This window comes from Durio zibethinus, chromosome 12 (genome assembly GCF_047325235.1).
Source record: "Durio zibethinus cultivar Kanyao isolate XHJ-2024 chromosome 12, ASM4732523v1, whole genome shotgun sequence".
In the NCBI taxonomy this organism is placed as follows: domain Eukaryota; kingdom Viridiplantae; phylum Streptophyta; class Magnoliopsida; order Malvales; family Malvaceae; genus Durio; species Durio zibethinus.
In genome coordinates, this window is record NC_143173.1 from 26,538,482 (window position 1) to 26,607,719 (window position 69,238).

Genomic DNA, 69,238 nt, shown 5'->3' on the forward strand with positions numbered 1-69,238 from the left:
TATATTTCCATTAATGGAGATGGAAATTAACAGAAGTACTCGAGAAGTGCTGGAATTAGGCTCATTTTAAAACATTAATCTGAAAATGTGTTCGATGCTGCGTGAAATTGAACCGAGGTTGACAAAGATTTCTTTGAAAGAAAGTTTTTCTGAACTCCCATGGACTTTAATAAATCAGCCAATGGAAGCAGACACGGGTGGGATGTTAAAACTTAAACGAATCCTGTTGGGTTGACAGGCAGGGTTGAGAATAAGCAAAATGAAGGCAACCTCATCGTAGCTAGAGTTTCTGTGGAAAAATAGAAGTGATAAAATCTATACTATGTACGATCATAATCATTAATCGGATGGTTAACCAAAAAGGACAAGTAATCATGAAGGGTAGAAAGAATTATTGGGTAGCTAGCTAGCCTCAGCAGAAGAACAGAAATAACTAAACAAAGCAAAAAATACTAACAGTGCAATTAATGTACAAATATGGCAAAAATATGGTCCACCTGTGAGGCAAAGATGAATCATGCCTTTACTTTTAAAAAAATAATATCTGACCTCAGCCGCTATAAATACAGGCTCGTCTTCCTTTTAACTCCCTCACCAACATTATCAGAGGCAGAGCAGACCATTAATTGGGTTTTCCATCCTTTTCCATTTTTACTTGGTTTATTTAGCCTTTGCCCAGGGTCAGGAGAGTTGTTTTGTTTCTGAAGTTATGATATAAAGTAGAAGATATATTAGTATAGAAGAATCTGTTAAGCTCAGGAGGGATAGCGCCATGGAAGATCTTGAAGCTTTTTGATATGTAATCTGATCCTCATTAGCGCTATCCATCCTGAGTTTCATCGGTTCTTCTTGCTCTTGCTCTGTCTCTCGGTCCGAAAAGTGAAGAAAGATTCATGTGTGTATGTAGTGCTGCATTTCCCCCCTCCCCCCTCCATTATCTTCGCTTCTTTTGGCTCTACCAATCTTGGTAGCAAATTTATCAAGTTTCTGTTGGTTTCTTTCTCTCAAAATGTATCAGCTTTATCTGCTATCATTCTTCTTTTTCCTCCCTTCAAACAATAATATATATATATATATATAGTGATATATAACATATCTTGTATATAGCCGATACTATTACTTTACTAACACCTTGATGGTAACAAAGGTTCTGCGCTTGGAAGAGAGTAAGTGATTAATTTCATTTTCCATTTATTTCTTAAACATCTTGACTGGACAAATGAGGAACGGTTTTGGTTTGCCATGTTTTGTCTGGTTTTTGTATCCTCCTATGTCGTTTGTTGATTCTTTTTGGCCAGTATGTCGTTTGTTGATAACAATACCTAATTATAACATCTATACATAATTGCATGTGTTTCTGATGATTTTTTTTTCCTGTGGATGTCCATTGGGGAATTGGCCACTGATTTTCCTACTTCGTGTAAGCCAAGGTACAGTTTCTTACTTTCTTCTATCAGGGCCTCTTTTTGCAATATCTGCACTCATTCCGAACTTTGGGATATTTTTAATCCCACTTTCCAGGTGACTGTATTTCCACGCTTCCTATTTATTCTGCTCCCACTAGAAAAACAAAAATCCAAGTGCTGATTTTCCCCCTTTCCTTTCTCTGTTATCATGGCTTCTTTTCAGTTATTTATTGGAAAAATGTAACAAACAAACAAACAAATAAGGACCTCATATTTTGTGTCTCTGTTAGTGTCTTGTTATGTGGAGATAAATGAATTATCGTCTCCAAAAAGTGCGGTGTTCTAGGCAATGTGCTTTTTAACAGTTAGAATTGAAAAAGGATAATGAAAAATGCATGCCAAAATAATGTGCTTCTGTTCTAGGCAATCTTTCTCGAGAATATTTAAGCTAATGCACGATTCTTTGCATCAATGTAGCAATACGGGGCCGCTGCTCCTATTTGCTCGGACTTTTTGTCCAAAGAAAATTTCTTCAGTTTAACTTGAGAAATACGTAATTTTCCACTAGAGCAAAAATTGAAATTGTTGCTTATGGTAAATCTATAATTTTGAGAAAATGTTTTAATGTGTGTAACGACATTACTTTCTTTAATGTTTTATTTGTTCCCACTATACTATTTATTTAGTAGATGTGTAAAAAGGTTATAAGTAATAAACTTTGAGAATACAATGAAACTTAATTATTGATTGTGTTTTGCATTAACGAAATCAATCCATCAAGCAATCACTAGTGTATCATAAGATCACTAAACTTCTATAAAAAAAATTTTGCATGAATCTTTTATAAACAGATAAGTATTATTTCCTACAGACATGACTATTTATTTTGAATAGACGAAAACTATTTATTTTTGAATAGTTGAAACTGTTCATTTTAAACAGATTTATTTGTTTGTTTTGAACAAATTTAACTATCTATCTGTATTTTTTCTTTTTCAATGTGGGCTTATTTTCAATATTTTATTTTAAAAATCTCTAACAATAATACCTTACCATTTTCAAAATAATCCAGATTTATGATAACCTTGAAAATCAATTGCATAAATGAAGGTATCTTCCTATTTGAATTTTCACTTAGTGAAAATAAGTTAAAGTTAATCGAAATCATATGGTAAATTATGCTTGGAACCAGTTATTTCATTTGGTTAATCGGACTTGTCTCACACAATGATTTCAACACCTAATGAATGCTTGGTATCCGGTGATACATTTATGGCTATGTATCTGCATCTTATTTTCATAAATGCTGTTAAAGCCAAGCTTTTAAGCTCCTAGAAGTTGACCACACTTTACACTCACATAGATAGGTCCCATCAAGAGTGTTCCCATAACTATAATACTTTAATATATTTATGTTATGAATCTATTAAGATTATATTACTCATCCTTTCATTACCATTACGAGTACTTGGCACTTTATCTGGAATGTCATTAAACATTACTATAGTACAAGCAATCACATACAAATGATGTATTTTGTCTCATTGAACTCAAGACTTGATGTTATACCAAGCGTTAAGTTGAGTTTTCATCATGGGTGATTTTACTTTATGAGCTTGGGCCCATCCCTATTGATGTCTTTTTTACCAACTCTTTAGCAAGACTTTTGGTTAAAAGATTTGTCAAGTTTTCACTTGACCTCACATAATTTATAATGATCACTCTATTTGAAATTAATTATCGAATATAGCTATGTCTTAATCCAATATGTCTAGACTTTTTATTATATTCTTGGCTATATGCCCTTGCTAGAGTTGCTTCACTATCACATCAGATAGAAATTTAAAAAATTGATTTAGTCCATAAATTTACTTCATATAACAAATGTTTTAGCCATTCAGTTTCTTTAACTATTACAGCTAATGTAATAAACTTGGCTACCATGGTGGAATCCGTTATGTATATTTGTTTCTTGAAACCTTAAAAAATGGCACCCACACAAAGTACAAAGATCCACCCATATGTAGAGACATGATTTGTCATATTCGTAATCCAACTAGCATCATAATATCCTTATATAATTGAAAGATATCCATTATAACACAATCCATAATTCATTATTTTCTTCAAATATCGAAGTACTCTTTTAACTGCTTGTCAATGCAAGTTACTTGATTACTTGTATACTTACTTAACTTTCCAATAGCAAATGTTATGTTTGGCCTTATATAAGTCATTATATACATCAAACAACCTATTACTCTTGCATATTGCAATTGATAGATTGTTCTACTAGTATTAGATACTAATTTTAATTGATAATCGATGGGTGTAGATATTGGAATACAATCGAAAAGATCAAATTTTTTAAGTACTTTTTCAATATAATGCGATTGTGACAAGGTTATAACATTATCATTTCGGATTATTCTAATTCTAAGAATAACATCCGTTATACCTATATCTTTCATTGAAAAGTTATTTGATAAATATTTCTTTGTTTCGTTAACTTATTCTGAATCAGTACCAAATATCAACATATCATACACATAAAAGCAAATTATAACTCATTTGCCATTTTCAAAATTGTTATATATGCATTTATCTAACTCATTAATTCTAAAATCATTAGCAAGAATGATTTTATCAAACTTTTGGTGCCATTGTTTTGGTGCTTACTTAAGTCCATACAAGGACTTTACAAGCTTACAAACCTTATGCTCTTGACCTGAAATGATAAATCCTTCCAGTTGTTTCATATATACTTTCTCTTCTAATTCACCATTTAAATCTTTACATCCATTTAATGTATAATCAAATTATAAATCGAGATAAGTGAAATTAAAGCCTAATTGTAGCAATTTTAGCTACTAGAGCATAAGTATTAAAGTAGTTTATTCCTTACTTTTGTGTAAAGCCCTTGGCTACCAACCTTACTTTAAATTTATTTATGGTTCCATCCACCTTCATTTTCTTTTTAAAAATCCATTTACAGCCTATTGGATTAAAACCTGGTGAAAAGTCAATCAAAATCCAAGTGTTATTTCCCATTATTGAATCAATTTCATCATTTGTTGCTTCTTTTCAAAAAAAATAAAATCTTGAAACTTCATTGCTTCTTCATATGTAATAGGATCAGATTTTGCATTAAAATAATAAAAAATTTTATTGTTTTCACTAGTCCTTTTCACAAAGGCATAAGGAAATTTGGTCTAAAATCTTTTACCTTTATAACCTTTTTATTTGTCCTTATTTCTTGACAAGATTCATCATTAATTTTAGTTTGTTCTAATGGGTTTGAATTTTTTTTTTCACTTGTAGGATGAATTGCTTGTAGCTGTCTTAAAATATATTTAAATATATTTTCATAAAAAATTACATCTCTTGATTTAATAACAGTGTTAGCTAAATTGAATCATTTGGTTCAATAACTATGAACCTATATGCTTTACTATTTTGTGTATATCTTATAACTATGCATTATATTCCTTTTTCATCTAACTTTTTCCTTTTGGGTTCTAGAATTTTAACTACAACTCTACATCTTCAAACCTTTAAATAATTAAAATTTGGTTTTTTTTTCTTCCATTGCTTATATGGAGTTATTTTTGTTTCTTTGTTAAGAGTTATATTTAGCATATGACAAGCTGTTAATAAAAGTTCATCTCAAAATCCTTGTCCAAGATCATAATATGATAACATTACATTTACCATTTTTGTTAAGACCCTGTTCTTCCCTTCAGCTATACCATTCTATTGTGGTGTATAAGAAATTATAACTTGGTGGATTATTCTGATAGATTCAAAGTAACTTAGATTATAATATTCTCCACCCTTATTTAACCTCAAACACTTGATAAAAGATTCACACTAAAGTTCAGTTTTGGATTTATATATTTTAAACTTATCAAGTACTTCATTTTTGGAATATAACAGATAAACATAATAATATCTAGTATAATCTTCTATAAATGTGACAAAATATTTCTTTTTAGATAATGTAAAAGTGCTATGTATATTACAAACATCACTGTGAATTGACTCAAGTAACTTTATATTTCTTTTAACTTTAGGAAAATGATTTTCTGGTAATCTTAGTCAACATGCATATATTACATTTATTAATGTCTTGACTAAATTCAAAAATTAACAAAAGTTTACTCATATCATGCAATTTTTTATAATTTAAATTACCTAATCTATAATGTCATAAATATAAAGATTCAACCACATAAGTAGAAACAACATTCTTATTTTTATTAATAATATTGAGTTTGAACATTCCTTTATATATATACCATTTCCCAATAAAATTTTTTTTCTTAGACAGAATAAATTTATCTGCCTCAAATATAAGTTTAAAACCAACTTTGTTCAATAGACTTCCAGACACTAAGTTTTTTTTAACTTCTAGTACATAGTAATTATTATTGTAGAAGAATTTCCCATTAAAAGGACACTGTCATATTTATTTGGTTTGAATGTTGTGAACATGTTTTTGTCCTTGTACACATGTTTTGTTGCCCCAAAATCAACCTACCAAAATTCATCATTTTCAAGCATGTTATCTCAAAAATTATGACAACAATTTTTTAGAAATATCCCCTTTTACGGAATCATTTTTCTTCTGTAACAACCAACATTCTTTCTTGAAATGTCCAAGCTTACTACAATGGTAACATAAGTCTTTCTTATTTTTCTTGAATTTAGGTCTATTAGCAATCTGCTTGACCTTGAACTTTTTTTTGTCAAGTTTTGTAGTCTGTTTTTTCATCAAAACATTAACTTTGGCATCAACAAAACTAAAATTTGGTTCTTGCTTTTTTTATTCCTCTTCAATTCGAAAATGATTATTCAAAACCTCAAGAGTGATTTTTTTTTTATGTTTCAGACTTTTTTTAAAGTCCTTCCATGATAGAAGAAGTTTGTCTATTACAGAAGACACAAAATTATTTCATTCATACTCATATTATATTGTTTAAATTGATTAAGTATTCTTTCAATTTCACACAGTTGTTCAATCACAGAACGTTCATCAACCATATGAAAATAATTGAAATGACTAACGAAAAATTTCTTACTTATTACATCCTCGGTCATATACTTAGTCTCCAATTTGTCTCATAACTCCTTTATAGTAGTCTTATTTTGGTATGTATCAAATAGGCTATTAGACAAACCGCTCAGAATATGCCTTTTACACATGTAGTTTGTATTATCCCAATTTTCTCTCTCTTGTTGCAACAACAAATTCTTCTATTTCATTTTTTTTTTTGTTCTAAAAGTAATTAGAACATATACAACCTTCAAGGTTAAAAGCAGAAAATGCATATTTTTTTGCCATATTTGAAAATTACCACCATCAAAATGATCCAATTTGATAAAAATAAAAGCCAATTTCCTAAGTGTTGCTTTAGTAGTCATTGTTGAACCTAATAAAACCTTAACATTGTTGGATAAAACATTAAAAAACTAGAATTACTACTTCTGGTAAATTTGAAATTTTAAGGAAATGCTCTAAGGTGTGTAAGGATGCCACTTTTCTTAAGGTTTTATTTGCTCTCATTATATTATTTACTTAATAGGTGTGCAAAATGGTTGCAGACAATAAACTTTAAGGATACAATAAAGCCCAATGACTAATTATGTTTTGCACTGACGAAATCAGTCCATCGAGAAATCATTGACGTATTACAAGATCACTGAACTTCTATAAAGGTTTTTTACAACAAAACTTTTATAAAAAAAAAATCTGGAGTTTAAAAAAAAAAGATAGAGTTTTAAGAATTATTTTTGTATATTTTTAAAAAATCGGAAAAATCTTTTCTAAATAGATAAATGTCATTTCTTATAAACATAACTGTTTAGTTTGAATAAACAAAAATGGTCTGCTTTTGAACAATTAAAATTATTTATTTTAAATAGATTTATCTGTCTATTTTAAACAGATTTATCTATCTATTTTTATTGTTTCTTTTTCAATGTAAGATTATTTTTCATAATTTATTTGAAAATCTCTAACATTTTCCAAACGATCAAACTGTGTCATATTGGATTGATAATTTTGGTTTTTTTTTTTTTTTTTCAATAATTTGGGTTAGATTCGAGTCTTATTATCTTATATGCATTTCGAGACACTGTTGACTCTGTTCATCTCTTAATTTAAACACTGTTATAGGGGTACAGAAGGCACTGAACAAGAATGATTAGTAATTATCTACTTGAAATCATGGAAAGTTCTTGTCTTATTCTAGCAGAGGCATTGACTGAATGAGATTGAAGGCTTGCCATGTGCATATGCGTAACTCCTTTTGCTAGCCTTACCATGCAATCCGTTCATTCCCCTCCAGGTTCAGACAGCCAGCACAGCATTCCCCCTAGCGACTCTGACATGGTATTCGGATTCAGGAGTATTTTCCTTTTTTTTTTTTTTCCTGTTCCAAGTTAGTTCTGATCCTATTAATAAATAATGAATTAACCACAACTTGTTGTTAATTACAAGCTGGGACTGCAAAACTAGGACCATCTTGAATGGATTTGAAGTTTGAAGACAATTCCAAGTCCACTTGTTGTTATTATTATTTTCTTTTTAATAAACCGTGAAGATATAGTGCATGAATTGTTTACAAGCATATGCTTAAATAGTTGCAATGCAAGCTGTCAGAGTTAAGCTTCTCTGTCACCATGGTCCATCTGTGTACGTGGAAGGAATCGTAGAGGAAGAAAGGCTCCACCCAAAACAAAATGGGCTGACAAAGTGAAGAATTAAGCAAAGAAAATAAGAAGTCAAAACGCAGATATTTTATCAACCAGCAAACAACTCTAGCCGTTAAATTTCTGTTGAAAGACTATTTATTTACCTCCACCAGACAAAAAAAAAGCTGGAAAAATATATGGGTTTAAGGTAGATGAGCTTGGATTAGAGATTTTGTCAATTGCGCTGCCTGCTGCATTGGCTTTGGTTGCTGACCCTTTGCTTCAGTTGTCTATACAGCCTTTGTTGGCCATTTGGGTACTCATCTTGATCGTTTATAATCATTTCAAGTTTGCATTTGTAGCTTTACCTTATCAAGCACACCTAACTAATTTTCTTTGAACTATAGAATTTAGAATTTTCCGTAAAAATGAATTTAACCAGTACTGATAAATTTTGGTTTTTGGGGTGCAGCGTCAGTTGAATTGGCGGCGGTTTGGATATCAGTATCAATATTCAATCTGGTTTTAAAATTGTTTAATGTTCTGTTACTTAAATTACAACGTCCATCGTTGCTGAAGAGCAAGCTTTAATTAGTAAAAGCGGTGATGGCGATTTCAGGTGAAAAGTAAATAAGCAATTGCAATTCTATCATGATATCATTTGGTTGAACTTTTACATAACGCTGACTTTTTGTTGTGATTAAAATGACGCGTTTGAGCATCAAGGTAAGAAAGTTCTACCCTCTGTATCCACTTCGCTGGTACTTGCTGCTGGCCTTGGCATTGCAGAAGCGGTTGCACTCCCAGTTTGGCTCCGGTTTCTTAACGAATATCATGTGTATACCCGTTGTATGTCAGGCTAGCTATTTATGAATTTATTATTATATTTAAATCGTTAATGCTCTAAATTGATATATCTTATCCCCTATTTTTTCTTACCTTATTTCATAGGATTCACCAATGCATGGACCAGCTGAGCGGTTTCTCACCTGGAGGGCCTTTGGTGCCCCGCCAATTGTAATTGCACTTGCTGCTCGAGGCACTTTTCGTGGATTTAAGGATACCAAGACACCTTTGCATGCCATTGCCAAGCATTACAGCAAGCGTTCTGTTTTAATTTCTCTCTAGGGGCTTCTTTGCTGCTTATTTGCAGTATGTTATGCCAGAGGCTGCACTTCTACCATTATCCTTTTCATATTTCTTCTCTGAATATCCAATTTCAGCTTCCCTTACTATTTTGTTATTTATTAGTTTGTAAACAAAGTTGACAGTTATGCGAGTATGGTTGATTTTGTTCGAGAAGCACCCCTAAATCTTCTTGAATCACTAGATGCAAAATTAAGATCAAAGGATAAGAATAGCACTCTTCCATATCCAAAAATTATTCTAGTTTAGTGTTTGGAATGAATATCATGCTAGTAGGTTAGTTACTGTCTTGATGCATATTGTCGTTTTGAGTTTAGTTAATTTCTTCCTTGAATTAACAGGTGCAGGCAGCTTACTGATTGCAATATTGGAAGTAACTTTGATATTTCCTATTGGTTTTAACATTGGTGGTGCTGCAGTTGCTAATGTGAATGTGATTCTGAGTACGTCAATAATATGGTAAACTTAATGATACTAGTGTACTCGGCTCATAATATTTCTGCTAATTTTGGAAGTTCTGTTGATATTTTTACTTTTATTAAACTTTCATTTCATTTATTCTTAACCGTATGTCTGATTGCCATAATTCTCCTCTGGGAGTTGAATGGGAAAGTTGTACTGATCTCTCCAATTGTTGATTGGATAAAGTTGCCCTCTATTTAAAATCTGGTACATTTTTTGCCAGCTAAATTTAGCAATGTTCAATTCCGTTTTCTCTCCCTATAGGATTCTCGTGTTCTGCCAATTTTAAAGTAAATGGTCTAGGCCAAACTTGTATGGGAGAAAATTGCAGCAAAAAAAGATGATAGCTTCTTTGGGAACATTGATGCGTGTTGTACAAAATTTTCAGACTTTTGGAGGTTTTAGATTAGTAGCTTAAGCAATTTTCAACTCCATGGATTTAGGATATCTCATTCATATAATGTCCTCAGATTATGACAAGCTTTAGCCGTTACTTTCAGTATGATGTCCTGAGATTCCATTCTGTTTTAACTTAGAATATCTCTGTCATTTAATGTCCTGAGATTAAGACAAGCTTTAGCTGTTACTTTCATGCTGATCTTAAGTATTACTTTCACCACCTACCTAGTTTGCTCTTACAGTTAAGCTACATAAAACGGATGTTAACAACAGACAACCTGTAAAGTACTTCAATTGTGAAACAGCCAAAGTCTTTGCATAGAAATGGTTTTGTTACTTACAGGTAGACTTCTTATTGGCAGGACCATAGCCACTCGGAACTCTTACGCTTGCAACATCACTGGCAGCTAGGCAGGGCCCTATTCCTATGGCTGATCATCAGATATGCGTACAAGTTTGGTTGGCAGTATCTTTGCTTACTGATTCTTTAGCACTTTCGGGTCAGGTAGCTTGTGTCTTTTTCTAACGGAAGACCCAAATATAGGATATTTATGGCAATTAGCATCCATATTAAGTAGCATTAAATGAAACCTGTTGAATATATTTATATGGAACTACTTTTCGATCATCTTTTTGGTTTGTATAACAGGCTCTTTTTGCCACTGATTACTCTCAAGCAAATTATTAACAAGCACGCCGAGTGATTTAGCTGAACCAATTTTATTATCTTGTCACTTTGATTTCCAGGCAGATTGGTTTAGTAACAGGATTTGCTTTTGCTGTCTTCTTACTCCTCGGATTTGGAGCATTTTCTGGCTTATTAATTTAGCACAGATTCAGAAGTTCTCCGAATTCCCGGGTCGGATACTCTGGTAAGTGACTGACTCATATAAACTTTTACAATAACTTCTGGATAGATTCTAATTAACCAACAGAATGCTTGGAATCTTTTAGATTGTTGCTTATAAAAGAGTCTAAAGCCACATTGTAACACCTGATCTAGTTTCTTGGCTGTCTTTTTAGATATTCTGGATGAGTTTGGCTTTCAATGCCTTGTTCATGTATTTTATATCATTAAAAATAACTTGTCTGTAAATGCCCGATGGCATTGATTTTTTTTCATCTAGGAGATACAATTGGAGTCAGTTTCCCTTTTACATACTACTTATTAGAACTATTATGTGTCTTTATCGACCAGAGTTGTCATGTTTGGTCGCCAGGACATTTGTTTCTTGTAAACCATGACGTCAATTTCTTTCACATTGCTTTTTTTTTTTTTAATATATCATTGACAGAATGAAAAGAATTATCTAATCACGGAAAAAAGGAATCTTTATGTTTTGGCTTGTCTGGGACACGCATGGGACACGCATCAAGTGTTGTAATCGAGGCTTTTGACTGGTAGGCTATCTGATATTGATACTGATTAAATTTGCAGTTTGTTACCAGCTCTCGGCCAGTAAATGCTACCGCTTTGGTTCATGATGGTTTCTATGATGGAGTTTCAGACTTTGAATATGCTGCATTTTCTACGGTTCTTTAACGTCCTTTCTTACTAATCGTTGACAAATGGTATGTTTTTATCCTTCCTAAGCTTCCCATATGTGATTGTGTATGTGCTAGTTGGATTGATCTCATCTGCATTTCTATTTGTGGCTGCTCCTGCATTCAGTCTTACCGGAGTCTGGACAGGCTTTTTTCTCTTCATGACCTTGCGTGTGGTAGCTGGAATTTGGAGGTAATATGATTTGATCATCGTTTTCTTGGCGTGGCGTGGAAGACTTGTCGTTTGCTTTGCTTACTGGTTTTATCTTTTAGTTTCGGATTTGATCAGCAGATTTTAATCCTTTCCTGGAAGTTCAATTAAGGGTCTTTCCATGCTATTTTTTCAAGTACAAAAGCTGCATCTACTTTTTTTTTTATGCATACATTATTTCTCTTGTCCGTTGGGCGATTATAGTTGGAAACTCTTTAAACCGCACTTAGTTTCATGATCTTCTTTCCTTGATTACCTTTAAGGAGGCAGCCTTGACGGACAGAGACAACTCTTGGCAAAGATAACGGCGCCCTGCATATCTCGAATAGCCAAATGAATGAATTAAAAGTCCACTTCATTTGACCGCAATTTTCCGCTTGTGGTTTGGATCATTCGACTTCACTTTTTTTTTTTTTTTTTGATAGGTTCTTGTATTAAGTAAGACATTATTTTTATTAGAGTCCTTGTCAATGCACTCATCAATTTTAATCCATAATAATCTATCCTTATTTGTAGCACAAAAAACTACATCACAAATACAAAAATTTTATACCATGACATGAGGACGAAGTAATTAAACAAATAATAATTGGAAAAGGTTTTTGAAACATACTATTTAGATTCTTTAACCCAGTTCCATTGAACACATCATCAGCTGGATAAATTTTGGAAGAGCATGCCCTACCAAGACAGGGCCATAATACTTGCAGCCACCTAAATGAATTTCTTTTCTCTATCATAAATTCGCAAACCATACTGTTGTTGCCACAAAGTACAGAACAGAAGGAAACTTAAAGGCAAATGCTGACGAAAGAGAGCAATGTACAAGGCACAACATCATAGCTAGTATACAAATCCAGAGCCAAGCTCCAAACCTGTCCTTTGATTAAAAGACCACCTCAGGAGTTTTTCAGTTCATCAGGTATTGGCAGCAACTGTAGGATAAATCGATCAACCCATGCTCAATCGTCAAGAAGGATACCCAACCTTATGAGGCATCAAAGTTAAAAAAAAAAAGAAAAAATCTTTCATACGTCAGCTCCAAGATCAGGAATTTCTGTCTTCAAAAGAAAACCAATAAGCTAAAACAAAAGACAAGGAAATCAAATATGGTGAGTCAAATTGTTTTTCACTTCTTTTTCATTTGGATTTTTTCCAATGAAATCTAGCCTATCAACTTGTGAAGAATCAATGGGCTCCAAAGTATATTATATGCACAGTTAATTATACGAACCCTTTAGTATAAAAAAAAAAAAAGTGATTGTATAGACCAAAATACTAGTGACAAACTTTCTCCAAATTTCTTAAAGAGTCAAACCTTAGTACAGAGTGAAAGCTAAAAGGGCGAAACAGAAGAAACATCAGCGGGATGACCCTTAGTTATTACATCCTATAAATAAAGTTCTGATACTCATAAACCATGTATTTGATTAAAATTATTCAGAAAATATGTCCATAATTAACCAGATTGCAACGTAAACACAATAAGAATTATGCTTTTCTTTTTACAATCACAATTTTGCTTATCCAATGAGGCAAAACAGAATTACATTTCTGTGACATAGATGAAAAATCTCACATGCATGTCAACCATAATGCCCAGAATAACACAACATTCTGTGTGCCCTCTGCATTTGCAAACTGATTTGAGGGAAGAACTATCAAACCCTTCCAAAATAACATGTCATGCAGCTCTAGAATATTCCCCCTACCACTTCCTGGGGCTTTCCAGAAGACAAGGCAACTCAACATCACCATTATGTATGTTAAACCTAAATATTGAGAATCTTCATCATGCCCTTCTTATTATTAGTTTTTGTTTTATAAAGCCATATACAAATTTTCACAGTAATGTGACAGACAAAACATAAAAGGCACTAAAAGAGGAAGGTATTAGTTTCTCCAAATAGAAAACACCGCAAATTATTCTGCATTCACAAAAATGGCAAGAATCAAAATTTAGAAAAGATTGAAATTAGCTAAAACAAGGTGAACCTTCATAGAAGGTAACAGCACCATAAATCAAACATTTAGTGGGGGAAACAAACTATATTCAGCTATCCTTATTGCTAAGTTCATTTTGAATATAACCAAAAAAAAAAAAGTTCAACCCTGAACCTAATTAATACACTCTGTTGTAGTAAGTCAATTGGCAACAGCTAGTGGTGCACCTAAACTAAATTGGTTTAGCCATACGATTATGAAGTGATCCAGCAGCAGCAGCACTAATAGTAAATACGCAATATAAAGGAGGACCATTTAGGGAAAACCAGATGAAATCAAATAAAAGAAATTTACCTGCTATAATGACAAACAAGAGGAAGCAATTATTCCATTCATGCAGATCTACCAACTTTGTACCTTAACTTCCTATTGTGATTTTCCTGTCAAAAATTGATTTAGAAACAAAGAAACCAATTTAACCACACTCAGCATACAAAAACAATGGCAATATGCTCACCTGTTCAAGAACCTTAGCTGAGCTGGCTTCAACGAGTCTGGCCAAGCTTTCGATTTTAGATAGCATTTTCTCATATAAATCCTCTAATCCAGACGTGTAACTAACGGCCTCCGGTCCAATCAACCGGCTCAATCTCCCAATTTGCATTCCCTCCGTGCACATATCCAACTGCGATTGGTCCTTTGTTGTTTGCTTCATTCCAATTAGCTTCCCCTCATTTCTATCTTCATTCATCGGCGTTAAGCTCCTTAACTCGCAGTTCAAAAAGGGCAGCGAAGAACTCGGCCTAAACGACCCGTAATGTCCTCTAAACGCAGGCCCAATATTAACAATATCCATTGATACCGGATTAAAACAGCGCTTCGATGATTGGAGCTGGAAGGCCCGATATTGGTTGGTTTGGATGGATTGGTCTTGTACAGGAGTAGTGAAGAGGAGGAAAATTGAAGGAGCGAAAAGGGAATTGAAATTAGCGTTTTCGATTGGGAGGGAGAGATTGGGGATACAGGATAGAGAACGAGAGACGGAGGATTCGCGCATGGAAGGGCGGAGGGGGGTTTTCCGGCGAGAGGAGAACCAGCCGATGAAGGGTTTGTGGTTGAGGTGAGTAGGGGTGAGTCGGGAGGAATCGACCTGGCCGAGTGAGTCGTAGAAGGAGAGAAGGGAAGGGAAGGAGAGGAAGCTGGAGATTGTGGCGACTAGTTGCGAATCAGAGGGACTTTGGGAATCGTCGGAGAGGGTGGAAGGGGCGATGTAAGTAACGTGGCCGAAAAGGAGACCGTCGACGTCAGCTGGGGACGATGAGAAGCGTTGGATCATGGAGGCCAATGTGGGGCCTGATATTGCTATTTTCTGCAGTAGCAGATCGTCCATGACGTGAAAAGCGCAGAGAATCAGCGAGCTGTATTGAGGAATTAGATTTAGATGGGGGGCCGGTTGGGTGATCAAGAGAGGGAAGAGACCGACAGATTTGGCTTAACGCATCGTTTCGATTTTGCCTTTCATACTTGGGTATTCCGCTAAAAGTGTAAAGTGAGGACGATGGGCTCATCATCATCGACAGCTCTACCCTTTTTTATTTTTTATGGTGTGTTACTGTTTATTGGGTTAACTGGGCTTTCATTTTTGTTTTTTGTTTTTTTTCTTGGGTTTTGCTATCTTACGGCGGCATAAACTAATAATACCAGCAAAACTCCTGGACTAATCAGAAATTATTTCTTGCAAATATTTTAGATCAAAAGATTTTGAAGGGGAATCCGACACAGAGAAAGTGATGCAGACATGATTCAGTATATGTCACCAAGATCAAAACTAGGCAATTTCAAAGTGGAAATAATATCATAAAAGATTCTCTCTTAATAAATTGCCTTACACAAAAAGAAGACTTATAATTTACATATACAAAACAACAAATAGTTGTAAGAATCTAATAATCTTTGGTTTCTCTTTCTCCTATAATGAATTCCAAGTTTAAACCACCCCTATTCTGTGAACCCTTGATTATCTTGCACCCTAAAATGCTGTAAACAATGAAGTAACTCTATTCACTTGTTGCTGGAACTGTAACTCCATCTTCACCGGAACCAGCAGCAGCCACAGCAGCCACCTCTGGTTTAATCTCTTCCAATTGCTGAAGAACCTGCTTAACTTAGGGACATGCTGCAGGTGAGGGTTCAACACAATGAAGAGCTAGTTTCAATGTGTCAAGCAACTCATCATTTATGGTTGGTGTATCTTGCATGAGCTCCAAATCAAAGACTTCATTATTCCATTCCTCTTTTACAATGGATACCACCCATTGAGGCAAGTCCATGCCATTCACCAGCTCATCTGGGGAGTTCCCTCTAAGAAGTTCCAGTATGATCACTCCAAGGCTGTACACATCAGTCTTTGTGCTGGCATTCTTGAGCTTTGAGAGTTCTGATGCTCTGTAGCCAAGTGTCCCAGCAGTGGCAATCACATTTGTGCTGGCAGCAGCAGTCATTAGCCGAGAAAGGCCAAAATCTGCAATATGGGCATTGGTTTGCTCATCAAGTTGTATGTTACTTGATGTAAGGTTTCCATTAATATTTCCTTGGGTATGTAGGTAGTTCAGTCCATGTGTAACCCCAATTGCTATTTTCATCCTTGTTAAAGGTGGTTTCTGGCCCTTGTGCTGCACAAGAAATAGTTAGAATTGATGGAATGATCATGAAAAAAGACTTGTGTAGGCATGATTAAAGACAGATTTCTCCTGATTTTGACTGAAGTTTAACATTTGAACCTTTGCAAAAGCTTGATTTTACATTACTACATTGAACTTAGTTTTATGTATGAAGGAATGATCAAGAAAAATACTTGTGTAGGCATGATTAAGACAGATTTCTCCTAATTTTGACTGAAGTTGAACATTTGAACCTTTGCAAAAGCTTGATTTTACTTTACTACATTGAACTTAGTTTTGTTTCTGAATCTATCATAATCATACATAATAGATTATTTCTGAACCTATCATAATCATACACAACAGACTCTATTTCTGGCAACATTCATTTCAAGTCTAAAAACATATAGTCTGTCTGAGATACAGAATTAAACATATCCTTGTTATTTTTCTTCTCTTTCTCTCCTAGAACTAATTGAAGTACCTAACTGATTATGTGCAGTGAATATGCATACAGATGTGTATATACTAATTTTTAAGTTAGTTAAATCTACTTACCATTGAGGAAGGATGCAAGACTTCCTTTGGGCATTTAATCAAATACAAGAAGCTTCTCTCCTTTGCGTCCCAACTAATAGGCCCCAAGGGCAAGTAGGTTTGGATGGTGGATCTTTCCAAGTGCAGCAGCCTCAGTCTCAAACTCCCACTGTCCCTTCATAGTCTTCTCCCTCAACCTCTTCACAGCAACTTGAATTCCATCTTCTAAAGTTGCCTTGTATGCTGTACCATTACTGCTCTTTCCCATAACCTCAGCAGTGGCACATAATAGATCATCAGCTGTAAAGATAAATGGACCATCAAAGTGGACTAATTTTCCACCCATTTCACTGTCTGGCCCTGATTCAACTTCAGTGCCTGCCACAGGAACTGCCATCTAAGTTTTTCCAGTGGCAGCCCCCATTTTACCACTCTTTTGTTTCAAAGAAGAAGCCTTTTTCTTCAGTAAGCAGCAGAGTAAGATGAAGCATAATATTAATAGAATTGCTAGAAGGCCACCAACTGCTATGAGGATGACGTACTTGGTACTAAGTGTTCTCTGATGATGTTTTGGTGCCTCTGCTGGTGCAGGCAAAAGCTTGAGAGGGGCGGAAGAAAGACATAAGGTTGATGCACACCTGATCTTTAAATGAAACCAATTCATTCAATTTAACAAAGCAGATGCACACCTTTGACAAAGCATAAACCATGTTGGATAAAGAATCCAAATAGCATTTCAATTTCAAGAATTAACAAAACTTACCTCTTGATTAAGTGATTCTAACAAAGAAAATCATGAAATGATTATCTAAAACAAGAATATTAAAGTATAAATTCAAATGTCATTAGATGTTTTGAGATCATTCTCAAGGTTTATGTACACATGACTGCATCAGACAGGGGCAACCATGACACATCATGTTTTCTCTACAAAAGGTGAATAACCTCCTAGCAAAATGACAAGGCAAGAATCTGAACAAAGAAATTTATAATTGCAGTTCAAATAAATCTATCAACAGTTAATAATTAGCATGAACTTTTTTGTATCAGAAATTCAGAATAGTAATGTTGTAATCGGCAAGGCAAGAGTTGTCTCAACCAGTCTGCCAGAGCACCAGAAACCAGTAATTAAGACCAAATATTCATCCTCATCCACATACCAAGACTGTTTTTTTTTTTTTTTTTCTTCTTCTAATAAACAACATACAGAGAGAAGCCGGGGAATCCAGAATAAAATATGATGGTCCTGATAGCAGCAACCTCAAAACATCCCTTTCCCAACCCTTTTGCCCAAAAAGTTAGGGGATTAGATTCTCCTACTCACAAAAGCTGAGGGCCAGTGTTTAAAAAATCAAGCCTAGTTTATACGTTAGAGAAAATCAACAACCACAAATATCATAGCTGAATACCCCACCGAGCATGAAGGCAGGTCGATTAATGGTCATGCAATTTGATTTCACTAAATTTTACCCCTTTTCATACGTTTCAGGTTGCCAGTAGGAATAAATAAAGAACACTAAAATCTGTAAGGAGGGAGAAACAATCTTATGCACGCAAGCATTATAGAAAAGTAAAAGCAGCATAAGAGGAAGAGAAGACAAAGGACATTTAGCTATCAACATTGAACATCTCAGGCTGTGTACCAACTTACATTAAAAAACTAAAGAGTAAAAATTAAGCATTGATCCGTTAAGATGTTATAAGAAAGAGCTGATGAGTGAATAGCTTGCAGTGAATTTTTCATCAACTAATAGGGGCGATTAAATAATATTGTTTCTATAATGCAAAGAGGTAACCTCATAGAAATGGACATAATCATGCTCTATGCACAGATTTGACAATATGAATTTTCAGAAACTTTCATAAACACATATGCACTAGATACAGAATAAACATAAGATCTCTATGCATGATCTGTGCTAATAAAAGGGAATTACAACTTTGTATCACGTAGTCTCAATGGATACACCGATATAAAGTATCTAATAAACCAGATCCATATACATTTCACCAATGTTTATATCCACCCTATTCATAAAATGTCCCAAAATTTCCCAAATATTTTGTCTACAGGAAAAATTTGAATCATTCACAATTGAAGTATATTGTAATACACTAGAGAACGAGATTCAGAAAGACGGATCCCTGGATCACATTCAGACACGAGCTGCCACGGCAGGGGCAGCGGCAGCGGCTACATTGGAGGCAGCAGCGCCTAGGAAGGACAAGAAACCGGTGGCTGCTGGTTCTTGCTCGTCCAAGAAGAGGTCCTCAGGGGCCCTGAAGGCGCCGTGAGCACAGACGAGTCCGACTCCAACCATGAGAGCCGAAATGAGAAGAGATCCAACGTTGGTAAGGAAGACAACGAAGACGCTAAAGATGATGAGGATGCCGAGGGTCTCGCGGTCGGAGAAGGTGCGGCCAAAGATGACGAGAGGCTGGTCAGCAGGGCGGAAGAGGTAGAGGAAGATCCAGGAGCAGAGGAGTCCCAAAAGGAGGAGAAGGGAAAAGGGGTGGGAAAGAAGCGAAAAGGCAAGAATCAGACCAATCACCGATAGATAATTGACTCGGTAATACGAGAAATTTTTGCGGACACGGAGGGTGGCTTCGGAGAACGACTCAGGCTTGGAGAAGGCGGAACGGTCTACAAGTTCGGCCCAGGGACGGCGCTGGGAGAGGCCGTTGCGGAGGGAATCATTGAGATGGGAGATGAAAGAGCGAAATGCCGGGGTGGCGACGGGAGGTTGGGATTCGCCGGATTGGGCAGTGGAGATAGGGAGGACGGGTGGAACAGAGGAGGAAGACATTGCGTTTAAGAGATGTGTTAGAGGATTTGAGAATGAAGAGGGATAAAATGAATGATTGGCCAAGTTTAGATTTAGATTTTAGAATTCTAGATTTGGGATTTTATTTGGCGCGGAGAAATCGATGGGAACGAACGAACGAACGAAAGAGAGGATGTTGCTTCTCGGATCGCTAAGCTCTGAGCGCTTGGATTGCGGGTTTTTTTATTATTACTTTTTTTTTTTTTTTTTTGCATTTTGACGAGTGGGCTTGAATTTTCATATTATCGACCACTCAGATTTTACCATTATTTAGGATGGGTCGGTGAAAATTTTTGGCGAGCCCAATAACAAGAATTGGATTAGTTATCTTGGGTTTGAGCATATTTTTCCCACAGATTTTTTGATTCTTTTGATTTTGAACCAAAATTTTATCCATACTAGACTTGATAAGATTTATAGAACCTTCTTGGCTTAGGTTCCAACCAAACGAAGTAAGCATTGACTTCCAAAATAACACATATACACCGTCGTCAAGGAAGCATCTCTCAACCAGGCAACTAAAATATATATCAATGAGAATGAAAAAGATGATAATGTCTCAAGTGCTTAAATGCATCATTTGCTCAGTGTACAACAAACCACAAATTCCGGGATGAAATTGCAACCTGTAATACCAGCCACTCCCCACAACATTTTCTAGCTTAGACTATAGGCTGTTGCAAAATCACACTCCACCGAATCAGTTTAAAGTACCTGCGCTTACTTTTTGTTTGTACACAAATTGCAGCTTACCACATTTCTTCTCCCCACTAAACCTCTAATCTTATCATGAACCCTCATGACCCAAGTTAACCCGTTGGGACTCACAACTCATCCTTATGTCACGGATCTAAAGAGAAATTCTGAATTTCACATCGAACATAATAGGAGGATCACTAGAGTATAAAAAGGTTCACACCACCTCCGTCTTATGAGGTGCTTTTTGTAAGACAAAACTGTGAGGCCAAGGGGGCTAGAGCGGACAATACCTCACAAAGGTGTGAACCGTGACAGTTAAACTGACTGGAACGTCGAATGAGTGCATGCCCGGGTTTCGGAGCCGCGCGAGTTTGAAGCTTAAGTCTCAACCCGTGACAAGTGGTATCAGAGCCAGCCCTAAACCGTTTGACCCACGTCAAGCGCCTCGAGAGAGGTAAGCAAAGTGACCAGCCTCCGTGACGAGGGCGTCGTGAAGTTGGATGGGGGAGAATGTCACGGACCTAAAAAAAAGTCATGAATTTCACATCAAAAGAGGAGTCTTGAATCCCACAGAGTCCTGAATCTCACATCAAAAGAAGAGTTTTGAATCTCACATCGAATATAATAGGAGGATCACTGAGGTATAAAAGTGTTCACACCACCTTTGCCTTGTGAGACGCCTTTTGTAGGATAAAACCGTGAGGCCAGAGCGGACAATTCCTCACAAGGGTGTGAACCGTGGCGGTTAGGCTGATCTAAGACGCCGGATGAGTGCATGTTCGGATCTCAGAGCCGCGCGGGTTTGGAGCTTACGTCTCGACCCGTGACACTTGCACCGTGCAAAGTAGCTGGTGCAAAAATAGCCATTGGGTGCAACAATATGGAGAACCTAGAACATCCATGCAAGCTCTGCATCCAAGAAGATTAAAAGAGATGAAGGTGGAAGGAGAAGCCATTAGGGCATAGGAATGAGCTCTAAACTCATGCAGCACATAATTAAACATTATTTCAAATATATCAAACAGTAGATGATCGTTTGACAAACTAAATTGCTTTTCCATCCAAAACTGAATCATGTCATGTGCCATAACTTCATATGGAATAGTGCCAAGATAACAAAACTTCCGGGCAAAATTAGTGAGCATTAATGTTTGCATTTTATGTTCCTAAGAAAACACATAGATAAACAACATAATTCCTTGCCAAGCATTACCAAATATTTTCAATGCCAATTCACCATAGAAATATAGCATTTGGACAGACCACATTGATGTTTTGAGAAATTCAGAATATGCCACACTCAGAAGGTGGATCCATTCCATCCAAAGTTGGAACCCTGCAAAATAATCAAAGTAACAGCTCTATCAAGCAGCAAGTGCCACAAATGAGTGCTAAATATCATCACACGCACATAAGTTGGACTCACAAGAAAGCTAATGAGAGTAATGCTCACAGTATGAAACAGAAAAAATTTATTTACATTACCTAGCGCTGGTGTAAAGCATGCAAACACTGTATATATTCTTGGCTTTGATGTGCCTAAACAAACAGGGAAATGCAATGAGAAGAAATAAATAGATGACAATGACCCAATCTCTTGACAATTAAGAAAGAGAGATAGCTTGCCCTAGTGTCATAGAATTTGAGGAAGAACCGTGACTTAGGCACTTGTAGCTTGGTTTCAAGAATTGCGGCAACTGCAGCACTCAGTTTCTTGTTCACATCTGGATTTAGGCCACCAATGGACACCAACTCGCCAAAGGCAGCTGGCTGCTCAGTACCACCAAATGACGTGGGTACTGAACCCTTCAACACAATCATCACATACTGCAAATCAACAGCTATATATATTTTAACTGTCATGGACAAACATGCAATACTGAGAACAGTATTAATTTCCTTCTAGCTTGTTAATAAGAAGCAGAAACAAGGGAGGAGAACAAGAGTATTGGAACAAGAACATAAATAACTTGATCCAGAAGCATATTTCTCTTACAGCTCTAGGTGATACGAAGGGTCTAACAAAGCAAATAGCAAGTCTTATACAAGAAAATGAAAAGAAGTAGAACAGTAAAGCATTTACTATATGCTTGATGAACTAAAATGTATACAAGTAAAATAGAGAAGATGATGGCAACTATTATGATATTAACTATTTAGACATGCAAAACTCTTCAAGCATCACCCAATATCCAACCTAAATTTGATGAACTTCTTATGCTATACTCGCAATGATGTTGGGAATTGAACAAGGAGAAAAGATACTTTAAACACAAACGAATTCCCATTCGTATATAAGCACATACCAAAAACCTCTTTCAATAAGGAAAGAAAGAAAAAAAACAAAAAAGCAGTCAATAGGTTATAAGTCTTTCTTTAAGGGATCTTAGGATGATGAAATGCAAAACAACAAGTTGAGGTCTTAGCGGCTACTTAAGCAAGCAAACATGCATAAGTGTAATAACCTCTGAAGATGCCATTCTAAAGAAATACTTAAATGGGTAATGATCAATTTATCACCAACGGTAAAGGCCTAAAGGGTTTTACCAAAAGAGGATACATCCTATACACCCAACACCAAGACCACAGCTGCCAGCACCATAAAAAAAAGAAGTTAAAGATTCACGAAATCGATAAACAAATAGACTAGAAAGGGGAAAGTAGTCAAAAAGAGAGGGGAAACATGAAACATACGTCCTCAGGTTTGCCTATTAGTTTGGCAACCGAAGAAGTGGCTTCAGAGAGGATGGAGGAGGTGTCAACGCCATCCAGGTTCACATTGGTTGAAAGGTTGAGGCAAGGCATCTTGGTCTTTCTCAGATGTGACTCTGGACTCTTCACTCTTTTCCAAATCCCAACTACTAGTGTGATTCTGCGAATGAGAGATACTTGAAACTAACCCCACTTATTTTCCACTATCTAGCTCCGCTATCGACGCCCTTCTGTAAAGCAAAGCAACCCATGACAAAGGACGAGGAGGAGCAACACAATTGTGTAGGTACCCAAAATGTCCCTTCTGCCCCCCAAATCCAATGGGCCCTCACTCCTCTAAGCTTAGCTAACCTCCACCACCAGACATAGCCCATTTATATTTATTTAATTGGGTAACAAAACTAAAGCATTGCAGGCTTGGTTCGTCAATTTTTCAATTTTGCTCATTCATAAAACGATTGAAAATCAGCTATTACAGGATTATATATATATTTTTTATCTTAATAAATGTACAAGCATTTGATTTTCTTCGAAATGAAAAACAAATAAAACAAGCTATAGTTAATGGCCTATCCACTTACAAGCTACAGGGCTGCATAGGACTGTAGGAAATTGTTTTTTTTTTTTCATACCACCAAAGCCCTCATGCTTTAGCTACACATGGTTAAGTTGCTTTAGTAATTAATAGTGTAGTCAGTTTGTACTATCTCCTTGGGTTGTAAGATCACAATCAATGCATGCTTATTTCAGGCCAAACTTCTTTATATGTCTCAAAGCCTACACAAGACAACATAAAATCACAAATGCAAAATCCTCCTCATTTTGCATCAAATTAACTACAAATTGTTTGTATTGTACAAGCTGACTGTATTAATAATTCCATTCATAGGCGTTTTAAATGTATTATGTGTTTGTTGAAATGGTATGATTTTTCCTTTCCTTGTAAAATCGCATATCAATCTTGACTTGTAAATATGAATTCTTTTCCCTGAACCAGACGTCAGACTTCGTAGACTCCGAACGCCAAGGATAAGAGCCCAGTTATTGAAATTTTGGAAAGAAACAGGTTGGAAAATGTTTATCCACAATAGCAAAAGAAAAAAAAAATCGATTCCCATATTAAACGGTAACCACTGGCCAAATGTTGGACTACAATTGATTGAATGCCAAATACAATCTACAATAATGGTTTTTAAATTAAAACTAAACTAATTCACGGGAGAGGAACCTTTCGTAAAGAGTAGCCAACAGTATCAGATGTTACCAACCTTGACTAGCAAAGCCTCGACCCTGACTACACCCATCGCACTTCAAAAAAAAAAAAAAAAAAAGAGCCATTTTTCCTCTTGAACTTTATGTTTATAATCATCTATTTGGTTTTCAACGAAGTGTAATGAGGCCCAATGATTATATTGAGTTTAAGCACTTGAGTTTTGCACTGTGCAGCCAATCATTTTTTTTAGGTTGTCATCCACTACAATTTTAGGCGAATTGCAATATTCTGTTTGCATTGGCCGGTTGGTCCCGTGGCTCTGTTCCAGGAGGTGAAAGAAAAAGAAAAAGGAAAAACACATCAACATTACTATATTACAGGACCAAGAAGGTGGATCTTTCATCTTCTAACTTTATGAATGCTTCAAAATCATATTTTATTTATTTATGTAATATTGCATGAGCTGTAATCCATAAATGTTTTTGGGTCTAGTTGTTATGGTGAGACAAAAATAGAAGCGTCAAAGACATATTTGTGAGAGAATAATAAGCAGAGAGTGGCGCTTATCAATTTTAAATTTCCCGTGATTGAGGAAGGAAATTATTTTTAGATGACAGTTTCATTTGTATCAGTTGTGGTTTACTATTTGAAACTTTTTAGTGCTTGCATCTAATTCTTCATTATTGGTCTCAGTTTATTTTAAATTTTCGTTTGCACATTACATTTGATTAATAAGTTGGAAAGCTGTGAACATGTCCAGACTAGAAAATATACTGCTACCATTTGATATACTACTAGATGATTAGGAAAAGAAATGCTGCTGTATGGCCACGGCATAGCATGTGCTATATGTAAAAAGGTTTTGGGTAGAGGAGACATTTTTTAGGGAGGTCAAAAACAATTCGGTGTTTCTATATAGTGTTTGATATACCCTTTTGATATTGATATCTGTGATGATTTATAGTAAGCTGTTGCCATAATTAAACTAGCAAGCTAATTGTTCATCCCAGAAAAAATAAATTGGGACACTGCTTAACTTTTGGGACCTCGATGATTAAAGGGTATTTAAGGGAGTTCATTTTTGGTGCACAAGTCAAAAGTGACATACATTATACATGGTCCATGGTCCAAAACCAAGAAAAATGCAAACTTGGATTAATTTGAATCTGGCGTTATCTCTTCTCGAGTCCCATGTTTAAGTAGGCTTAAACTTATCTCGAGTCCCATGTTTAAGTATTTTTAAGATTCTATTTGAAAAAAGGGTGAAATTAATGGTAATGAAATTTAAAATAATAATAATTATTATTATAATTGTGATTGAAAAAAATTATTATAGTTATGATTAAAAAAATTAATAAAAAATTTATAATGATTGAATCTCACTAAAATTAATATTTAAATTTAATTAACAGTGCGATGAATTTAATCACAATGCACAAAAAATACAATAAAATTCAAATGGACACTAAAACTGAGCTTTTCTAAATTTAAGCTTTTTCTAAGAGAGAAACAAACTGGATGCTTCTTCAAGATTGGTAACTTGGAAACAAGTAAGAACAAGTGTATTTTTTCAATAAAAAAGAAACCATTATCATAAAATTTCAATATCCTCTTACTAGTTTGTCTAGTAGTAACATAAGTAATAAGTAGATTCAATAGAAACAAGGGAATCCTTTCTCTGAATCCCTTCAAATATTTTCAAGATAAACTTGTAATTTTTTTATTTATACTGATGCTTAGCATCCGTCAGTATAGATTTGTATTTTTCAATTTTTTTACCTATACTGATGGTTAGAGACTATCAGTATAAAATTGCATGCTTTAATTTTCTTACATTTATCGACGGTTAAAGATTGTTAATATAGACTTATATGTTTTAATTTATTTATTATATTTTGGTGATTATTAGTATCGTCTGAAATATTTCAACGATCAAATGCGTCAGTATAAATTTTAAGACATTGATAAATTTTTTAAAAAATTATATTTTTAATTATTAATATTAATTTATTTATAATCATAACATGATATGTTTTCATATAAACAAAAAAAAAAAAAACAAAATAAAGTAAAAGATATTTAATAACATTAAAACTACAAGTAAATTATTTATAATCCACAAACTTAGTTTAAGTGAAGAATTAAAGTTATTGTACCAAGTCTAATAAAACAAATATCAATAAAACAAACATAAATAAAGAGTTACACCACTTCACCCTAAAAATCATAATCATAAGTTTGCACCACTAGACACTTAAAAATCTTTTGATCACCTTAAAACTTCAATAAAACTCTGAACAATATAATCTTAAAAAATTTGTAAACAAATAAATAATTGCAAAACCACCTCAATAAAAAAAAAAAAAAAAACATACATGCACCTATTACAAGCCATTTCCAAAACTAAAATATTTTAATTCATATAAAATATCACAAGTCTTAAAAAAGTCAACAAGTGTAGCTACATATATAACTAACAAGCTCAATAAACCCAACTCATTAACAGTATTCAATATACCAATCAAGCATAAAAAATACAACAGCCTTATTTCAACAACGTACATAACATCTAAAACAAAACCAAATCCCCTTACAAACATAATGCTCCGAGTAAATAAACAACTTCCTAAAATAAATGATCCCATCATAGATTTCTACAAAAAAGCATCTGCATAGCATAAAAAAATCTAATTAGAATTCTTGTAAATTATCTTATATATATATATAGAAGGTAAGAAGGTAATCATCAATTCATATACCAGCAGAAATAATTTTATAAACATCTTATTCATTCATATATACAAAAGGTAATCATCCATTTATATACCAACAAAAATAATTTTATAAACATCTTATTCATTAGTGTAATGTATGAATGAACAAGAAATAACCTAATTTGCATATGTAATTTCATCATTCTTTTAGTTTAATTCCAAATAATAACTTAATGAAACCAACCTAAGATTATTTTAGTCAACTAAACTATCATTAAACAAATATTTTTACTATAACACTGAAGTTTACAACTACAAAGCATGCTTACATCCTAAGGAAGCCTTTTTAAAAGAAAAAAAAAGAGCAAAAAAGCTTTCTCGAGGAAAAAAGAGCAGGTTTTAAATCATAGTATAATTTAATTATTATGGCAAAGATGATGGGTATTGTTTCAAGATCATAATTACGTGCTTCAAAACGTAGATTCAAAATTGATTTTGGCATTCTATCTAAGAAAGAAGTATCAAGCAAAATATTTTCACATATATATCATGTGATGATGAGTTTACCATTTTTATTTTTATTAGGTTAATGACTTGAATTTGAAAAATGATAGTTTTCACGTGTGATTTCTAGAGCACTACTAGTGTCACGAGCTCTGACCTTAGACTCAGAATCCGTGTGGCCTTAGGCTTAGAATCTCCTCTTTTATGCCTAAGTTAGCCTAAAAAACAAGCGTACGGGCACTAGAACAATAGGAAGGGCTGATTACGTAAGTTAAAGAGAAACATGATAACAATGCAGAATGCTGAAAATATGTTCTGTATTCACTGAAACAGAAGTGTTTGATGATGTACAAATGAGGGTGGAGCAGCCCTCTATTTATAGTTAAGGCTCCAACTACACTTAATAGTAATATCCCTAGAATAAAGGCTAAAATCAAGGAATTACAAAGATTACAATCAATCAAGATTCTAACTCTTGAATTCTAGGGTCAACCAAATCTGTCAGAAAGCTTATGTTGATCTTGCAAGCTTTCAAAAGATTCACTTGCGTATCTCCCACCTTGGGCCCCTCTGGATGTGATACGGGCAGCCTACAGGCCAGGCCTTGGCCTCATAGGCTGGCCTACAAGCTGGACGGGTGTTCTGGCCTTGTCTCCTAGGCCTTATGCGTAAATACCCGCCAGCGTGCCTGGTGTACGGGCCTCAACTTTTGGCTCTCGTGTTGGTGCGCCTGATGTGCCTGGTGCCCCGCCCAGGGCATGACATTCTCCCTTACCTAATTACGTAATGCCCTCGTTGCATCCTCTGCATGATACTGCCTGATCCGATCTTCAAACTGCCATAAGTCCCCTGCTGGTTCCCAACTCACCTTACTGTTTGGAAGTTTTTTCCAGCGCATCAAGTACTCTTTTCTTGGTTGGTAGTTTTTTCGTCTCACCTCTTGGTCAGCTATGATGCTGTGGACCTCCTTCTTATATGAGGTCTTTGCTCCCAATGGTGCATGCTTTGACTCTGTCCGTCCTAGATCTCTTTCATCCTCATGAAACGGCTTGAACATGCTTACATGAAACATCGGGTGTACCAACAGTTTGGATGACATATCCAGCTTGTAGGCAACTTTGCCTACCCTCTTGACTACTCGGAAATGCCCCTCATACCTCTGGACTAGGCCTTTGTGCAGCCTCTTGTGGCGCACAATGGGATGTAACTTCACCAACACCAAGTCTCCAACCTGAAATTGCACGTCCCGCCTATTCTAGTCTGCCCACTTTTTCGACCTCTTTATCACCTTATGTAGATAGACTCTAGCTAAGTCAGTTTGCTCCTGCCATGCCTTGGCAAACTTGTATGCTGCTGGATTTAGCCCTGTATAACCTGCAGTAATCAAACCGGGTGTTAGTGGTTGTTGCCCTATTATAACCTCAAATGGGCTCTGGTTCATTGCCTCACTCTTTTGTAAGTTGTAAAAAAATTATGCAACATCTAGCAGCTTTGACCAGTCTTTTTGTGTGGCACTCACATAGTGCCTGAGGTAAAACCTCCAGTAGTCCATTCACACGTTCAGTCTGTCCATCAGTCTGCGAATGCATGCTAGTGGAAAAGTTCAAGTCTGACCCTAATAGCTTGAACAACTCAGTCCAGAACCTGTCCATGAAACGTTTGTCCCGATCACTAACAATGGTCTTCGGCTCTCCCTAGTACTTAACCATGTTCTTCAGGAACAATCTAGCTACCTCTTCGATTGGGCACTCCTTGGTTGTTGGAATGAAGATTCCATACTTGAAAAACCTATCCACCACTACCATGATGCTTTTAAATCCCTCTGCTTTAGGTAGACCGACTATAAAGTCCAGAGAAACACTCTCTCATGGTCATTCTAGCACTGGCAATGGCTCCAAGAGACCATCCGATTTCTTGAGCTCCATCTTGTCCTATTGGCATACAAGATAAGTCTTACATAGGCCTCCACATCATCTCTCATGTGTGGCCAGTAGTATCGATCCTCTAGCAACACCAAGGTACGATTTACTCCTAGGTGTTCAGTCCACCTTGAATCATGACACTCTTGTAAAACTTTCTTACAGAGCTTTTCATGCTGCGACATAAAACAGTCTACTGCCCCTAGTGTACAACAAACCATCTTGCACTTAAAATCGCCTAGTCTTACCTTACTGGGCGTACTCCATAAGAGCCTTGGCTATAGGATCATGCGCAAGTCCCCCCTTGATGCGCGCAGTGACCCCTCTGGTTGGTTAATGGCAGCAAGGTTATCCTTCCTGCTCAAGGCGTCTGCCACCAAGTTCACTTGCCCTGGCTTGTACTTCATCTGGAAATTAAATTTCACAAGAAAATTTTATCATCTCGCCTACTTGGAGGATAACTTCTTCTACGTCTAGAAGTAGCTGATCGCCATATTGTTCATCCTAACCACGAACTTCGACCCCAACAGATAATGATGCCAAGTGCACAAGCAGTGCACCACTACAATCATCTCTTTCTCTTGAATTGTGTACTTGGCTCAATCTCGTTCAGCTTTCTGCTCTCGAATATGATTGGATATCCCTCCTGCATCAACACGCCCCCTATGGCAAAGTCTGATGCATCCGTATACATTTCATACGGCTTGACATGGTCTAGCAAGGCCAAGACTGGCTCTTCGACCACAGCCTACTTCAACTTATCAAAGGTTTCCTGACATCCTGCACTCCACTCTCATACTCTTTTTTCTTAAATAAAAAAGTCAATGGCGTGGCTATTACTGAGTGGCCTTTGATGAAGCCCTTGTAGTAGTTGACCAGCCCAAAAAATAACCTCAACTCAGTGACCTTGACTGGTGGTTCCCACTCTAGGATGGCGTACACCTTACCTTCATCCATGCGTATCCTGCCACCTCTCACTATGTGGCCTAAGAATGGGATCTCTTGCTGGGCAAATGAACACTTCTCTCTCTTGACAAATAGCTTATGTGCTCACAACACCTCGAACACCTGTCTCAAGTGGTCTACATGCTCTCTCAAAATTTGGTTGTAGATCACAATGTCATCCAAATAAACCATAATCAATCGATCAAGGAATGACTGAAGTACCTTGTTCGTAAGGGTACAAAATATTGCTGGGGCATTCGTGAGTTCGAATGGCATAATCAAAAACTTATACGAACCATACCAAGTGAAACATGCTATCTTGGGCTCACCTTCCTCTGTGATCTTGACTTGGTAGTAGCCCGACCTCAAATCCAGCTTGGTGAACCACCTTACGCTCCCAAGTTGGTCGAATAAGTCCGTAATGAGTGGGATAGGGTACTTGTTCTTAATGGTCAGCTTGTTCAAAGCCCGATAGTCTATGTACAGTCGTAACGACCCATCATGCTTACGTTAGAATAGAACCGGTGCATCATATGGTGTCTTCGATGGCCTGATGAAGCCAACATCAACTAACTCTTTGAGCTGCTTCCTTAACTCCTCTAACTCTGGTAGGGACATTTGGTAAGGGGCTCTAACTGGTGGCTTAGCCTCTGACACCAGCTCGATCTTGTGGTTCACCTCTCTCTTAGGTAGTAACTGGCTAGGTAGTTTTATGGGCATCACATCACTAAAGGTCTTCAGCACTTTTAGCACTTTCAAGGGTGACTCGATCCCCTTCTTCATTAGCTCACCATACTCCAGGGCTACTAAGAAGGTGCCTTCTTCTCTACTTATCACCTTAGCAAATTGGATGGCTAACACCACTCGTTACCTAACTCTAGACCCTTTCCTCAATGGTATTAGAAATTGGCACCATACATCTAAGATGTAAATACAATTGATAAAAGGCACAATGAGGGCGTTAATCCGAACAAAAAATATAATCTAATCACAAACTCATAGTCATCAAGGGGTATTACCTCTATGGTCTCCTTACCTTTCCATTCTCCAAACTGTAACTCCACTCCTCGCGCTACTCCAGTGGTTGAAACCTCTTTGGAGTTCATTATTTTAATGGTACCAATCTCTTTTTATACCTTTAGTCTGAGCTTTTGGGCTTCATCACCTGAAATAAAAAGATGTGAGGCACCTATGTCCATCGATACGCTCACCTTCTGACCCGTAACCATCAGATCCATAAATATCAAGTCTTTTGGCTTACGGTTCCCCCTACTTTGGATAACATTAAGCACTAACGACCCAAGCTTTGCTATTCTTAACTCTGGCTCCTCGTCAGACTCTTTATTTATAGCAGCCAGCTTACCTTTTTATAGGTAATTAAGTGCTATATGGCTTCGTCCACATAGGTAACATGCTAGTGGCTTTCGATCCCCCTTTGCTTTTCACTTGCCTACTGGTGCTTCTTCTCACCATCATTGGTTGAACGATCTCAATCTCTGTTCTTAGACTCTCGATCATGATCTTTCCCCTTGGACTACTTCTTTCGATCCCTATCATCCCTACCCTTATCCTTGGGCTTGAAAGACTCGAACTTGTTCAGAGGCTTAAACTCTATCAAAGACTTAGCAGTAGTCATGACTTTAGCCAAGTCATGAACTCCCCTTCGTTGTAGCTCACACTTCACCCATGGCTTCAACCTATCCATGAAAGCAAATAAGGCATCATTCTCGCCTAGATCCGAGATCTGTGGCATTAGTTCAGAGACTTTCTGAACATATTTTCTTGTGTCCTCTTGCTGGTTCAGCCTATGAAACTTTGTTCGTGCCTTATCATCAACATACTCTGGGTAAAATTACTCTCTAAACTTTTTTTGAAACTCTGCCCAAGTTTCAATCTTGGTGCTCTCACGCCTAACATCATCACACATGTGCCTCCACCACAACAAGACTACATCAGTGAGATACATAGTAGCGATGCTTGCCTTTATTATCTCGTCCTACATACCCATGACCTGAAAATACTGCTCTATACCCCATAAGTAGTTGTTTACTTCCTTGGTCACCCTAGTTCCCTTGAACTCTTTAGATTTCGAGACATTCATCTTGGACTTAGACACTCCAACAAACATGTCATTTTCAATGGCAGTCTTGTAAGCAATGAGCTCACTGGTAATCTCTTTCATTCGTTGGCGTATAACCTCCATGCCATCGTGCAAGGTCAGCACTTCAGCCTCCAAGGCCTCATTATTGAGAGTAGCTTGTAGCTCACCTTGGATCTCCTCCCCCATTGAGTCTAAGGATGCAATGTGAGTCTTCATTTTTTTAAGTTTCTCCCTTATATCGCCCATGGTCACCTTTACCTTGGCCAACCTACCATCCATGGTAGACCATATATCTCTTGAATTGGCTTTCCTGCCTCTTCTATGTCCCTACTCCTATACCTCTGGTTGTTGGCTAGCAACGTCGCTTTGGGATGCCATCTCTTCAATCACGATCTAACTTGCACAACACAAACACGTAGAACCAAACTTGCTCTGATACCAACTGTCACGGGTTCTGACCTTAGACTCAAAATCTATGCGATTTTAGGCTTGGAATCTCTTCATTTATGCCTAAGTCAGCTTAAAACACAAGCGTGCAGACACTAGAACAATGGAAAGGGCTGATTACGTAAGTTAAAGAGAAATAAAATAATAAGATAGAATACTGGAAATATGCTCTGTATTCACTGAAACAGAAGTATTTGATGATGTACAAATAAAAGTGGAGCAGCCCTCTATTTATAGTTGAGGCTCCAGCTACACTTAATGGCAATATCCCTAGAATAAAGGCTAAAATCAAGGAATTACAAAGATTACAATCAATCAGGATTCTAATTCTTGAATTTTAGGGTCAACCAAATCTGCCAGGAGGCTCTTGCTGATCCTGCAAGCTTTCAGAAGATTCACTTGCGTATCTCTCACCTTGGGCTCCTCTGGATGTGGTACGGGCAACTTGCAAGCCAGGCCTTGGCCTCACGGGCTGGCCTGCAAGCTGGGCGGGCATTCTGGCCTTGTCTCCTAGGCCTTGAGCATAAATACCCGCCAACGTGCCTGGTGTGCGGACCTCAACCTCTGGCTCGCGTGCCAGTGTGCCTGATGTGCCTGGTGCGTCCGTCCAGGGCGTGACACTAGCATCAGAAACCTAAAATTAATTCAAAAGAAATTTTAATAAGGTTCAAGATTCATGAGTAAGATAATAATTTACATATATATAAACTAAAATAGATGTTATATATATCTCTTTATTCACTATGTGAGTAACAGTATTCAAGATATCCATATTCTCATTAGAAAATTATTTTTTAAGTGCCAATAAAACAATAGTTAAAGTTTCTTTCAAGTCTTTAATTTCAGCCTTCAACTCTTGTACATCTTCTTTATGCTAAATCAATTCAGAAAATGAAAGATCATATTGTTTAGATGAAGTAGATATCATACCCATGTAACAAACACGCCCTTTTGTCTCTGATCTTTTAACTTTTGAATAAACATAATCTTTTCATAAACTCATTTTAGAATTCTGAGCACTAGTTTCGTTCAAACCTTGTTTCATGAGTTTTTAAAATTGTAAACAAACATTTTAGTATAAAGAAATTAAACATAAGTAAAAACATGTGATGACAAAATTAAATACCATAATTTCAGCTACCTTGTCATTCACAACACTTTCATCTTTACGTGTACAGAAAGAATATATACCTCAGCACGTGATGGTGAAATTCCATTAGCTTCTTATTTTTATAAAGGTACAATATTAATTACTGTAATATCAAAATCACACGTATAAAAAATAAATTTCATATTCATTTAATTGAGTGTGACAAGAAAAATTGATATATGTATCAAGATTTGAATGATCATTGAGAATGATTTTGTCCTTGTGCAATGAGGCTCATCTAATTTTGAGCAATTTGTTTTATTTGTCTCACTTTGTTCCTTTAAACAAATGAATAAAAAAATATATATTATAATAACTTTGTAATTATTATCATAGTGTTAAAAAAAAGTAAATAGTATATTTTGTAAATATTTACCTTCGCTTTATTAGTCAACCAATGTGTAGCAAGAAACAAAAATTGATTTTTGTCTACTCGAGAATCATTAACCTTTGTAGCCATTTCCTTCGGTGTCTTGCGTTCATCATAAAATTTAGACTTCAATTCGTTCTTCCATTGCCTCCACTTAGCACCCATGTTTCTTAGTGCCCAAGACTTAATTTTTTGAAATATTTTTTCATCAACGAGCTCATCAGAATCAGATTTGTGAAATTCAAACTTTGACTACAATTTGAAAGAGGTAATTGAAAACAAAATATCAATATATATTATATGAATTGCTACTATTAACTAGAAACTAAAAGATCATTGTCATGGCATTAGGTAGCAACTAAAATATTATCGTATTGATACTTCTAATGTTTTTCACATTTTTTCCTTTTTATCATCTGACATTTATGCCAACTTGTTTAATTAATTGGTGCAAAGCTAGGCATTCTCACCATACTACCAATGAATTGAGTTAAAGAGTAAGATTCATCACCAATAGGTATAGCATCATCATTGACTTTAACAACATGTTGTCATTCTTTCAAATCCTAAATATTAGCCATACGTGTAGGACCTTAAGCTTTTTTATGTTGAACATTTCCTACATAGAAAAATTATGTGTAAAGAAAGTAATTAAATTCATTAAAAATTGTAATTGTATAACATTATAACATATAAAGAATTGTACTAACAGAATATAGTGTTTTTATCCCTGAATTATGTTCAAATTATTCATTTTGATCTTCATTATTTATAGATTGAGAAATTGGTTCTTAAGATTCTTGTAGAGGTTCATGTTGTGAAGCTTCTGGATCTACAAGCACATGTTGTTCTTCATATTGTGTTTATAGTTGAGAACTAGAGGCACGATTTACCCTAGTGATATTCAATTGTCTACACTTTGCCACCTCAAGTCAATAATACATAAAATATACTAAGTACAATATAACAGAGAGTTTGATAGTGGCAAACCATATAAGCACCAAGTACAATTTAATATATTACATGATCACACAAAATTAAGTAATTCAAGCTAGTAACACAAAAATAAAATATTAGTGAACTATGTCTTACATTGCAAAACTTTAACAACAATTTAAACTATTACATAGAATTAAAAAATGTCCTCCCCATTATGTTCATCTATGGGATCTTCTTCTACATGCTCATTTTTCATCTCTAGTGTGACCTCCATTCTTTCATCATCAACTTCACATCTAGCCTAATTTGAAGTACCATATATGTCATCAAATTCAACATAGATTTCTCCATTCCCTTGCTCTTTATATAAGGATGGTTCATCACTTATATCAAATATATCTCTAAGTTTTGTATGTGTGACAAGAACCTAACCATTATGTCTTTTATCCTTTACATAAAAAACTTTCTTAGCTTGTGATACCAAGATAAAAGGATCATGAACCAAATTAGTTTCATTATGAGCTAGATGTGAAAAATTCACAATAGTAAAATCAAATTTATCCTTCTTATAACCTCTATTTTTATCAATCCAATCATATTTAAATAATATAACTTTCATTCTACCAGTATAATTCAACTAAATGTTATCTTTTAAAATCTCATAATAGTTAACTTTTACCTCAATAAGTTATGCATCTTTTGTACTGGCATAACTCATCATTTTGGTTATTACAATAACCCTACTGTTTTGAGTTTTCAAGTATCTTTCATGTACCTTGGTATGAAATCTAAAACCATTAACAATATAACCAGTGTATTTTCTAACAGTATCAATTGGAATATGAACAAGCCATTTAAGTTAATCTGTGATATTTGCATCTCCTTGTTGATCCAAATTGACAACCTCTTTAATTTTATATTTGGTTAAAATAATAATCTAACTATAAAAACGTTAATTACATATTCCAAACCATGATGTGTGACTTACATGATCATGAAACCAATCATGAAAAATTTCACTTTGTAACTTTTGTATCTCATATGGCGTAAACCATGGAGATTGATTATGCCTCTTAATAAATTGTTCATATTTTCTACATGAAAAAAATTCTTAGAAGACTATACAATATAAAAATTATTAAGTATAATACGCATGTAGATAAATGATCTTACTTTATAAAAGAAGCAACCTCAATAGAATTAAATAACTTTATAAAAGGAGCAACCTCAATAGAAGTAAATAGCACATATCGATGTACTTGAACCAAAGTTATAGCATCAAGTACAATTCATAAGACCCTTTTACGCTTGTTAACATTAAAGCCTTTACATTTTAATGTTCACAACGGTCTTCTTATAATAGAAAGAATGGATATTTCTTATTCTATAAAGAGATTCTTATTTTCATTTTGGATGGATCGATTAAAAACAGCTTTCATCCCATCAAAGTATCTTGAACAAAAAGTTATACATTCATTTGCTAAGCACATTTTCTGTAATTGAACCTTCAGGACAAGCTCTATTGTGCACATATGATTTAAGAGTAAGATGAAACCTATATAAATAGAAGTTCAATAAAAAAAAATCATTAGCAAATATCCTAGTTGAAATTTAAGTAAAAAAATCTATAACACTTTAAGATATATCTTTCAATAGGATACATCCACTGATAAATGACTAGACTAGTAATTTTTGCTTCATTTGTCAAATGGATAGTTAAATTTACCATTATTATGAAAAAAGATATGGAGAAAAAATCTTCTCATTTTCACATAAAATTGATGTAGCTCGAGACTTAAGTAATTCAAGTTTATGTTCTTCGAGAATTTTAGAACAAGTTTTTTAAAAAAGGTACACAAATCAATAAAAACTAAGCACATCTTATTAGGTAAAGACCATCGTATTGTTATAGGAAGAAACTCTTGCATTAAGAGATGACAATCATAACTTGTGAGCCCTATTAGCTTTGGTTGTTTAAGTTGCACATAACATGAGAAATTTAAAGAGTATTCATCTAGAGTTTTCATTTCTTTGAGAATCTTTAAAAAAAATTTTTTTTCAATTAAGCTCATTTGATATAAAGCTTGAGACAAGTATTAGGTGTTAATGCTTGGATGAGTCTCTGGATGAAGAACACTTCTTATACCTATATCTACAAGGTCAAGTCACGCTTTGTAGTTATCTTTTGACTTTTCTTCTTGCTCAATCAATGTACCAAGAATGTTACACAAACATTCTTTTTTATATGCATCGCATCAAGATTGTGACGCAATAGAAGATGTTCCCAATAAGGTAATGTGAACAAAATAATTTTCTTCTTTCATGGCCTATCTTCATTACCATTCCATTGTTCCAGCTATCTCAACACTTCACTCTCAAATAGTGGTGAAAGAGCACTTTTAAATTCTCAAATCCAATCAAATACGTTTTTATCATTCCGAAACCTATGATTAGGTTGCAACCACCTACGATGGCACATGTAATAATACTTTTTATCATGTTGTAATCACTTGATGCAGTATCAAATCCATAGCAAGGATATACATACTCTTATCTAGTACTTCTCCCAAATAAATTGGTGTATGCAGGGAAGTCGTTAATGGTCTAAATTAATGCTGCACGCAGTTGAAAGTTTTAATTTTTTAAGGCATCAAAAGTTTGAACACCAACTTCCCAAGGTTCCTATAACTCTTTTATCAAAGGTTGTAGGTATATATCTATATTGTTTCCAAGACCTTTTGGACTAGGAATAAAGTAGAAAAAGAATAAAGTTTGGTTATTTCATGCATATCTATAGAAGCAAGTTATAAGGTATTAATATAATAAGTCAAGTGCTATGTGTCACACTTATAGTTTTAAAAGGGTTAAAGCCATCAGAAGCTAATCCCAAGCAAATATTACAAGGGTAAAAAAAAAAACTCAGGATATCAAAAATCTAATTCTTTCCATGCTAGAGAATCTGCAGGATGTCTTATATGTCCATCCTTAATGTGCTCATATTCATGCTAAGTCATCAAGGGAGCAGTTTTTGAAGATATGAATAACCTTTGTAGTATTGGAATTAAAGAAAATCAACGTATAATCTTAGCAACTATTTTTTTGCACTATATCATAGGGATTGTTTTCTATATCATTCAAACTCTCTTTCCACCTAGAAACGTCACATTTTGAACATATTTCTTCATTTGCCTTATCCTTTTAAAACAACATGCAATCATTAGGACAAGCATGAATTTTTTATATCCTAAACTTAAAGTAGAAATCATCTTTTTCAATTCTTGATAAGACCTTGGTAATGTATTACCCTCGGCAGAGCAAGTTTCAAAACCTCTAACAATGTATTGAAAGATTTATTTGTCTAACCATTAAAACACTTAATGTGGAACAAATAGATTACAAAAGATTTATTTGCTTTGATTCCTTAACTTTGGTTTTTTTTTTTTTGACTTTATCCCTTTTGATTCTTGAACAAGGGTTTAAATAACATGATGAAGATAGAATTTCAATTAAAAAAAAAAAACTGAGCATCCTATCCCCTATAATGTGAATTTTGAGTTAAAAAAATAAATTTTCAAAAATTTAATCAAATACTCCAAATTTCAAACACATAACCTTATCACTTGATTTATTTTTATTTTATTCTTTTTATTTATTTTCCTACAAAATACTAATAAAAATAAAATAATTACAAATGGCCTTATCTAATCCAAATGCTAAATTCAAATCTAAAGAGGTTAAGTCCAAAATCGAATTCAAACTAACAAAAGCCTTCAAATAATCTCGAATAAAATAAGATGTTTACATAATAGTCCAAAAAATCTCAAATAAAATAAGGTGCTTACATAAGTGTTGATGAAAGTATTTATAAATATCAATTCTGTGTTTAAAATATCCCTTCACGAATGAACATCTCATTGATGAAGCATCTTTATTTTTAAAATGAAATATCACGTTCAACAAAATTTTTAATTTTAAAAAATAGCAGTTAGACTGTTAGAAAGAGAGATTGTGCAAAGCATTTTTTTTATGCCATGGGAACACTAAGGTAAGAAAATTACCGACAATGCTTATTTTTTTTCTCAAAATCTGATCCGATAGTTGATGAGCAAAATGTAATTAATAAGATAGCCAGTTGCTCTTACTTTTTTCTTTTTTTTCAATTTAAAGGCTTATTTTCACCTTTCAACACATTTAAATTTTATGTAATTACAGTATTTCTAACCTTTTTGTCTTTTACAAAAAAAATACTTTGAAACATTTTAAAAAACATTCATTTCTAATATATAAAACAAGAAATTCATCTATTATTGCTCTCTATTGATTCATTGTTATGAGTAGCTGTGGTAGTCCTGTTTCCTAGCGCAGTTTGCAGGCCAAAATGTCTGATCCTTTACAGAAAACCTTAGCTAGCTAGCAAATTCAAAATATCAGCAATGACGACAGTTAAAAATCTGCATTGATGGCAATAATTGCAGCAGGTGAGAGGGTTTCATGCTCCGGTCACATATATCTTGATCTTAAGTTCAAACAACATATGTTGGTCCATTATACACATTTAGAAATTATATATTCTACTTGAAAAAAATAAAGCTCGCTATTCTTGTTGCTTGAGGCAAATAAAGCAAAATTCGTCTCTTCAAAATTTCCAGTGAGTGGAGATATCGACAGTTGTTGTGATGTCATGTCACCATGCATTGCATTCTTGATTAGATCAGCTTAATTTGAAGCGTTGTCTTTGCCAATTAGATAATGCCTTCAAGGGGTGCTACAGGTGAATATTGGCATGAAATCTGAATCTTCCAATATTCCATGCATTCTGGCTACATTCCGGATGGCCCATACATACACACACACACACACACACACACACACACACTCATATATATATATATATATATGATCTACCATATATTTTCAGAGCGCCTAATAGCAGTAGTTGAATTTTGATGTAAAAGGTCCTCTTCTTGATTGCTATTCTGATCTAGAATGATCCTCGACTCTACTATATGTTGTTGTACCACTAGGATTGAAACCTTCCCTTTGAAATCCTGGGATGCCAACAAGTCCCCTATCAATCCCAATTCTGGGTACTCTTTCCAATCCGATAATCCAAGTAGGAGTGGCGACTCCGTTCGCCTTCCTACCAATATCAAATCAAATTCGTTCTCTATTGAACGAAAGAAGTGACATGCTTCTGCACTGTCCGTCAAAATCTCCTCTTTGTACACAGCTCTGTTTCCCGTCGCATTTGTTTGCCTAAAATTACTGATAGTTACACTATCTAGCCTCTTCTCCTCATTATTATTATCAACAATCTCCAAGAAAGCAATAAGTCTCATTACGGTCACCGTTACACGTGGATTTTTTGCCATACGTGTTGCATATGACACTGCTTCACGATCATCAGGTCCTCCAATGAAGAATACACCGACGCGATAAAGGGACCAAGATCCTTGAACAGATCTTGGGCCTCCTTTACTGCCTCGATCAATAAGAATTCCAACAGAGCAAGGGGCTGTATCTATTACCTTGAGATTGACACTGCGAAGTTCCGGTGATTCTGTCGCTATGTCACTACCTGTCCATTTTATATGGAATGGGATGATTATGAGACGTGTCCTCTTATCAACCGACAACATGCAAACATCATTGTGCATGGTTGCCCGAGGAGAAATTGCAGTGAAGACTTGGAAGGTTACAAGTGAATTATTATTTCGTTCAAAGATTCTGAAGGCATTGATGATATTTTCACTTGGCTTGCAAACCGAGTTCGCATGTTTGCGGTGATGTTGATGGTGATCATGAGGATAATGTGCTCCCAGGGATTGGTGAACAAACAAAGGTGAAACCCTGCCAACGAGCTCGATAAGGTGAAGAACATAGATGCATATCGGACTTTCTCTTGTAGGATTGGAGGCCTCGAGGAGGTCGATGATGCTGGGGACGTATTCTTGACTGTGAATACAGGCCAGGATTCGAAACTCTACATTGTTGGGAAAGTGTTGTATTGTATGTCTCTCATGAGCAATGTACCTTGCAAAAGGATCATAAAGTGCTTTCACCACGAATGAGATGAATCCTACTATTATCATGCCTGATGTGATCAGAACACCGAAACATCGGTAATCAATTAGCTGCATTCAAAACACAATTAATGCTATAATAACGTTGTTCTTATATGTATTTGTACATGTAAAGAAACTTAATAATTTGAAGTGATTTTTTGGTCAAATTTTCATACCCCATACTCAATACCTCGGCGATAATATTGGATATCCAAAACTCCTACTGCGCTCAACATGAGGCCAAGAATAATAGCGTCTTTGAGAGCAAAGTCGCAGAGGAAGACAGAAACCAAGGTGACTCCAAGAAATTTAGCTGAGAAACTAAGGACCGCTAAAAACTGAACTGCAAAGTAAGCACTAGAACTTATGCTGCGCAAGTCCGTAAACAGACCACAAGAAAGAAAGTAGAGCGGCACTATTATGAAGGTAACAAAGGCCTCAACCTTTTCCATGAGGCTAGCTGCTAAAGCGGATCCATCCGGTAATACCAAGCCCAACAATGCAGGTCCAGTTAAGGCATGTATGCCAACTACATCACCAGCGAATGCAGTTCCCAATACCAATAGGACGATGAAACCCAGATAGGATTCTTTAACACGTTCTCTTTCTGGAGTTCGTTTGATTATCCAAATCAGTAGGTAACGGAGAGGACAAAGAATGAAAATTATCAGGCAGATTGCGGAGACAGTTCTTCTATACCCGCCTTGAGTCAAGTTTGTTTTCGACCTAGCAATACGAATACCCATTGCAACATAACTTATAGCCCCGCTAACCATAGACGAGGGCAGGGCGATGCGACCAAGTTCGGAATTAAGGAGTTTAAGATCGTCGAGAAAGCAAGCAATGCTATGAAATGTGGATGAAGAAGCCAGAAACGAGACATTTACTAACATGCTTTGCAATTCGTGGTCTATGCCAAGATTTCGTTTTAGAAAGAAACAAGCAGGAATGCCCGCTAATATGGGGAATATGAAAGCTGAGACGCCTATCTTCCATTCTTTTTCTCCTGTACGTTTTATCAGGCTTACATCCGTTTTTACTCCCACAAGGAATACGTACAATATGCATCCAAAAGAGGCAAACGTCTCAAGTATATATAGGCTCTTAAATGGAAGCGTTACTTCTAGGTTGTGTCCAAGACCTGATGGGCCTCCCATAATGCCACCCTGCGATCAACAAATAACGGACCAGCTATAATAATTTCCTTTTTCTTTTCTTTCCAACAGAAAATTCGGTAACCACATCTGCATTTGTCTAGAAATTTAATGATCAAGGTTAAATGCAAAACTAAAGAGGGAGCTTACCATGATCTGACCGACAATGCTAGCCTGGACAAAAGGCTTGAGAAGAAACTTGCAGGCAGTAGTGAGAGAGGAAGCTAAGGTAAGCTGCAACAGGAAAGCCGATGCCCACATCCTTCTATCATGTAAATAACTGAGGGTAATGCAGATAGCTGACACATTTTTTGCCGGCAACCCAAATGTAAAGGCTTGAGTCGCATTGATGGGTGTAGTCAATGTTAACAGCTCTACTCGGGGGTCATAATAAGACAAATTCATTAATTCTTGGCTTGCAGTTAGTAGAAAGCTACAGGAGATAAACAGGATAGGATAGAATAGGATCGGATATATTTATCAGAATTGATTAAGCAGAGAAAAGGGAGAAACCATGCATGGCGCAAGTAAATATTTTTCAGGAGAATCTACGGTGAGTTTGGTGGTTGTTCAACTGCCTTTTCATCGTCATGGACAAGAGAAATAAGCGGCCTCTTGCACGTTTCTCTTTTTTCCTAAATTTGACCAAATGACCGTGAATCCAGCATCATTCAATAATAAATTAGAGGCCTTAGATCTCAAAATGGTTGGATATTCTCTTTGTCTTGCATTTGGTACATGTCGGATACTCACTCTCTCTTGATGTTGTTGATAATTAAAACAACCAATCTCAAACGCCGCACATAATGAAAAGAATATTCGCAATCATTGGTTAATTTCAATGAAGAGATGAGAATTATATCCTCCATATATAGAAAGTTTTTCATGATTTTGTCGAAGGCAGTATCTTAGTTGACAACCTTTGATTAAGTTGTCTACAAAATTCCAAATGACATAAAGCCCGCTTTAAAAGTTTCCTTAAATAAGAAAACAGTGCTAGAAAAACTGGACTGAAACAAAACTTTTTCTGAACATGAGGTGGAGTGGATATGGATATGTAACATCAAATCCATAGAAAATCCCCATATCATCTATATATAAAAAAATAAATAAATAAATTCTTAGATTTACACCAGTTCAACTGCGTGCGTCGTTTTTATTTGGTTTAAACAAGTTTGATCTTAATCCATTGTCTCGCGGGCTTGCTGTTGAACCGCATCTAATGGAATTTTGGGAACAATATTATGTATATCGGATGATGTTGATTTGCTGGAGTTGATATCAGTGGAATTGAAGTCACTCTCAGGTTTCAAGTCAAATGGAAAGGGTGCTTCAGATGCAACATCCTCACAGGAATTAATACATGCAACATTAATGAATGGCCCGCACTAACTTGGGTTAGCCCAGGTCGATCTATATATTGTGCTAGAATAGAAGAGTGTGGAGCTGGTTGGAAGTAATTTTACGATTGGAGAATTTTGTTAATGACTTTCTTCAGAGTTCAGAGATGGGAGAAGTAAAATGATCCCCAATTTTAATTTTATACTAGAAGAAAGAAAAATCATAATTCCCAGAGCACAATTGGGTATAGGAAACCTCCAAAATCCACTCATATCGTGAACAAGATCATCAGACTAAAGTGATAAGAGTTTCCGTTCAATTTTTCATCAAATTCAGACTATTATAAATGGAAGTCGAAGCCCTCCATAATATTAACTTCAAACACATTGAATAATTTTATAAAATTCGCAATGCCGCCAATACCAGCAAAACCCCATTCTCAAGTTTTGAAACTCATTTAGCTTCGGTTCCTCCAAAATCCTTGGATGTTTTCCTCCTACTCAAACTGCCTAGCCGAGAAGGCTTCATATAAGCATTTACTCTATTTAATTCATCAAGGGCCTTTGGGTCCACGGTAATATCGCAATTTATAACAGTTTCTCCTTCTTCAGTTTTCTTGCCTTTCGAAATGTTAGAATCTGCAATGTCTAGATGACTTCCTCTGTGTTTGCTCATGTCAGACAAGGATCTTGATAATGATGGTCGCTTCTTCAGGAACAAGCATACGACTGCACAATCATCTATCTTGGAACCTGGATACTTAGTTCTCCATGCTTGAACAGCATAATAAACCAAAATTTTAGCTGCCATGGATTGTTTTTTTACTGAAGCAACTATTCGTATGACCTCATTGTTTGTTAGCACATCCCATACCTGCAAAATTTGATGTCAAACTTTCAGAAGTTCTTGTAAGCTAGAAGTCAAGCAACAGGCTACATCCTTAACTGATTTTTGTTTATGGGGGTGGGAGGGAGGGAGGGGATAATCAGATTTATTCAACAAACAGTTGTATTAAGCTTCTCCATACAATCTTATGCGTGCTAGAAGGATAGTTTCTTTAGAACAAAACTGTCATTTTCAACCATTAATTTACCGGTCATAGAATCTTATGCTTTTTATACCTAAAGTCCATCTAAGAATCAAATAATACTAACAACAAATTTAATATTGTTCTAACAGAAGATATTTGTCAAAACTTGCTTTCTTACCCCATCAGTTGCCAACACTACAAATTCATCTTTGCTTGTAAGCCTTCTATAAGAAACTTCAGGAATTGAGCTAAGACCATGATGCTTCAGGCAGAAATCCCCGAAAGCCCTTGCCATGGCTAAACCAGGGCAATTTTGTTTGGGCATCCATACTCTTGGTACATTTGGTTCTTCATCCATTGCGAAGACCCTGCCACCGCACCTAAGGATTCTTTCAGCTTCACCTAAGTAACACCAGAGGAAACACACACAAAGAGAGAAAGGAAATATCACTTAGATGTATGGTTTGATAGGCTATGTGAATAGAATAGAATAGAAAACACCCACTTGGTATACTAGGTTTCAAGTCAACTGTGAGTTGGATAGGAACGAGTTGGTTTTCGTTGTCTCTGGTGCAAAGAATCGCACGAGAATCCCCCAAGTTTGAAATTATCAAGTGTTCATCCTGAAATGTTTTAGGGAAAAAAAATCAGGAAACTACTTCACTATATTAACAGTATCTACTATCTACCAAGAAGTTCTTTCATGCTAGCTGGAGTTCACAGTATACCTGCTTAATAATAGTTACAGCTGTCGTACCACTGCAGTAACTATCAAGAGACTCTTCCAAACAAAGATCTTCATCCGACTCTTCGAAAGCTTTAATTAAACTTGCCTCCCAAGAAGAAAAGATCTCTTTATGACTGCTCTCTTCCTGGTCACTCTCTTTGTTAATACCACTGCTATCATCTTTACCAGAACTTTTTCCAGCAGCAACACCTTTGCAGCCATTAGGTTGTGACATTGAGATGACTGAAGAAAGCTTGAATGGCAAGGTATCACACACATAACGTGCAACCTGGTGACCTGATGGGCCATGACCATCAAATACACCACAGAAGAACACATTCTTCTTACCCATAAAGTTCTGGATCAATTTTAAATGTTTAGTTTCGTGCATTGAATAATTAACCCATTATTTTCAGACTAAAACCCTGATAAATATCAAATTTGGTGATACACAGCACTGCCAAAGAAATGAAACATGTGTAGGTAGGTGATTCAGAAGGAATATGCTTGATCTGGCCTAGAAAAATAATATACTAGTTTGTTTTCAAACCAAAGTTTATAAATTCGGCTCCCACCAGAAAGGAGTCTTCCTCCATTCAATACGCCATTGACAATCTGGCATCAAATTCTTCTCTAGTCCTCAATCCTTCAGAACTGATAGACTAATATCTAAGGTGAACCATTATGATTCACCTGATAATTTAATTTTTCCAAAAAATGTTGGTCTTGGCCGGAGCAAGGTGTTTTATACAAACTATCAAGATATAAGCACCTGAATTTTAGATTAATCAATAGATAAGGAAATATTAAATATTTAGGAAATGAAGAAACGATGATTAATTAATTCCATTATATAACATGACAGCTTCAACAACAACAATAACAAGAGCAAACAGAAAGAAAGAATCTAACATAAACAGGGACAAACAGTCACGCAAACAAAATAATGACAGGTCAAGAAATTTTCTAACAACGTCTGACGAAAATTATGCAACACTTTCAGAAAGAAGATGCAATCAAGTGTTTGCAAAACAGGGCATGCATCAAACAAAGGAGAAGATCACTAAACGTGTAAATAGATACCAAATTTAATATTAAAATGGAAATTCTGAAATCATCAGAACCTTAATATACATTGCAAAAGCAGAAGAAAACCATATATGACCCCATGAATCCTTTGATAAAATTATTTTTTATTAGCCATTATCACGATCTGAAGGACTTTGAAACATACGAAAAGGAATATATTGTAACAGATAAAAACAAGAAAAGATATTAAAATTGCCAAACTGTTTGATATTGAAGTGTGAATCAGGCAGTAGGAAAGTCACCTCCCAGACGGTCATGGCGTCCTGATTGATCCCTTTTTTCCCTTTGCGGGTGTACATTGATGTGTAGGAAGAGGATCCTTGCAATCTCACAATGGCCCCACCATGCCCAATAGTCGTAAGATCCTCCTGTTGGCCCTCCTCTTCTTTCTCGTCCAAATCGTCTTCGTCATGGCGTCTACCTTTGTACTTGACTTGTGTACTACAGCAGGCACCCATGTTCAAAGGAAAAAAAAAGATAAAAAGGCAGCACCAATGTACCCCACCAAGAGGCTATGGATGGCCGGAAATTTTCCGGGAAAATCAAGCCCCAAAATGGAGAAGAAATGGTGCAGGAGGGGACCCAAGAGGCTCAAAATTCAAATGCATGGAGAGGCAGAGGAGGAGAACTCAAGGCCATAATTCTAGTCTATTATTATATAAAAGGGCTACTTCAAGAAAAAAAAAAACAAAAAAACAGCTTTTCTTTATTTAGAGAAGAGTGTGCGAGGGGTGAACCAGTCATTGCTTACGACACCAGGATTGATCGATTTACTATAAGTATAGGAAAATGCAACTAACCATTATGGAATTTTAAGAATAAAAAACGGCGAGCTCCTCGTATCTGTCTGTCTCCTTTGAAATTTCAGTTTCCTTCCCATTTTTGTTCTCCACGTTAAACACTCTTCCATGCACAGCTCTTTTCGCTTAACTTGCTTAATGACTTAATAACCCTCCATCTCCATTTATATCTTTTTCTTTTGTTTTTTATTTTTAGTTTTAATTGAATATTATAAAAAAAATATTATTAGTAAGTTAAAAAATAGGTAATCTTGTCTTGGGTAAAATGAAGAGTTTTCATGCAACCAAAAGAAGCAGCAATAAAATCTGCTATGAAAACAAAACAAGGGTTCCACATCATTTAACTCAAAGCCTTATTTCACTACGCCTTGGCTATTTTATAAATATATATATATATATATATGCTGATTACTTTGAATAAGTAATACAAATCTTTCATACTTTTTTTATTTTTTTAAGCTTACAAGTCTCCACTAATGTGACTTTCTGTCTTCTAATAGCAAAAATGGATGAAAATTTCTTACCATTCAAAGTTCACAGCTCTGCTTCATGTACCCATGTAGTTCGTCTTTGATTGTACCTTTCTTGCATCTAACTTTTACAACAAAAAATGGATCAAATGTGCCCATGTACTTTTCCTTCAAAAGTAAAAATTATGCTGAAATAATGTAACGCTGCATACCAAAACTAAAAGAGACATTAAAGCATTATAGAAGGGGGCTTGAATTGATGAAAAGGGGGGGGGGGGGGGGGGGAGGTAGCTTCGAAGATGTTCAAGCAATCTCCATAAATATATATATATATATATATATATATCTTCTCCAACTACAAACTATTTTGTGCTACTCATGGAGTATGCTACAACCTACATGTTTCCTGGAGAATCTGCATATAACAGTTTGTGAGGGAGCCGAGTAGAGATGAATGATTAAAAAAAGGTCAAACTTCGGGTCAGCAATCAAAACTTTTAATGCAAACTACAGCTCTCGATGGATGCCACTAGTCAGTAATCAACTGCCAGCTTCTACAGGTATTTAAATAGCATAAACTCATAAAATAAAATCAGACACGTATCATGCTTCTAGATATTTGTCAGATAGAGATTCTGTCTAAAACGAGCTGTATGAAATCTTGGATCGGAAATAATTACATGCTAAAAATGCAGAGAAAACTGTCAATCATTCAATTGACATGATATTAAATTGATATTTAAAAATTATAAATTTAAAAAAATTTATTTATGTAATATTTTTTTATAAAGTAAGTAGTAAAGTAAAAAATTTTAAGAGTAAATTAAAAATAAGAAATAAAAATACAGCAAACTGTTATATTTATTCTTTGCAGGTCTAAATGTTCAAACAAAAACATAACGAGGAACAATGAAGCAAGCAGCTACATCTTTTTATAAATTTAAATTATTAAAAGTGATTAAATAAATAAATTTATTTTAATAATTTACTTACCAATAAATTAATTTATTTATCAATAAAAATATTTTGAATTTAATAAGTTAATTATATTTTATTATAAATAAATAAAATATTATTCATATTTTATAAATTATTATATTTAATAAAATTAAAATCTTTAATTTATGTAATTATTATAATATATACGAATAATTGATATTTTAAATAAAACAATATTTAATTTTTAATAATTAAATATTATTAAATTTGATATTACTAAAAATTTTAATTATTAAAAATTAATGATTACATGATTACGAAACATACCACCCAACTCAAGACTTCCCTGGCTTCAAAGGCAGGACAAGGGTGAGCTGTCAGTTGCGGGAACAACGTTTCTCAATCCCCGCTTTCTTTCTGTTCCGCCAAAGTTCTCCACTTTTCTCTTTTTTCCTTTCATCCTTCTCATTTAATTTTACCAACAATAATTCAAAATCTCAGGTTCCTAAATTCGGTTCCCATATGTCGGACCACGATGCACCAACCAAGAATAATCACGCGAGATCGCCGGTGACCATTGCTACACCACTACCAACGTGGAGAACCCAACACTGGGAGTGGGGTTCGGTGTCTCGGCGATTACTAGGCGATGGAAAAGGGGAGATTTGTTGAAGAGAGGGTACCTGATCGCCGGAGGATTGGCTCTGCTGTTCTCTTTGCTTTCTTCAATAATCATGGCTAGCACCAAACACGGTAAGTGGAAAATTTTTGACTAGTATGAAGAATACAGGTAATAGAAAATCCAATCATATCAAATTGGAAATTAGAGTTTAATTTGATTTTGGGTTGTTAAAATTTTGGGTTTTTTTTGTTCTTTTGGCAGGTATTTATTGGCAATTGCAATTCTGTCGACTTTGTACACAGGAGTACAAGCGTTGAGACACGTGAATGAGAGTTGGAAAGGGCAACATATAGCTGAACAACGTATATCTGCCGTGGTGGACTTTTTGGGGGATCAGGTTGGTTTTTCCATAACTTTCGTAAACTTCTCTCTCTCTGTCTAAAAAAACTTGTGTTTGGTTGCTCCTTGCTACGAATCGACGGGAAAAAGAACAGATAGAATTATTGTATTCCACGTCAGTTTCCGGCTCTCAAAAGTGAGAAAATGTTTGCAAATGATAATCATTTTTATTACACTTGAAGTGCTGCTATATATGATGGATACTTGATGATTGTAAAGTAGTGAGTAGAATCACAAAATAAAAGGGATACGAAGTGCTCAAATTGGGATGAAGGAATAGGATTAATGCTTCTGTCTGAGTCATAAGGAGGTCTAGACAGTCTCTGTACGGCATGAAATTTAAACTAGGATTGATTTGCCTTCTGTAAGCCTCTTTCTTTCCCGGTTCTTTCCTATTAATTTGTTCAGTTGGAGCCTTGGAAGGCTGCTAAAAACTAATCTGGAACGTGTTTTTAAAAGTTAAAGTACAGTCTCAGTCAACAGGGCACGTCTGATTTGAAAATTTCCAATTTAACCAAAATGGTGATGCCTTTGCCAACTAAGCCAGCTGCAAATTTCAGGCAACAGTACCATTTAGGTTCCTTAACCCAACAAGAGCAGAATGGATCGATTCCATGTCCTCTTAATTTGGTGTGGAAATGAATATTTGTTACCAAGCTTTTTTTTTTTTTTTTTGCAGTATACATTGCATAAATCCAACCGTTAAAAAGTAGTATATTTGGAAAGGATTTTGAAATAGTTTAAGTTGCAGGTAGTGGCATACCTGTTGATATCAGCAACATCGTCTGCAATTCCATTGACAAACAGGATTAGAGAGAGGGGCAAGACAACATTTTCTCCAATTCCTCAGCTTTGGCTATTAGCATGTCTTTCTTTGCGTTTCTATCACTGGCTTTATCAGCCATGGTTTCAGGCTATAAATTTTCAACTCAATCATACATCTAATTTTGGCTTTTAGCTTTTTATCCTTTTTTTTTTTTTTTCACTATCTACCTTAACTCATTCTTTGTGTATTTGTCATTCATTTGTCCTGTATGCGATATATCATTTGTACATTTGTGTGGAGCAGCAATATGTTTGTTTTTTCCCGGTGCAGAGCAGTGTTCATAGCTCTCTTTTTTCCCCTCAGACTGCCTTTCTTCCTGTCGCTTAAAGTTCTTCTAATCGAATGATTGTGGATTGAGATATGCATGATCAATAGACAAGGTAGTCATTCACTTTTGGCCAAATTGGAGCACAACAAACAGTCAATAGAAAATGAAAAGAGAATTATATGGTAGTTACTCTCAAAGAAGAATGCTCTTTTTTTCTTTTGTGGGGGAGGGGAAGAGCGAAGAGGGAAAGGAGTTTATCTTGAACCATTAGCTATGACTGAGGAACTGAGACAAACTTATATGTAGCGTGATAGATGAATTTTAACTACAATATTTGACTGAACTCCATTTCTGCCTCCACCTATCATTAATGCTTAGCCACTTCATTCCGAAGCCAATGATTCAAATAAACAATTCCCCTCCAATAGCTCCACTCTTATGACTCAGCATCTTCTGCCTTACCTTCACATTTCTATTCATCCACAGTTGCATCATCCTTTTTAATGAGAAAAACCTCTTTGTAAATCACTCTCGCTCTTTCATTGTCTTGGCAAAACTGCTGCTATTTTCTACACAATTTGGTTTGTCTTATGCACTCAATCTGCCATACATCACTCTCCATCTCGAGCTTCATAACAGACATATCAGCCATACAATTATTTTAATATCATCCTCGGAATGCCTTTTTTCTCTTTTCTCAATTGTTAATTCTTGTTATTTTTAGAGATTGCAGTTCACATTTGACTCATTCAATTGAAAACCAATTTGAAATTTAATGCTAAACATGTATAATCTTTTCCCTGACCAAGTCAATTATTGCGTCCAATTTCTGTACCAGAGGAAAACGCAGTGACATCCATTTTCCTTGCTTGTTCAAATCCAAATTTTTCTGCCAAGTAATGCAAAAATCCTCATCAACAACATCAATTACACTTTCATAATCACAGTTTAGAGGCAAAAATAATTGAAACTTTTCTTCTCCACGCAGCTTCAGTAAATTATCATCTGATTCTAATAACCATTAACAAGCAAACCTTGGACTAAATAACATACATACATACATACATATATATATATATATATTTACACATTCTCCAGTTCTATGTAAAGTTCCATGTAAATGCGACTATGCAAGGCATAGAGCCACAAAGCTCAATTGTATCGTCATCAAAGCCCAACACTTTGAAAATCCATCAACATTGGCACCTGAAGAAACCTTGCTTAACTTTTAATTTGTTGGCAATAGTTGTTGACTTACTCGACTGAAGAGATCTTCAAGAATCTGAAAGTGTATCTATACAGCACATGAAGGCTAATGCTTTGCCCACAACCCAATATCTTCATTGATTCCCCGAGTCCATGCCTAGAAGCTGCATTTGTCGATAATAGCTGCTAACTCCTGACCTACAAGGTCTTCAACAGAATCTATGGCATTGGATCTTCCAACTGTAATTTCCAACACTTAGGATCTAATTCCACCTGTCAATTGCATAATTGAATCACTTAAGTCTATCGCACAACCATTATTCAAACCTTGTTTCTCTTAGTTTCTGACTTAGTAGTTAGTAAAAGCATGTTGTTCATTGAAAGATTGTACAAGTTCCACCACACCCCCCCCCCCCCAAAAAAAAAAAGAAAAAATTCAAAACAGACGTATAGTTGCTTATAATCATCTTGCAACTTCTGTACTATTTTTCAAAATGAAAAATTATTTTTGCTCTGTTCCAAAAATATGTGTACATGACATTTGAAATGTATAGCAACTATGTGTATCTTCTGTTCCAAATGACGTTTGAAATGTCACATGTTAAAATCAAGGCACTTTTGTTGCAACAAATTTTGTAACAAAAATCATACACCTTACCTGAAGAACTTTATCTCTCCACTGAAATATGCAACCACGAGCTTCCAAATGTTCAACAAGTCGGTGGGGTAAGAGCCATCTGAATGCTGCCTGAAGTTTCACTTTTGTTAATCCTCCACATGCCAGCAAGGCAGATGCTAGTCCACGGGTAGTCAAGCCCTTTAAGTGCAAGATTGTTATATTCTGTAGGCAGCTGATGCTGGCCAGTGATAACAGTCCTATGTCCGTAACTGAGCTATGGGACAAGTTAATCTGCAAAGAAAAGAATGAATAAGATAGTGGGGAATGTCTACTTTCCTTTTGCAGGCAAAGTTCCAAGCAAAGGAGAGGGCAGCATACCTGTTTAAGGTTTTGAGAAAAATGAGCAAGTGGAAGCATTCCAGCATCATCAATGTTCTGACACTTCTTTATGTCTAGCTTGGTAAGCTCCTTGCATCCCACAGCAATGGCTGTTAGTCCTAAAGATGTTATCAGAGAACACCCTCGACTTTCAAGTGTCTTTAACCGAGAGCACTTGGATAAAGATAGCAACGAAAAATCAGTAATATCTTTACAGTAGGCTATGTTAATCATTTCAAGATCAAGGCAACCTTGTGCAATTGCTAAAATACCGCAATCTGTTATTTCTGCAGACCTGAAAACAGAAGCCATGTTCAGATAATCATGAATTGTTTCCCTCGTTGCATCAATAATAAATCAGTTCATATGTATTAAGGATTCGCTTGAGACAAAACCAAAAATTCCAAGACCAAAACATATGTGACAGATTATCCCTAATAAACTAAAGGGAAGTTCAAAAAAAAGACAAAAGGAATCCTTAATGGGGCTCAAACAGCTAACCTGTACAGATCAAGCTCTATAAGTTTTGAGCAGCCCCTGCTGATATGGATGAGTCCCTCATCTGTTACATTAAGGCAAATTCCTAGTTTTAAGTTGGATAGTTTGGAACATCTGGAGATGTATTTCAGACCTGCAAAGAGAAGAGATCTTAAGTGCATCAAATAACATCATAGTTTTAACTATACCAGAAAAAGAAGAAGAAAAAACAAAAAACCTTTATCGTCAATTTCATTATCTGTAAGGTCAAGCTCTTCAAGCAAATGGCACTGCTGCCCGATCAAAACAAAGGCATCTCTGGAAACCAGGGTACATGACTCCATCCTGAGAGAAGTCAGAGATTTGCATGATTTTGTGATTTGGGCAATAGAGACATCAGTTATCTTGCGGCAACATGTAATGTCTAGCTTCCTTAAGTCTTTGTGTTTTGTTACAACTGATGAGAGGCCTTCATCTGTCACTCCTGAACATTTACTTAAGCTCAGATCCCTTAGCGACACACACCAATTTCCAATGGTTTTCAACCCATCATAGGTAATCAGACAACCATCCAATTTAATAGATTGCAACAGGGAAAGCTTTTTCAAACAATCAGCAAGAGAAGAAGTTACCTGAAGCATCACCCAACGCTACATTATAAGTACAAAAGAGTAGGAGAGAAACACTCTCAAATAGGAAATTGTTTGGGAGGGGAAGAAATGACCATATAGAAAGACTTACAGGAGAACCATGGGCTAAGGTGAGTTGCTGCAGACCTTCAGCACCACTTATTAGGGAAGACAAGCCATCGTAACTGAGATTCTGACAGGTCGATACATCAAGACTCTGATAAAGGAAAAATAAGTTGATTTTTGTCAATTAAATATTTCAATAAAAACAATTTTATGCTTTTGATCAGTACGATATAGTGCCTTCAGATCCAAACTAGGTGTGGCATGCAACAAATTCAGTAAACCAACTATCAAATTCAGCACCCCAATTATGCACTGCAACAATAAGATGCATATGGACCCACAAAAAAAGTGCAGGAATACTAAAAATAATATCAGACTTCAGCTGAACCACGTTTCAAGATGACAGAAGTATAGATTAGGTGAATGATAACTGAGACCCAGGATTGAACAGAAGGAACAATTCCCAGTCCTCCGATATGACAAATGTACCAGTAAAATCCAATAATTTTTAACAAAAATCCTAGGTGAGATAATTAAAGGAAACCCTAAAATTAGCCAACTTTCCACGAGAATATACCTTTAATGACTTGCATCCATGTTTGAGGACTGCAAGGCTGTCATCATCGATACCAAAGCATCCTTCCAGAACTAACTCTTCTAGATGTTGTAATTTCAAGACAGATGATAAACATTTAGTTGTAATCTGCAGAACATTAAAGCAGTGAATAAGAAAATATACCTTTTTAAAGTTCCAACCAAAAGTACTTATTCAGCATTTAAAATAGTATGAGATGAAGCTACCAGAATTTGATCAAGCGATGAATTTCTTATTAAACATAAAAAAAAAACCCAAATTACTCTATTGAATAAGCTAGACAGAATTAAGAACAAATCAACAATCAAATTCCAACAACAGAGTAATAAGTCTTGAGCTTGAGACCGAAATTTTGACAAACAAGCCCATGTAACAGAGGAAAATAGAACCCCAAAAAAAAAAAATCAAAGAGGAACGTACACGAAACAAAAACATTACTTACAGGCAAGTAAGAGAGATCCAAGTAACGAATATGCTTGCACTTAACAGCAATCAAACCAACACCAAAATCACCGACCCCCAAGCACCATTTCAAGCAAATGAACTTCAACTTTCTGCATCCGACAGCAACACATCCCACCCCCATATCCGTAATCGACTTACACCTCGCTAACCACAGCTTTTCCAAACTCTTAGCTTCAGCAACAGCTGCCATAGCTGAATCTTTCAACTCCGTCCCGTTGGACAAATCAATCTCCGTTAGGTTCTTACAATTCAGAGCCAAACTCAACAACCCTGAAGTCGAAAAGAGGCGACTTCTCGAGAAATCAATGGAACGAAGACCAGAGGCGCATGCATTGGATATAATGGAGAGAGAGGTGTCGGTGACACGAGAGCAGAGGGTGAGATCGAGATGGGTGATATTGGGGTAGCGGCAAAGGATTGCTGGGAGGTGTTCCTGGCGGAGGGGCTTGAGGGCCCTTCGGTGCTTGGATTCTATAGCGTAGAAGGACTTACAAACTAAAGAGAAAGATTTTTTGTCAAGAGGGTTGTGGTTGAGAAGGTCGAGGATCATGAAAATGATCTCTTCAGAAAGCAGATCAAAGGGGTTAAAGCTGAAGCCTCCAAAGCACTCTTGCTTAGGCTTCTTCATTGTTGCTTTTTCTTTTCCTGAAAGTTTAGAGCTTGGGAGTTTGGGACAAGCTGGAACTGGGAGGGAGAAGAGATTGTGTGTGTTTTAGCCTTTGAGGTTGGAGAGTGAGGAAGAAGAAGAAGGAAGAACGTTTAAATTACGGTTATAGGCTTTGAGATTCGTACATATGATTTCTTTTGTATCGTGTAAGGACGAAATTACCCAGATCTTTTCCAATTTGCTTTAATTAATAATGAAAGAAAAGAGTAGAAAACGGGGACCAGTTGGAGCAAAGACAGATCCGTACGGCAAAGGACAAGAGGGAGTAGGGGAGGGTAATGTGGTAATTGGAGAAGTCATAGTCCTGTTAGCTATCTCTCAAAGAAAAACTCATACGGTGGAGAAGTATGTGAGGAAGGAGAGGACAGATTCAAGTGCGGACGGATGGTACGAATATTGACCACCCAACCAAAATCTATTCCCCTTTCCCACTCAGACTACTACTTTTTTATTATTATTTTAATTTATTAATGGAAATATATTTCACAATAAAAAAATAAAAAATCTATTCATTAGTGGGGGGTGGTAGGAAAATTCGCCGTACTTATTTTGAAAACGATAGTACCAGCCTTACTCAGATAAGAACGGAACCAAGCAAAGTCAAAATAAGAAAATAAAAAGGTTTGAGAAATACGCCACGCCAGGAAGGCTGTGACTCGGACAGGGGCTTTCTCATTTCTTTTTCTGGTTCCAAAATGCCCTTCTCGTGTCTTTCCTTTTCCAATGAAATGACGTTAATGCCTACACCAACCAAGCTCTCCCGTCTTCTCTTCTTCCGCTGATCTTTGCTTCCCGCACTTTTGTAATCATATACGCAAAATTCTATCATCACTTGTCTCCGGCGATTAATGGCGTCCTAGAAATTACGAATAGCTTTGCAGTTTTCCTTTTAAAATGTTGTGAAAATTTTGTTCGGTTGTACGGATATGACCTTTTTACGCTGTCGTAAAAAAGTACACTTTTTTAAAACTGTACGGCCCGATTTTCTACTACTAGTATTTTATTTTCATTTTTCATGCCAAAAAATCCGTGCTTTGACTCATAAACTGGGTATAGAATCAAATGCCCTTAGTCTTTGGGGTACGATTGCAACCTCTTTTAATACTTTTCAAAATTCGCCTAATACAAACAGTAATATATTCAGCTGGACGGAGCCAGTCATGTTATTTAGACAACAAAATGAAAGAAAAAAAAATTCAATTTTGTGTAAACTATTTTAATTAAGGTCTTGTCAAAGTCAAACCAATAGAAAGGGCGCAGGTCAGGTTGATGCGGCATGATATTATTGATGTTGAATTTGTACATTTTGTTCGCCAACACACATTTTCATTTTCCCGTATGGATCGGCCAATTATTTTGTGGCAAACCCGCCCAAGGGTTTTGAATTTGTCCATTTTGTTCGCCAATCCTCTCCGACACACATTTTCATTTTCCCGTATGGATCGGCCAATTATTTTCCCGTATGTACCTAATTCGTTGTCTTAATCAAAACCAAATATTCTGGACATGCCTTGGCACCTGTCCCTTGTTTCTTGGAAATTCATTCTTCTGCACAAAAGAATATTTTTGGACAGTCCATTATCCTTCAATGACTGCCAAAGTGAAAGGGATGTTTTTATTGATTACCCAATACAAGAGAAACTTTATTATATTAAATTATCCCTTCACAGGAACTATATCTAAATATATATCTTGTGAGCTCATGTAATTGTTTATTACCACTAATTAATTATGCGTGAAGGGAGATCATCAGATGAATCTTTTGGTAATTAAGGATACAATGTTTTCTTTCACTCCTGCATGTTGCAAAGGTTTATTCTTGTTTCAAATCACAATATCTTGGATGGTACTTGGCTCCATATCATCAGTGTTAATTCTACTTATTATTTTATACCAGTAAGTATACTTTCCTAATTTCAGTTCTCATCTCATCTAATCATTATACATAGTTTTATCGGCTGCTTGTCATCAAATTGACTACATTTATCAATCGATACTCGTATATTATGCGTAACATAGACCAAATAGTTTCAACTGCTACGGCTGCAATCTTGGAATGCAAGCAAGCAATCTTTTTTTTTTTTTTTTTTGAAGGGTTGAAAGTTGAAACAGATAAATATTTAAACAAAGATAGGAAATGAGTAGCAATCCTTGATGTCCTGACCTTGATGTGGAAAATTCATTATTTCAATCAAATGCATCGTATTTCCCTCTGTTAAAGATGAAAAAATTACATGATCAGTAACCAATATATATATATATATATATATATATATCTACCTCAGATGGGATTCACAGCTAATGGATATTTGTAGAGCAAAGACCAAGTCTACCTAAACTACAGAAAAGCATAGAAGTACATTGTCAATGGAAATGCAATCCACAAATTTATAACTAAAAAGTAACCAGTACCAAGAACCTATATATCAAAATCTAATGCATTGGTGGCAGCTATGAAAAGCAATGGCCAAAGGTTTCATGAGTACATGATAAGTCTAATCCTAAGCACATATATATGATGAAAGAATGTGTCTGGTAAGTGGACCTCTCTTCAATTGTATTGAACATAAAACATTGGGACCAATTAAAATTGACTAGAAAGAACCAAAATGAGCTTTCGATCTAGTTGATCAGCAACTTTACAAATATGAATTGAGATTTCATCTTGTATTTGTAGCCCCAAGTGCACTTAAACAAGGGTGAAAATGAGAGAACAATCTATACCTACTACGCCTGCACCTTAGCTGAGCAGCTCATAAGCCACTTGAGCTTGGAAAAAATTAGGGTTCAGCTTGGCTTTAGCTCAAATATGGCATGAGTTGAGATCACTAATGCATGGGATCAAGCTTGAGATTGTATAGACTCGTTAGTAAAGAACACCTACTTGAGTCAAGCTCATATGAAGCTCAAGCTTGTATATAATGATCCAATCCTGTACATGAAAGAGCTCAGCTTAACTCATCACATTTATACCCCATCACTCCCCTTTCCCCACAATCCTCAAAAGGGTAAGAACATATAAATTAGTTTTAACCCAACGTACCTTACAATTGAGGCTCTTGCTATTTTTCTTTAGTTAAGTGAATCCTATTAAACAAGTCTAATATATATCAGGCCTACATAAAGAGTCCTATAAAAGGGATATGGAGAACAAAAGTTGGTAATCTGAGACTGGCTTAAATACAAGAATAAATGTCTCCAAACCATATAAAAGAAACATCTAGCAGACGATCAGAAATTTAAGTACAACAGTTGCTAGACTATGCCGGGTATTCCTATTTCATCAAAGTCCAAGCCTAAAAAAGAAACAGCTTCATCAAACATAGTCAACCATTGTGAGTTTGTGACAGGAAGAGCTTGTCCCGGTGCTCCACAATCCTGGCAATTCCATTTCTATACAAAACTTGTGTAATTCTAGGCAAATTTGTAGCAAATAATAGGATACAACTAAACTTACATATTATCCAATGCTAGACTATTACAGAAAAGGCCTCAGTCTCCGGCCTAAGAATATAAAATGTTAATATCTAAAATGAGAATAACATAAGCATCTCCAGTATTCTGAGGTCAATTCCTAGCCCAAGAGTCAGGGATGGAGAACTTAATGGTATAAGCAAACTCCCCTGCATAAAAACTTAGGATTCTTCTTATAAAAGATTCGCTGCAGTGAAGAAAGAGAATTAAGCGAAGAAGATCAGAGCAAAGCAATAAGTCACTCACAGTTCTATACATCCAAAATGCAGAGACCAAGTGTGTTATCTCAAGAATCACCCTTCATTTCATCTGAATCTGAATCACTTGCATTATAACCTAATAAAGAATCCCCAAAGCAAACAGAAAATGCAATCAATTATTATACTAGTATTATACTACTACGATTACAAGGTGATGAGGATAGCAATAGTCACAGAGGGGCACCTGGATGCTTATCACTGACTTTCCAAACCGAAGAGCGCATCCTCGATGCCCTTGTCATCCAAATTCTTCCCTATGATCCCAATAGACCAAAATAAAACTTATAAACAAAGACCAACTGGATTGGAAAAAAAGAAAAGAGAGGAGGAAATAAAATCAAGAATCCAAAACCCTGTTGCTCCTTTTAGTTAATCTCGGAAGCTAAGAAAAGAAAACAAATGCTCCAAACTTTTCTTCATCATTTAAAGAATTTTAAACAAGAGAAAAATGACAAAGTTTATAACTTTATTATATATTTGTATTACTTTTTCTTCAGCAATCAAATATAGCAAAGCATAAATCCTCAACCCCACAAGCAGAATCAGAAAGATAAAATCAGTCCCGATGAAAAGAAATAAAAAAAGAAGAAACCTTTTAAGAATCCAAGAAGAAAAAGAAGAAAAAAAAAAAACCTTTTGTGCATCTCGAGGAACCCCATAACCTCTATAGTACATTTGACCAACCAGAACCTGCATGTTGACATCGCCGGTTTTGGCTTCCTTGAGAGTGTCTTTGAACCAATGTTTGACGCAATCGGAGACAACCTCCGAGAGTGGCAGGCGTTGACTGGCACTAGAGCTCTCCATCGTCCCTTTGGACTTGTGCTTGTCTTCACTTACAATTTGTCGGTTCTGCGTTGAGGGTTTTGCGTTTTCCCCCCTGTTGAGATGCTGTGCGGTGGCCTTTGCGAGATGTTGCTGGTTGCGCTCGGTAGCGATTTTCCCCTAAAATGAATTAAGCAAAACCTAAGGGCATTAAAAAATAAAAAAACACTAAATGTGTGGAAGCGTGTCACTTACAAGTTTTTTACAAATCATTTATCAAAAAACTTGCTGGTAGTAAAAATTAAATTCAAGTCTTACAAGGAAAAAGAATAGTTAATAATTTATAATGCATTTTACTCATTTTATTACTATTATTTTTTGTGAGTTATAAAATATAATATTAAATTAAAAATAATTCTGACCAATAAAGTCTTGATTTAGTAATAAAAAAAAATCTTAAGATCTCAAAATTTTATATTCAAATCTCACTATACATGAATTTAATAATCTAATTATATTTTCATTTGTTTTAATTTGTTAATTAATTATTTAAATGTAATAATTGATTATGATTGTAATTTTAAATTTATAATTTTTTTAAAAATTGATAATTTTGTCTTTATAGGAAAAAAATTCATTTAAGCATTCCCCTTAGTTCCCCAAGTTGGAGTGCTAACAAAACAACGAAAATTTAGAGTAGACCTTGTAGGTCCCTTCCTAGTCCCTTCTCAGAACAACATGTATTCTTTAATTTCCATTTTCATGAGTTTTCCTTTACGCTGCTGAGAAAAGGTACTGATTGATTTACAAAGCCACGAAAAATATGTTTATTCCAACCAAAATTGACTATTGAGCCCATCAGCAGTCACATCCATTCCAACACAAACACCCCCCGCGGAATTAATTATCAAACTACATATCAAAATTTATATTTACTGATTTTTCAAAAGCAATTTACACCTTTCCAGATCTTCAAATAATATTAAGACACGGCATTCGACTGGCAGTGCAGTGGAACGAGGCTTGCACGCTGAGCCATGAAACTCGGTTCTTCTATAAGCATTTCACCGCACATTGGATTCCGACTCCGTGAACATATAGCAGGGCAAGTGCCGGTGACTAAGTCCCCATTGTGTGAGTGAGATACACGGGAAAAAAGTCAGAATATTATACACCAACAGAATGAGAATGTCGAGGAAAAGAATACACCAGTGACTAGACCAAAAATATTTTTCCTATTCACTAAGACGGGGAAATTAATTGGCTCAAACATTTTGAAGAAGTAACCACAAAAAATGTGCCATTGCGTAAGATCCTTTCAAGAATCGCTCCAACCATCTTCATCATCATCTTCGTCACTTCCAGCCAATGCCTATTTGAACATAGAACATATATATATATATATATATATATATATATATTGAAGATGAACATAGCATATTTTAAGCATTTTACACTCATAAAAATGGGGAAAAAAGAGAAACAAAAAGACAAGGAGAAACATAAACCTGGCGAATTGCATTTGCTTTCTCGAAGATTGCTGCAACTTTTAAGTTGGTTTTAGGACCCTGAATGCTGGGTCTGGTCACCACTGCAGGCTTCAAGTTGAAGGACTGTAGAAAGCCAAAAAAAACCAGCCCCTCAGTTTATCTAACAGATGCATTTCCCACATTTAAAAGAGAAGAAAAAGAATGTCAACTATTAGTGGAACTGGTCTAACCTTGGCTCTTATCTGTTCCAGCAATGAATCTCTTTCATCTATCTTTGGAATGATTGGATGTCGAACCTGCTCAGTTACCTTTCTCAACTGCAGAAAATTCAAACTGTTACTTCACAGGAAGTAAAGCCATACCGGAAAAAATTGAAATGCAAGGCTATAATTACCTTGCTTTTGCCATGAGCAGCAACAGCATCAATAAGAGGATTGCGAGGTCGAGGAAGTTTAATCGTTGGATTCCCATTTGAGTTTCCATCTTCAACAACTGGTAATAGAGCAAGTGTATTTGATGACCATGCTGCTTCTCTCTCTGAAGTTGACAAATTGTCCTGCAGAGTTGTATGTGATGCCAATGCAATTTCTTCCTCAGGAGATGTCAAACCATGCTGAAAGATGGCATCTGATGTCTGTGCAGTTTCTCGTGCTGAAGCTGCCAAACCATGCTGAGGCTGCTCCTCTTCCTTGACTGGAAACAGCCCTTCTACGTTGGCAGGAAGATCCTCTGCTACCTTGGTTCGAATCTGTACCTCTCTCTTAGTTGGTGGGGGCAGAGATATATCAGGAGGATTCTCATGTTCTCCCTCAGAATTTTGTTTGTGGTGCTCACCTTCTAAACCTGTATCCAGTACAAATTGGTTTGAAAGATATGTTGTTTTCTCATCTGAGGATACAGGAATACGTCTACAAGCTGTATCAGTAGCTGGCATAGGCAAGGAGCAACTGGCTTCTACCCTATCACCCTCCATAGCAATGGAACCACATTCAAGGCTTTCAATGGGTATTATGGCTAATGTCAAATATGGGTTTGAGTGTGTTCTATTTAAACAGGCACCATTATATTGGCTATTAGCATTGTAATCAGCAGTTGGCGGGAGAAAAGAAAAAGGACAAGGCTGCATGAAATTAGCAGCCAATTGATCAGACACATTACCAGACTTCTCTTCACCATCCAAGACAGGTAAAAATGGGTTTCTAGACAGTTCAATCCCCTTCTCTAATGCTGATAAACCAAATTGAGCTTTCTCGTCAGTTCTGTATTGTGTTATCATTGGGAATGACTCTTGACCATGTTCAACCAATTCTCTTTGTGCAGCTGAAGAAACATGTTGAACTCTCCCTATCCTCCACTGCATCGGAGGAAGAGGGGGCAATGGTGGCATTGCCTCCATACTAACTTTAGTTGGCTCAGACTGCAGGACAAAGGCAGGATGTATAGGATCTGATGGATAACTTGCTTGCTTATCCTGCCTAACTGATTGTTGTGAAACCTCTAATGAAGGTTGACTTGAAGAGCCTTCTTTGGAATGTTCAAAAGACGTTTGTAAGCATTTTTCCTGATCAACATGATCCAGAGATGGTATCTGATTGGACACGGGATTTAATGAATTTGAACTATCTTCAACTGTATGCAGGCTTCCCACATCATGTTGATTAGTATGGAAGTCTAATGACTGTTCTATAGAAGTTTCTTTTTCAGATAGGTAATACGTAGGTGAAGACACCACTTCTTCCCCACTGTCCATCAGATGACTCAAATATTTCGATTCTGAGTCTTGATCACTCAATTCCAAAGAAGATGGTGCAGTGGTTAAATCAATGAAATTCAAACTATTTTTAGTTAGCTCAGCCAGAGAATCATCCTCTAAATTGGAATTGTTGCAAGTGACTGATTTGCATGAAGTGGAATCTATATCTGCTAGAGCACCTTCCACTTGATTTCTTTCTTGTCGTGTATCTAACTCTATAAGACATACTTGAGAAATAACCTCATTAGATTCCAAAATTTCCTGACATAGCTCCCCATCACCAGAAAGAGACTCTTCCAAATTCATCAGTTTTCCAGATAGAGAACAAATCAAATTTGAAGACTGAAAACTAGTATTATCAACAGCATCATCAAAGTCAGCAGAACCAAAAGCAGCAATGGAAACTGCTGCAATACTTTCAGCATGAACATTTTTAGTTGCCAGATCATCTAAGCCCACATGATCCTTGAGGTCCAAATTATCATTGCAATGAGATGGAAGATCAAAAGGGATAGCATCCCCTTCCACTGCATTCACACTGCAGGTAGATTCCCTAGTTTCTTCCCCCTCTGCAGCATCAAAAAGTTCATCAACATTTTGTTTCTGTTCAGAATAAGAAGATCCTATATCTGTAGGGTCAGCTTCAAGTTGTGTATCATCGTGTAATATGTCTGAAAACTGCCGTTCATTAAAGCCACAAGTCTGTGAAGTCTCCACCAAAGGAGTCATACATTCTGAGTTGAGACCAGCCTCTAAAGTATCATCATTGACCTCCGAAGATAAGTTGACAGGCTTCATAACATCCAAACCTTCAGGTGATAGTATAATACCTGAACTTCTTTCTACTTCTGCCGAAGTTGAAAAAGGGAGTTGCTCCTCTGTTGGTTGAATAACAGAATTTGGTGAACCAATCATTTGGTTGACCGAATTTTCAGCACAACTCTCTTCAGAAAAAGCTGCTTTAAGAACTTCATCTAAAGGATCATTAGCACTTCTCCTTTCAGGAGCAAGCTGTAATATGTTTGATAAATGTAGGAAAGCATCAGAAGAGACATTTGTGTCTCCACTGTCTAACTCATCCACTGGATGGCTTTCAGAAGAAAGACTGATCAAAGAAACCTCCTGTTTCTCAGAAGAATCAACCAAAATGACTTCTGAAGAATCAGCCAGATATTTTCCACCATCACTGTCTGACAAATCAGAAAACTTTTTGACACCATTAAAGCACACCTCATCAAGCTGTGGTTCCGGCAAAGAAACTTCCATTGAACTTGCTTGATCCAACAAAATGTACGTTGAATTCAAATCTTCAAGACATGAACTATAAGATGCTTCTCCAAGATCAGCAAGCCTGCATTCACCAAAAAAGGTATCTTTTGGTGACAAAACCTTATCAGAACTGGAACATTGCATCTCTGAACATGCAGGAAACTGAATGGAGGGTGCCTTGACAATCTCAGTAACACTGTTTTTATCAGAAGGGAAGACTCTAGCTGCTACGTCACCATCTGATGGCACATCTTCAGCCAGATTGTCCATAGTATCAGAGTAGGAAAAACTAGATCTTCCTTTCTTGAACAAGCAGTTTCCACCATCAGATGCAGAGGAGATCCCAACTGATTGAGAATCTGATGAATGGGCTTGGACCTCGAGCTTTTCCTCATTTGCATCAGAACCCGTTCGATATTTTCCAAAATTTATGAAGCCAATATCATTTTTAGATCTGAATTCATTGTCTGTATCAATTTCAGACTCCATGCTAGTAAGGGCATCCATGTAATTGTCAACCTCACTGGCCATGTCATCAGAATGGTCCCCATCTATGCTGCATTCTTTTCTGCCTTCTCCATCTACTATCATTTCCTTTTCAATTGTTACTTTATGAAGGGGAAGGAGAATTCCATCTGTGAAATTAGCTGTTGGATCAGGCATCTTCACAATCTCTCTATCGATGACTTCTCCATTCAACTCTCGTGTGGATGGTTTCAGGACAACTCGTGCAGAAGGTGAAGAACTTGAGGTTTCCTTTCCTTGTGCAGACTTTTTCACAGGACTCACTGCACTAATTTCATGCCAAGATTCACTAGAATTATCCAATGTCGATCTCACAGGTGGTGGAGTACCAGAGGTCTCACAAACCGCTTTACACGCCAGTGAAGGAGTCTCCAGGAATTTCTCCATGTAACTTTTCCCAGATTTTGAGTCAAGAGGAGATTCATTTAATTGCCTTCTTTTCAGTTTTACAAGACGAGCAGGGTCATTGTAAGCATTCTCAATACGCTCCTCCAAAAACAGCTGATGCAATCTGCACTATTAGAAAGCAATTCAATCACCAAGAAACCATATTAAACCTTTAATCATGCACGCTTAATCAACTAGGAGAAATATCTAAGGCAAAGATGCAGAATTCGAGGACTCACTTGGCATGTGATGTTGTTGCAAATTCTGGAGTATCTCCATTACTCCAGCGTGATCCTTTCTTCTGCCAGAAATAAAATATCAGAGACTATAAGGACACAGGCAAAAACACTGTATAGCGCAGCTACCCGAAAATAGAGAGAAAATTCCATGCTGATTGCTAAAACCATGATGCACCAAAAAGTTACCATTCGATGCCAGCCTTTTTAACCAAATAGTTTCACTTTATTGATATAAGAAAGGAAAAGGAATGTTTCATACCGATGAGAAGAAACTTAATTAGTACTTTGATAATATTTGCCCAAATCACTCCAAATGCAACAAGTGCACCTCAAACCGAGTAGGGCCTGAGATATGAAGTGTGCTGTTCACATGAAAGCACACGTCACAATCAAATATTTTAAGTTTGACACTAAAGCTAATCTCCAACCCTCCCACGAGTCTGCACAAACACAAACTCATGGATGCCTATCATGAACTGAAATCGAAAAAGGGTAATTCAACCATAAAAGAAATATTTTTCTCCAGTGAAATTAAAGAAACTGGTCTAATTAAAATTATTGCTAGGGTGAACATCAGTATTTTCCAGGCAGGCTCAAGGTTTTCCATTAAGAGGTAGAAACTTTTGCTCATAGTACAGACCTATCTCTCCTATCTCTCAATCTCTGCAATAAATGGGATAAACTGCAAATTGCTAAAATAACTGCCAAAAAAGAAATCTAATCAGATACCTTCCATGAAAAGTTGAGGGGATAAGTGGCACAGTGACTGAAAATTCAATTTATCAATACTATCGATGGGGTCATTCATACATAGCCTCCCCCCAAAAAAAGTAATAAATAAATAAAGGAGTCACATTTCTGTTTTCTTTTCTTTTTTTTTCCATCAGTACCTTAACTTTACGGGCTTTCTTTTCTCTCTGAACTTCTACCAGTGCAATTCCAGGGAAAGCTGATTCTGATTTAAAGAAAGACGGATCAGTGTAACGCTTTAAGCTTGCCCCAGCACCTGCGACATCAAATCTGGAACAATTCACAAATTATTAGAATCTTTATCATCCGAAAGAAAATTCCTTGCAACAAATTTACTACAGTTAAGATCAATAAAGTAATCTTACTTGTCCAAAAGGAATAACCGTGGTGGGCCCCGACATTCCTCATAAGAATCCAGCACACAGTAAGGTAAGTCTCCTCGAGTGATCAGATTATGTTCAGTGCGCAGATTAGGATGCCAGTCAACACCTGCAAAAACATAATATATTTATTGACCAGCTTAGCAGATAATGCCTTTGTGCATGAAAACTCCAATATTCTATTTCAGAACCAAAAAAAAAAAATCACTAATTACGTCCATCACTGAAAGCTGACTCATCATAAGCCATGATCACAGTTCCCATTTCATTCTTGCATACCAAACATGAGTATTGGAATGCAAACTGAATCCATGCATGCTAATTCCATGAAAACTCCACTGGGAAAAATTCATCAAAAGATGCTTCTTTTGGTTAGGTAAACAAACTTTCTCTTTACACTAGGTGGTGACAGCACATGAGGAAAGAAACTTGTAAATGCCCATACCGTTGGCACCAGGTACTCAACCCCTAGAAACTAATGCAGTTGTTTCAAAAACATATAGAACCAAGTCCCAATAATGCAATCATATGCAGAAGAAATACAAACATAAGAAACCAAAACATATGCCAAAGTGCCCCATTGTGACAAGAAATGATATCCAGAACCCAAGGATAAAAGTCAAATAGTGAATAGAAAAACACATTTTGTTAAGAACATGTACATAAATATGATGACATGTTAGTGTAAAAATGTGTTAGCAAGGAGTCGAATCTAACCTATATTGGTAAAGAATAATGAATGATTGGTTTGTGATAAAAAAGCCCTCTCAATGGAAGAAAACTCCGCCTCAAGTTGTAGGACTCGAGCCATTAGACCATGGCCTCTTGCAGCAGTTGCCATTAGCTCTTCATGCAAGTCATGGAATATCTCAGCAGCAAACCTTTATCAATTTCGAATGAAAGGCAATTTAAAAACAGACAGAAAGTGTTTAAGGAAAAAAAAATCAAATTTGCCATCAAAGTGCTACAACTCCAATAGAAATCTATAGTAAATGTGCCAGTCATACCATGAATCCTGGTCTATAAAGGAATTCCCGATATGCATAGTTGTAATTTGTGTAATGAATTTTTCTTCAAAAAAAAAGGATACACTTTAAATTGAATAGAAATTTCGAATTCTGAGTGCTAAATTGGTGGGTGGCACACGTACCAAAAAGCATAAAACGTTAAATATACCTAGAAACACACCGTTTGAAAAGAAATTTGATCACAAAAACAGGTGACCAATTTCCAAGCATGTCTCAGATTCGAATGGCTGGAGTTAAAATTCCGATTCGATACATATGAGAAAACTTTTAACAGATTCTGGTTATTTCTATAACTTCGACCTTAAAGCAAAAGAAATTTCGTATTAAGCAAACTAACTAACCAAGAAAATTTAACCAATCTGATTAGTTTATTGTAATTTTGTAAATTTAAAAGCACAGCTTCCAAACAGAAATCAAAATTTAACAGCAAGAATTCAGCTCCAAAAACATAAAATTCAAAGCCTAAAAGATTGATGAGCTGGCATATAGCGAAAATTGAAGCTAAAACCAGATAAAATCCCTCTCCCTACCCAAAAAAAAAA

The 69,238-nt window shown here is 35.9% G+C and overlaps 7 protein-coding genes, 1 long non-coding RNA gene and 3 pseudogenes across 27 annotated transcripts in view; 2 read left to right on the forward strand and 9 right to left on the reverse strand.

The window, feature by feature from the left end:
• Positions 1–7,731: 7,731 nt before the first annotated feature.
• LOC111297869 (protein DETOXIFICATION 44, chloroplastic-like) lies at positions 7,732–12,425 on the forward strand (annotated as a pseudogene). Its single transcript, XR_016326359.1, has 10 exons — positions 7,732–7,816; positions 8,052–8,119; positions 8,254–8,418; positions 8,575–8,951; positions 9,054–9,254; positions 9,590–9,707; positions 10,472–10,614; positions 10,857–10,981; positions 11,548–11,681; positions 11,782–12,425. The product of XR_016326359.1 is annotated as a protein DETOXIFICATION 44, chloroplastic-like (transcript).
• Positions 12,426–12,580: 155 nt separating this feature from the next.
• On the reverse strand, positions 12,581–15,506 carry LOC111298014 (uncharacterized). Of its 8 annotated transcripts, none has more exons than XM_089741554.1 (3): positions 14,327–15,506; positions 14,164–14,235; positions 12,581–12,922 (listed from the first exon to the last, which is right to left on the reverse strand). In XM_089741554.1, exons 1-2 carry the CDS (start codon positions 15,197–15,199, stop codon positions 14,212–14,214), a joined length of 897 nt encoding a protein of 298 aa, XP_089597680.1. In that variant the 5' UTR covers positions 15,200–15,506; the 3' UTR covers positions 12,581–12,922; positions 14,164–14,211. The 8 variants fall into 8 exon arrangements, with proteins under 8 accessions (XP_089597680.1, XP_022748425.1, XP_022748424.1 ...); XM_022892690.2 differs by having other exon boundaries at positions 12,581–12,926; XM_022892689.2 differs by having other exon boundaries at positions 12,581–12,852; positions 14,327–15,504.
• Positions 15,507–15,645: 139 nt separating this feature from the next.
• LOC111298013 (probably inactive leucine-rich repeat receptor-like protein kinase IMK2) lies at positions 15,646–18,697 on the reverse strand (annotated as a pseudogene). Its single transcript, XR_016326228.1, has 2 exons — positions 17,028–18,697; positions 15,646–16,481 (listed from the first exon to the last, which is right to left on the reverse strand). The product of XR_016326228.1 is annotated as a probably inactive leucine-rich repeat receptor-like protein kinase IMK2 (transcript).
• A 142-nt stretch (positions 18,698–18,839) lies between these two features.
• Positions 18,840–19,995, reverse strand: LOC111298016 (PRA1 family protein B4 pseudogene; annotated as a pseudogene). Its single transcript, XR_016326229.1, has one exon. The product of XR_016326229.1 is annotated as a PRA1 family protein B4 pseudogene (transcript).
• A 327-nt stretch (positions 19,996–20,322) lies between these two features.
• Positions 20,323–23,658, reverse strand: LOC111296473 (uncharacterized). Of its 3 annotated transcripts, XM_089741555.1 has the most exons (7): positions 23,225–23,658; positions 23,078–23,119; positions 22,157–22,357; positions 22,016–22,069; positions 21,744–21,866; positions 21,145–21,439; positions 20,323–21,051 (listed from the first exon to the last, which is right to left on the reverse strand). In XM_089741555.1, exons 1-4 carry the CDS (start codon positions 23,333–23,335, stop codon positions 22,016–22,018), a joined length of 408 nt encoding a protein of 135 aa, XP_089597681.1. In that variant the 5' UTR covers positions 23,336–23,658; the 3' UTR covers positions 20,323–21,051; positions 21,145–21,439; positions 21,744–21,866. The 3 variants fall into 3 exon arrangements, with proteins under 3 accessions (XP_089597681.1, XP_089597683.1, XP_089597682.1); XM_089741557.1 differs by lacking the exon at positions 23,078–23,119 and having other exon boundaries at positions 23,225–23,647; XM_089741556.1 differs by lacking the exons at positions 20,323–21,051; positions 21,145–21,439 and having other exon boundaries at positions 21,566–21,866.
• Positions 23,659–39,979: 16,321 nt separating this feature from the next.
• Positions 39,980–43,205, reverse strand: LOC111297870 (cation/H(+) antiporter 15-like). The gene is made up of 3 exons (XM_022892456.2): positions 42,914–43,205; positions 41,786–42,775; positions 39,980–41,678 (listed from the first exon to the last, which is right to left on the reverse strand). The coding sequence occupies exons 1-3, from the start codon at positions 43,166–43,168 to the stop codon at positions 40,446–40,448; spliced, it is 2,478 nt and encodes an 825-aa protein (XP_022748191.1). The 5' UTR covers positions 43,169–43,205; the 3' UTR covers positions 39,980–40,445.
• A 1,068-nt stretch (positions 43,206–44,273) lies between these two features.
• LOC111296972 (putative protein phosphatase 2C 65) lies at positions 44,274–47,581 on the reverse strand. Its single transcript, XM_022891478.2, has 5 exons — positions 47,193–47,581; positions 45,863–46,219; positions 45,640–45,757; positions 45,313–45,536; positions 44,274–44,977 (listed from the first exon to the last, which is right to left on the reverse strand). Exons 1-5 carry the CDS (start codon positions 47,406–47,408, stop codon positions 44,558–44,560), a joined length of 1,335 nt encoding a protein of 444 aa, XP_022747213.1. The 5' UTR covers positions 47,409–47,581; the 3' UTR covers positions 44,274–44,557.
• Positions 47,582–49,505: 1,924 nt separating this feature from the next.
• On the forward strand, positions 49,506–51,275 carry LOC111297871 (uncharacterized). The gene is made up of 3 exons (XR_016326230.1): positions 49,506–49,912; positions 50,043–50,178; positions 50,932–51,275. It is a non-coding gene; the product is annotated as an uncharacterized LOC111297871 (long non-coding RNA).
• A 910-nt stretch (positions 51,276–52,185) lies between these two features.
• LOC111296007 (F-box/LRR-repeat protein 3-like) lies at positions 52,186–56,593 on the reverse strand. The gene is made up of 8 exons (XM_022889977.2): positions 55,687–56,593; positions 55,227–55,352; positions 54,696–54,800; positions 54,193–54,586; positions 53,979–54,108; positions 53,478–53,772; positions 53,139–53,390; positions 52,186–52,753 (listed from the first exon to the last, which is right to left on the reverse strand). Exons 1-8 carry the CDS (start codon positions 56,335–56,337, stop codon positions 52,700–52,702), a joined length of 2,007 nt encoding a protein of 668 aa, XP_022745712.2. The 5' UTR covers positions 56,338–56,593; the 3' UTR covers positions 52,186–52,699.
• Positions 56,594–58,433: 1,840 nt separating this feature from the next.
• Positions 58,434–61,112, reverse strand: LOC111297277 (uncharacterized). Of its 6 annotated transcripts, XR_016326231.1 has the most exons (5): positions 60,744–61,105; positions 60,295–60,364; positions 60,097–60,186; positions 58,657–58,714; positions 58,434–58,588 (listed from the first exon to the last, which is right to left on the reverse strand). XR_016326231.1 is itself a non-coding variant. In XM_022891960.2 (4 exons), exons 1-3 carry the CDS (start codon positions 60,915–60,917, stop codon positions 60,137–60,139), a joined length of 294 nt encoding a protein of 97 aa, XP_022747695.1. In that variant the 5' UTR covers positions 60,918–61,105; the 3' UTR covers positions 58,434–58,588; positions 60,097–60,136. The 6 variants fall into 6 exon arrangements, 5 of the variants coding, with proteins under 5 accessions (XP_022747695.1, XP_089597684.1, XP_022747696.1 ...); XM_022891960.2 differs by lacking the exon at positions 58,657–58,714; XM_022891961.2 differs by lacking the exons at positions 58,434–58,588; positions 58,657–58,714 and adding an exon at positions 59,534–59,999.
• A 660-nt stretch (positions 61,113–61,772) lies between these two features.
• Positions 61,773–69,238, reverse strand: part of LOC111298033 (protein SCAR2-like) — a 7,896-nt gene continuing 430 nt past the window's right edge. The window contains exons 1-9 of one of the 3 annotated variants that reach the window (XM_022892725.2): positions 68,676–69,231; positions 68,386–68,549; positions 67,654–67,777; positions 67,429–67,558; positions 66,539–66,600; positions 62,760–66,423; positions 62,596–62,682; positions 62,384–62,488; positions 61,773–62,247 (exon numbers count right to left, since the gene is read on the reverse strand). In XM_022892725.2, coding sequence (XP_022748460.1) covers positions 62,194–62,247; positions 62,384–62,488; positions 62,596–62,682; positions 62,760–66,423; positions 66,539–66,600; positions 67,429–67,558; positions 67,654–67,777; positions 68,386–68,549; positions 68,676–68,713 — 4,428 coding nt within the window. In that variant the 5' untranslated portion in view covers positions 68,714–69,231 and the 3' untranslated portion in view covers positions 61,773–62,193. Of the gene's footprint in view, positions 62,248–62,383; positions 62,489–62,595; positions 62,683–62,759; positions 66,424–66,538; positions 66,601–67,428; positions 67,559–67,653; positions 67,778–68,385; positions 68,550–68,675; positions 69,232–69,238 lie in introns of those variants that run through there. The other 2 variants (XM_022892722.2, XM_022892727.2) reach the window with 2 other exon arrangements.

Bases quoted from the DNA above. Each gene is read 5' to 3' on its own strand.
- LOC111297870 (XM_022892456.2), bottom strand. From the start codon at position 43,168: ATGAATTTGTCTTATTATGACCCCCGAGTAGAGCTGTTAACATTGACT. The intron at 42,776-42,913 runs GTAAGCTCCCTC...TGTTGATCGCAG, and splicing joins GCATTGTCGGTCAGATCATG to GGTGGCATTATGGGAGGCCC. The intron at 41,679-41,785 runs GTATGAAAATTT...TTTTGAATGCAG, and splicing joins GCCGAGGTATTGAGTATGGG to CTAATTGATTACCGATGTTT.
- LOC111296007 (XM_022889977.2), bottom strand. From the start codon at position 56,337: ATGAAGAAGCCTAAGCAAGAGTGCTTTGGAGGCTTCAGCTTTAACCCC. The intron at 55,353-55,686 runs GTAAGTAATGTT...AATGTTCTGCAG, and splicing joins TGGATCTCTCTTACTTGCCT to ATTACAACTAAATGTTTATC. The intron at 54,801-55,226 runs GTATATTCTCGT...TTCCTTTATCAG, and splicing joins ATGGATGCAAGTCATTAAAG to AGTCTTGATGTATCGACCTG.
- LOC111296473 (XM_089741555.1), bottom strand. From the start codon at position 23,335: ATGCCTTGCCTCAACCTTTCAACCAATGTGAACCTGGATGGCGTTGAC. The intron at 22,358-23,077 runs GTAAAACCCTTT...GTTGATTTGCAG, and splicing joins ATAGGATGTATCCTCTTTTG to TATGTGATGATTGTGTTGAA. The intron at 22,070-22,156 runs GCAAGCTATCTC...CTGTTTGTTTAG, and splicing joins TCAAATTCTATGACACTAGG to GCACATCAAAGCCAAGAATA.
- LOC111297277 (XM_089741558.1), bottom strand. From the start codon at position 60,917: ATGGAGAGCTCTAGTGCCAGTCAACGCCTGCCACTCTCGGAGGTTGTC. The intron at 60,365-60,743 runs GTTTTTTTTTTT...TTGGGATCATAG, and splicing joins TTCCTCGAGATGCACAAAAG to GGAAGAATTTGGATGACAAG. The intron at 58,589-60,294 runs GTGCCCCTCTGT...CATCTTTAACAG, and splicing joins AGTCAGTGATAAGCATCCAG to AGGGAAATACGATGCATTTG.
- LOC111298014 (XM_022892686.2), bottom strand. From the start codon at position 15,199: ATGGACGATCTGCTACTGCAGAAAATAGCAATATCAGGCCCCACATTG. The intron at 14,250-14,326 runs GTGAGCATATTG...AATTTTTGACAG, and splicing joins CAGCTAAGGTTCTTGAACAG to GAAAATCACAATAGGAAGTT.
- LOC111296972 (XM_022891478.2), bottom strand. From the start codon at position 47,408: ATGGGTGCCTGCTGTAGTACACAAGTCAAGTACAAAGGTAGACGCCAT. The intron at 46,220-47,192 runs GTGACTTTCCTA...AAATTGATCCAG, and splicing joins ACGCCATGACCGTCTGGGAG to AACTTTATGGGTAAGAAGAA. The intron at 45,537-45,639 runs GTGGGTGTTTTC...GGTGTTACTTAG, and splicing joins CTTGAAACCTAGTATACCAA to GTGAAGCTGAAAGAATCCTT.